Here is a 72,089-nt window from a genome sequence, read left to right as displayed (position 1 = left end):
GAAATAAATGTTTCTAGTTATCATGGGCCCTAAAAGGAATACGTGAAGCGCTATTAGCACTTCATCTTCACTAGCTCTTAAGTTATGCATTTTTGTACCAATGTTTTTTCTTGTTTTTGTTCGTATTACATTCTCCCAAAATATGGAAAGCAAAAAGCTTGCCGTAGGATAGATTTGTTTCACAGTATTGCACATGAACAAGTGGTCATAGCTCTTAAGGTACGCATTTTAGAGCCTATGTTTAGTAGAAGGTTTTGCTTTAAATGATCGTTCCTTTCATATCCCTTAAGACTGAATGTTTCCCCTCGAGACACCCTGTATATTACGAGGGCGTACTGAAAAGTAATGCCTCCGAATTTTTAATGTCGAAACGCTTAAAGCTTTTTAAATAAAAAAAACCTTATTAACATTCTACATCTTTCTGCTTCATTTCTATCTATTTATTTTTCAACATAGTCTCCCTGGCGGCGAACACATTTCTCCCAATGAGAGGCCGGTTTGTTGAATACCGTCATTGTAGAATATATGACTCTGTTGACGGAGCCACAACCTGACCTTTATTTCCACCGCTTCATCACTATCCAAGTGAAGTCCTCGAAGGTGTTTTTTAAGTTTTGGAAAAGCATGAAAATCGGATGCGACCAAGTCGGGACAGAATGGAGTATGATCACTGGCAGTGAACCCAAGGCGTCGGACTGTTGCAGATGTCTCATCGCACGTGTGTGGTCTGGCATTGAAATGCTGAAGAACAGGGCGCTCCAGCTGTGGACGAACTCTTCGAATTCGAAATTCGATTAGAGCACGCTGCTACTCACGCACTACCACTGTAGTATCATTGCCACAGATACTACTACAACGCCGAGCCAACACAAGGCTGGCAGCCCGTCGTCTGCCGAGCACAGCGCACTCTAGCGGGCTGTGCAGCTCGACGGAACTGGAATGTGCCTCGTTCACGTCTTAGCTAGATTTCAACCTTGACAGACGCACTTTCATAATCGGCCCTCAGCCAGTTCTGTTTGCATTGATTCTCTGAGGAGGGCCCATCAGGCTTAGTCCCTGAGAATATGTTGTATTAGTTATAGCCGTAGCTGCAGTACTACAAACTACTGAAGATAAATAATTTTCATTGTACTATGTGTTTCTTGAATAATAATCCTTTTCTCTAACAGTGTGCCGTACCGCATATTATTGCAACCTGGACTCCTTCAGCTCCTATCTAATTGGCCTCCTACTTATTTGCATTTAGTAACGAGCTGAAACCACTCCCGCGTTTTGTGCCTCTAAACAGTGAGACACAATAACCACAGTAACGTTAGACGCCATTTTGTTACATGCTACAGATCGGAGCCCTCTTAACATCAGAGTGCTGCAAATGTGTAAGACATGAAGAATATAGTTGCAGAATGTTTTAATTAAAAAGCTTTAGGAGTTTTCATATAAAAAATTCGGAGACATTATTTTTCAGCGTGCCCTCATACTAAGCTAACTGAACTTTGTACAGTAACCGGTTGTCTATTTAAAGGCTTTCAGGGATATCAGAAATATGATTTCCGATATTTCACATCATTACTGAACGAACTGAAAATGCTTTAATAATCTGCTCATTAAGAGGAATAAACTAATGATAAAGGCTGAACACAATAAGACTAGTGTTACAGTTATAAATAGTGTTCTTGCTGTGAGGCAGAGTGATGACGGTGCACAATACTGGGACTAGACGGCCCAGTCACATTAATGTGACGGCCGCATATGTCGATGTCAAAGTGCAATAACCACTCACGGACGACAGGTGACAGCACTAGCAGTGGAGGGTATACAATGGGTGTCGAGAGGACGTAGAAAAAGTTTAGTCGTTGTGGCAATGCGAGAACAGAGCGGTTTACCTGACGTGCAGAGGGGCCTGATCATCGGCTTTCAGGCCGATGGTGGAAGCATTTCCGAAACGGGTAAGTTTTTAAACTGTTCGCGTGTCACCGTGGTTAAGCGTACCGTGCATGGCAAAGTAGGACTATCTAAAACCGGCGCCGAGGCAACTGTGCTGCACCTAGGGCCACAGATGACAAGAGTGAACGATGGCTAAAGAAATGAGTACGGCCGAATAGACGTGCAACTCTTGTGTAACTGACCGCAAAGATGAACCAAGGGGATACCAACAGCGTCTCCTCAACGACCGTCTAGCGAAAGTTGCTGCGTATGGGCCGCCGCAGCAGACGCACGGTTCTTGCACACCTGCTGGCTGCTGTTCATCGGCGATGAAGATTGGAATTTGCACTCCAAGACCACAACTGGACGTCCGCCGAGTGGCGACAGGTGGTCTTTTCAGATGAACCACGTTTTATGCTCCATCGGACAGTTGACTGTTGGAGTGTACGGCATGAAACGGCTGCAAGTAAACAAGCAGGGAGTGTTATGGTCTGTGGAATGTCTTCTTGGCATTCCCTGGGTGATTTCGTCATTCTGTACGGGACAATGGATCAACACATGAATCCATTTATCCCTGGGGACTATGTCCACCCGTACATGCAATTTTTTTCTCTTCGGTATGATGACACCTATCAGCAGGACAATGCAACGTGTCATACAGCTCGCAGTGATTCAAAGAGCACCAAGGTGAGTTTCGGTACTCCTCTGGCCACCAAATTCCCCGGATTTAAACCCAATCGAGAACGTGTGCGACCACCTCGATAAGGCAGTTCGTACCATGGATCCTAAACTGAGAAATCTAGCGCAGCTGGCCACATCCCTGTCGGTACTTTCCAGAACCTCACTGGCTCTCTTTCTGCACCTATCGCCGCAGTCTAATCTGCAAAATTTGGTTATTTAGGCTTTCGACAGGAGGTCTCATTAACGTGTCTGCACAGTATATGTACTTAGAATTTGATAATGAGGGCACATAGCGGCTTCCAACGATCTTCATGCGTAGTTCCAAACCATTACGAAAATTTTTCTCTCCGACACTCCCAAAAAATGATGAATGGAAAATTTATCGCTATCTACGTTTTCACTGTTCATGCAGTAAAATTTCAGCAGCAGACGTGAGTTTTTAATGGTTCAAAACCATTTGACGAAATCTGAACATGATTCGAAGCAGCAAAATGTACTTACGCTATATCAGCCCTCCAGTTTTCCTACCCTCCTTTGGCTTTATCACGCCCGAATGCAACATTAACATGTGTTTGAATAAAAGGGAAAAGGTGCCCTCTAAGACCCTCAGTTCTGCAACATCCTCTGTGCCACGCACGTACTTTTGTTGAGTACGTTACAAATGTACTTGTCAGAAACTTCGACCTCAGTCCAGCGTGGCGGCTGTCCTAGCGGCCAGCGGTAGGCAAACTGCACCCACAGGGTGTTGAAGAGGTTGCCTAATCCTCAAACGCTGGTATGTGTGCCAGGCTGATTTTGTGTCGAAATTTGTGAAGGTACATTTCTAACGTGCTCAACAAAGGTGCGTGGGTGGCACCGACGGTGTTGCCGAAGGGGGGGGATTTTAGAGAAACCCTTTGCCGTTTTATCCACGCACATATTAATGTTGCACTCCGTCATGATCACGCCACAGGAGGGTGGAAAAGAGGAGGGCTGAGAAAGCATAAGTTCGCTTTTCTGCTTCGTATCACGTTCAAATTCCGTCGAATGGTTCTGAACTGTTCATAGTGGTGCCAATCTGTATTACGGTAGCGCTGCACTCCTAAGGGGTGCGGTCAAGTTGAATGCGGATGCGGCCCCACAGCGTCCTTAGCGAACGGCTGAAATGTCCAGAGGTGTCAGGAGTGTCGAAGGTTCTCAAGAACATAGCTTTCGACCGCGAAATGCGTGGGAATCAACGTCCTAGAGAAAGGGGTGGTTTCGTTGAGCGTCGTAATGGCAGGCAATTACGGGTTTCGAAAAAGTGATCCTTTGATTCTATTGCGCAGTATATAAGGGGGCTATTCGGAAAGTAAGGAACGATCGGTTGTGAAATGGAAAATACAGTGAAAATCTGATGAAGCTTTGCACAGATGCGTTGGGCACTGTGTCTAGTATGCCCGTCGATCGCATCATGTCACTCTTTCCAGTTCTGAGCTCAAAGTGAAAACGTAAAGATGGCTAGAAATTAGCGTTTCCCACCAAGTATGAGTGCCTGGCGAAAGATTTCGCCTGAAGCTATGCAATCCACATAACATAACTGTCATGCGGTTCGTTCTACACGACAATTCTCGGCCGCACTCTTCAGGAGCAATGAAGATGCTCCTGTAGCGTTTTCGGTGGAAAGTGTTTGAGCACCCACAATACAGCCCGTAATTGGCTACCTCTGAGGTTCATCTCTGCTCAAATCAACCGCTGGCTATGAAGACAATATTTTGACACAGACAACGAGCTGTAGTCCAGAGTAGAAAATTGTCGAAAAGCACTGGCGACTGTTTTGTATAAAGAGGGAATTGAAAAGTTGGTACAACGGTACGACAAATGTCTAAGTCTGAGCGGCGACTGTGTAGAGAAGTAGCTGGAAGGTGTAGCTAACCGCCGCAAATAAAACAGTTTTGATTTTCACCGTGGTTTCCATTTCGCGACTTATCGTTCCTTATTATCCGAATAGTCCTCGTATTAGCTATAGAACCTGATTTCAGTATGTAAATGCACTTTCAGGTTGTTAATACTTACTTTGTTGTACACGTTCTTAAAAAAAGCTTCATTACATCCTTATTGTTGTACTTGTCAATCATAAGAAAATTAATAGCATGATTATCAATAGATGTATTCCCATATTGATATTCTACGTTAAGCGTATTAACAATCTCTGTAAACCATCTAGCCATAGGACCGAAACGTGGTACTGGAGTGACCAAACACCTACGTCTCCATACATGTTTCCTAATTAGATGACGTCGTCTCAGCCTTAATATCCAACGCACTCGAGATACTCAAGCAAGGGGTCGAATAACTCTCCGACAACGTGCACATCGTCGCGCATTTACATAAATACAATGTGTTATATGGCAGTTGGCATGAACAATATTTAGACGATTAATTAATACTTCACACCCATTATGAAACTCTGTCGATACTCTAATTGCAACGCACTGTACAGACACAATGGATATACACTCCTGGAAATGTAAAAAAGAACACATTGACACCGGTGTGTCAGACCCACCATACTTGCTCCGGACACTGCGAGAGGGCTGTACAAGCAATGATCACACGCACGGCACAGCGGACACACCAGGAACCGCGGTGTTGGCCGTCGAATGGCGCTAGCTGCGCAGCATTTGTGCACCGCCGCCGTCAGTGTCAGCCAGTTTGCCGTGGCATACGGAGCTCCATCGCAGTCTTTAACACTGGTAGCATGCCGCGACAGCGTGGACGTGAACCGTATGTGCAGTTGACGGACTTTGAGCGAGGGCGTATAGTGGGCATGCGGGAGGCCGGGTGGACGTACCGCCGAATTGCTCAACACGTGGGGCGTGAGGTCTCCACAGTACATCGATGTTGTCGCCAGTGGTCGGCGGAAGGTGCACGTGCCCGTCGACCTGGGACCGGACCGCAGCGACGCACGGATGCACGCCAAGACCGTAGGATCCTACGCAGTGCCGTAGGGGACCGCACCGCCACTTCCCAGCAAATTAGGGACACTGTTGCTCCTGGGGTATCGGCGAGGACCATTCGCAACCGTCTCCATGAAGCTGGGCTACGGTCCCGCACACCGTTAGGCCGTCTTCCGCTCACGCCCCAACATCGTGCAGCCCGCCTCCAGTGGTGTCGCGACAGGCGTGAATGGAGGGACGAATGGAGACGTGTCGTCTTCAGCGATGAGAGTCGCTTCTGCCTTGGTGCCAATGATGGTCGTATGTGTGTTTGGCGCCATGCAGGTGAGCGCCACAATCAGGACTGCATACGACCGAGGCACACAGGGCCAACACCCGGCATCATGGTGTGGGGAGCGATCTCCTACACTGGCCGTACACCACTGGTGATCGTCGAGGGGACACTGAATAGTGCACGGTACATCCAAACCGTCATCGAACCCATCGTTCTACCATTCCTAGACCGGCAAGGGAACTTGCTGTTCCAACAGGACAATGCACGTCCGCATGTATCCCGTGCCACCCAACGTGCTCTAGAAGGTGTAAGTCAACTACCCTGGCCAGCAAGATCTCCGGATCTGTCCCCATTGAGCATGTTTGGGACTGGATGAAGCGTCGTCTCACGCGGTCTGCACGTCCAGCACGAACGCTGGTCCAACTGAGGCGCCAGGTGGAAATGGCATGGCAAGCCGTTCCACAGGACTACATTCAGCATCTCTACGATCGTCTCCATGGGAGAATAGCAGCCTGCATTGCTGCGAAAGGTGGATATACACTGTACTAGTGCCGACATTGCGCATGCTCTGTTGCCTGTGTCCATGTGCCTGTGGTTCTGTCAGTGTGATCATGTGATGTATCTGACCCCAGGAATGTGTCAATAAAGTTTCCCCTTCCTGGGACAATGAATTCACGGTGTTCTTATTTCAGTTTCCAGGAGTGTATGTCACTGAATGCATCTACAAAACTAAATGATTTTACGACAAATACTTCAGGAGATAAGACGTCATGAATATTGTGGTGCGTGAGAAACGTGCTTTTACTGATAACGGAGCGCAAATTACCCAGACTATACTCATCCAGTGTTTTGTAATTTGAGCGCTTAACGATTTCCAACAAACTCTTAGCAAAGATGTTGTCTCTACCGAGATTCGTTTAACATACTATGGCATACAGAAGTACAGCCTTCCTTTCATAGGAGTAGTTATGCCTGTTTCAGTTTTATCAAATGGAGGGGCACCGTGAATAAGATACCAGTTCCGTCAACCCATATTTAGCTTTTCCGTAGTTTCCTGAAGTCGAACTTGCGATATTCTCGGATGGTTTCTTTGAAAATCGGCCGATTTCATCCACAATATTTGTTATATCCGAGCTTGTGGTTCCTCGCTGTCAAGTGAGATGTCGAAGGGATGTTAAAATGCTAGCTTTCTTTTTTGTCTGCGTTTCTTTGCATAGTTCCTCATTTGGTCATACACGCCGCTTTATATATAGAGCATGAGTTTGCGGCATTCGAAATGAACCGTTTGCACACATTTTTCTTATTTAGTTTAAGGGTAATGACTAAAATATCATGTTTCATCACTGCAGAAACTGGTAGATTTCATGCCGTTATTTAATGGAGAGGTGCCGTCAGTATCGTTAATTACAGCCACAGCCTCCGTGTAGAACACTCTGTCGTCGTAGGCTGAGATGCTACGAGAGGCAGAAGAAACATAAGAAAGGCTATTGCGCCAGAGGAATGTGCTCATTGGGCAGCCCAGCGAAATAACTGGAATTACGTGAATTCCTCGGGTCACAGAAACCGGAATTCCCCTTGGTTAGCAAGGGATATAGAGAACTTAAAGAAGGTCGTTAAGTAACTTGCACTTGGCACGCTCTAGTACATTATCGAATCTTACGAAGAGAGAAGAAGTGCAGGTAATTTTCCGAATGTCTACGGCTAATAAACAAATTTAATTTGGAATTTCTCTCTAAATAGCATTCATTTCTGCATCATACGACTTAATTTTTAATTTGTTATATCCAGATTGAAGTTTACATATCAAGATAACACGAAATGAGTACGATGTGGGATGCAGTGTGTGAAAAGAATGTCACGAGAGCCAAGAAAATGATTTCTACGAGAAAGATGAGCTAGCTTAAAGAATGTGAGCCATCATTAAGTCAAGGAATACAGTTAAGGGCAGACTGTCTTCTTCTTCAGTAATCCTGATACTCTTCAGAATAATGATGATGCCTTATGGTGTTCACTGCTGAATTGCAATTACTTTGATATCTATAGTTTAAGGCAGTGCTTCTCAAACATTCTGAGGCCATTGTTTCATGACCAGATGTCTCGCAGTACCACCAACCAAGTTTAACACATAACTAAATTCTAGGATGTGAAACAGTTAAGAGTCCTTTTGTTAAAATGAAGAGTTTAAAAAACACGTTACTGACGTTCAAGCGGTAGAAACACAAATTTTGGGTACGTGTTTTATAACATCAAGAGATAATTAATCAACGACACGGTTAATACTTCCTACTTCTAACAATCTTTTCATATTAGTTTTGATCTCGGGGGACATACAGTATATTAGGCGAGAATTCAGCTTTACAAATGTAAGCTATAGTGTAAGGCCTTCTCCGATAACACTGGGCTACAGCCAGCTCTGTTTTCATCATCAAAGTCGTTGTGCGCATTCCTGAGCATTGTGACCAGATGACCCAAACGTCTCCATCCTTGACGGTTACCAGCTTCTCTTAGAAGCTGCTGAAGAGTTAGACCAGAGATCTTCTTAATTCGATCCAGCCACCTGCTCTCTGCTCTTCCGCTCGGTCTCTTGCTCTCAATCTTCCCTTCTACGACTATTTCCTGTAGGATTCCCCCATGTTTCTTCACAATATGGCCAAAGAACAGGAGAATTTTTGGTTCACAAGAAGAAAGTAGTTGCTCAATAATGGACATATTTGTTCCCCTTTCAGTCCATGTTATGCACAGCACCCTAAGCCAGCACCAAATCTCAAATGCATCAATATGCTGCTTGTCTCTGGCCTTAAGGGTGCATGTTTCGCAACCGTAAAAGGAGTCCAAAAACACGAGTGTTCCAACAAGCCGGATCCTTGTGGTGTTCACTTTTGACCTAATCTGCCAGATCTTCATGAGATGCTTCGTAACCACTCGCTCTAGCGCCATACGTCTTCTTATCTCATCTTCACAGCTTACCGTGTCGCAGATGGTTGACTCAGGATAGACGAAGGAATGTACAACTTCCAGTTCTTAAATCCAGCTGTAAGTTGAACCTGTGCTGGTCGATCAATTATCGTGGGTTTGGATTTGCTGAGACGTAAGTCCAATCCATATGATGGACTAATGTCCTTTACTTTTCTTAGTAGGTCATCAAGTTTATCTTCGCTGTTGGCTAAAAGCACGGTGTCCTCCGCAAATCGGAGGCTGCTAATAGTTCTACAATCAACTGAGATGCCTTTAGTCCTACCATCAGCAGAACTCCTGATGAAATGTTCTGCATAGATGTTGTACAGTTTGGGGGGTAGATCACAACCCTCTCTGACACCTTTTGAAATACTGAAAAAATCAGGCGTGCCAGCACTCGTCTTCACAGGGTGCGAGGTGATTACTGTACAGCCTTCTGATCAGTGCTGGTGCGACATCGAACTCTGCAAGCCCCTGCCACAATTTTCCACTGACAACACAGTCAAAGGCACTTATAGTCAAGGAAGCAGAATAAGATACGAACACAGACCCCTTGCAATTTCTCGATTATATGTCGTATGTTGAGAACATGCTCACGACTTCCTCTTTCTTCAAAAAAACCTGCTGGTTCTGTGGACTTGTGAAGTTGAACGTATGGCTTCAAACGCTAGTTCAAGATGTAGAGCAAAATTTTGCTTGCTTGGTATACAAGATCAATAGTTCGGTACTTGGCGCAGTTCCTGATTGATCCTTCCTTGTGTAGGGGGTTGAAGAGAGACTTCAGCCAGTCTTCTGGCTACTCCCCTGTTTCAAATTTCTTGTACACATTGAGTGCAGCACATCAGCGTCCTAATGTCTCATTTCTTTGTTCATCTCACTGTACATACTGTTTAGACCAGGGGATTTATAGCTCTTAAAATGTTGTATTGCATTCTTTGTTTGTCTGCCTAAGACTGTCTGCTCAGATGTAAATTGCTCAACTGCACTGTACTTGTCTGTTGTTGATCCCAGTATACAACTTTTCACATTACTGTTTCCACCTCGCAACAGTGTCTTCCTTGTGTCTTGTAGGGTTGCCATTCTCATTGTCTACCACCCACGTGTGAGGATTGGCCCGCACGGCTAGCCGCGCGGTCTAACGCTCTGCCTCCCAAGCGGGAAGGCGTACCGGCGGATTAGTGTCGAGGTCCGGTGTGCCGGCCAGTCTGTGGATGGTTTTAAAAGCGGTTTTCCATCCGCCTCGGCAAATGCGGGCTGTTTCCCCTTATTCCGCCTCAGTTACACTATGTCGGTGACTGCTGCATAGACACTTTCTCCACGTAGGCGTACACCATAATTACTCTACCACACAAACCTTGTGGTTATACTCGTCTGGTGTGAGACGTTCCCGGTGGTGTCCACTGTGGCCGAACGGCACAATAACCCTGGGTTCGGTATGGGCCGGCGGTGGGGTGGGTGGACTGCTGTGGCCTGTTGCGGGGTTGTGAACCACTGAGGGCTACGGCGGGACGAATCCTGTCCGTCGTTTCTAGATCCCCTGTTTAATACATACATACATATATGAGGATTAAATTCACCAATAATGTTGTTGATTTTTAGAAGAGATCACATACTTGATTGTGATGATGATGATGCTCTATCTCGTCACAGATACCGTTAATGAAGTGTGATCTTGTGGTATCATAGATCGAAACTATTCCCACCAGCATCTCACAGTTGGGAACAGAAACGCACTTTTCCGATAGACGCCGATAGGGGTCGCGCGGGAACCCGGAGGATCCAGTGATGTACATCCATTGAGTCACGCCTACAGCGGCTCCGACTGCTGGCGTTCTCTGCCGCTGCGATATAGTATAGCCGGCGACAGGTACACGGCCAAGTATCAGTTGCAGTTTTCGACACTCATCAGTCTGTCAGCCTTCGATAGTTCGCTCGTGCATTACTTGCTCGACTTTATTGCTGTTCTTTTGTAAAGTTTCTTCTCAATGCATGGAGCAAGTCACAAGTTAAGTAAAACTTCTGTTTACTGTATTTGTCGAAGACCGAAGTCTTCCAAAGCTAACTGTTCATTACCGATTATGTGCCATTTTATGTATTATTATTATTATACACGTAGTAGACCCTTTGTGGATCACGCGAAGCTTCTACAGTTCTTCCTGCGGTTTTTCCATGAGACCTTCATTTTCTCGCTCATGGCTTTCTTTCTTTCATCCGTCCACTTTGTACCGGTCTATGGCTGGACTTCCCAACTGTCTATTATGCTTCTGTAGATGTTACGGTGTGCAATGTCCTGGATGGCGAGCTGAGCATCAGTAAGGTCTCTTCGTACTTGTTCGGCCCATGTCATACCTTTAACGTTTTCAATGGCTGCGAGTATCTGGCGTGTGAGTCTGTGTATGTATCCATAGAATTTAAGGCGTCTTTTTCTAATGTCAGCAGCAATATTTGAAATTTTCTTGTAGTTTTGATGGTTTGCAGTCTATATCCAGATTCAGTTTTTTGTGGTCTAAGGGTTTTCCTAATGATCTTTCGTTCTTCTTTTTGTAGATTTTGTAGTAGCATCTTGTTGTGGAGTGATAAGGTTTCTGCTGCGTATAGCACCTTGGGTTTCATGACACTGCTGTAGTGCCTGATTTTTGCATGCATGGACATGCACTTTTTGTTGTAAAGTTGGTGTGTTCGACCGTAGGCTCTCTTTAGTTTCTGTGCTTTAGTTTCTTGAGTTTTTTTTCCTAGTCCGATGGGCTCCAAAATATTCTCCAGGTATTTAAAATGTGGGACTCTGTTTATCCATTTTTATATTTTTATCCATTTTATTCATCCATTTTTTAATAAATTTTATATAGAGGGTTAGAACTTTAATCGTGGGAACCATTTATTTACAAATCGTACAAAATAGATATGTGTTTCAAAGTTTTATTCAAAGTAGTCACCAGCATTGTGTATAACCCATTGCCAGCGATGTGGAAGTCGTAGGATACTCTTAGCAGTGCCAGTTGTGTTGACAGTTCGAGCGGCGCGGTCTATTGCCCGAAGAATTTGTAGCACTTCTAAAGCGAATGCCGTGAAGTGTTTCCTTCAGTTTAGAAATCGAGTTGAACTTACGGGGGCTTAAGCCAGGGGAATGCAGTAGGTGGTATAGCACTTAGCAGCCCCATCAGTCAAACAAATCAGTAACAGCTTGTACTGTACGTGCTTGAGCATTGTCCTGCAAAATGATGGTCAGGTCCTGCAGAATGTGTCATCACTTCTGTCTCTAAGCTGGTCGTAGGTTGTGTTCCAAAAGTGAACAGCATAGAGACAGAAGTGATGACACTTTCTACAGGACCTGCTCGACTGATTCGTAGTGTTTCTCGTCTGTCTGGGGCTCTTAACAGATGGAGTTAATAAAAAGTAATAGGGAGTAGAAAGGATTCAAAGGAGAGAAGCGCGTTTCGTCACGTGTTCGTTTGCTAAGACCGAGAGCTGAGATCCAAAGGAGGCTTTGAGCGTCCGAATTTAACGTTTCGTGGACGACGAAAACATTAGATACGGGGCGCAAACTCGGACTGGAGAAGGACAGAGAAGGAAATCAGCCGTGGCCTTACTCCAATTGGACCATCCACCATTTTCCTTCAGAGATATAAGGAAACCGTGGAATACATAATTCTGTGTGACTGTTTAGGAATATGCACTGCTCTCTTTGTTACGGCGTAAAGTCAAGCACCGGCACGTCAGTCGGGAACGACAGTAAAGAGAAGACTGTGAGAAGGAATCAGCCAATCGCACGCTGACCGGATCTCTCTCCAGGACGACAACGCGACAACAGCGGCCCCTATGTGGAAAGGACATAAGCGCCGCGACCGACTGGTGACGGCCCAGTTCAATAGCAGCTTCGAGAAGAGTTACTTCTATAGCAGCGTCAACGATAGATACTTCGCTTGTACTCCCTATGTCGCACAGACTTAGGATTGTCTATACTGAAGAAGACTGCGTATTTCGTATGTCACCCTTTGCTCATGACATATCTGTGTAATTGCAGAAGTTAAGTACTATAATTTTCTTTTTGTAATAAAACTCATTAGTACATTTTGTTTGAATGTTTGTCTAGCGAACCGTGTACGCAGGCTTCGTAGACACCATATATTTGACGACGAGGCTGGACGTAACAGTCTTCCCGAAAGAGAATCCAGTGTTCTAATCACTGAGTACTCCGATGGTAGAGAAATTAGAGGTCATGTGAGAATTAATAACAGTCGTTCCTCCTGCAAGTAGATCAGAAAAGTGGGATATGGTGGCGGCCCATAAATGCCTGCAATAATTACACTGAATCAGTTTTCCGATGATTCTTCCCCACGTGAAGTCATTGAAATGTTGTCTCCGGGCCATGCAGCAATGAAAACCACTGACACAGTACATCTTCTCTGCTCACTCATTGACACACGCCGTCTTTTCCGCGTCCGTCAATTGCCTCGAGATGCGAGGACAGCCCCATTTGGCGCTAAAGTCACTGTGACTTAACGTTGTGCGACGTACTACTTCCTGTGCAAGACTGAGACCTCTGGCAACATCCTCCTGCAGGTTCATTCCTTTCCATCGAGTTGTTAATATGTTAAGTTACTTTATCTATCTCGTCCTGAAGTTTTGGGAAGCAATGTACGTACTCATTCGTTTTACATTATACGTTAGTGTTCACAAAACTCCAATGAATTTACTTCGGATGTTTACCCAGAATTACAGAGTATTCTCTGCCTTTGTTGAGTTTTCGTCTTTGGAAAGAACGTCAGCACCAGGTGGCATTAAAAGCCTGTCGGAATGAGCCACTGCATATCGCCTTACTCTTGAGACAACTCTTACACAGGAAGAGTCTGTTACATGTGCTAACTGAGCTGTCGAGACATTCATGTCTCCGAGACACGTATTTTAGTTTTAATCTATGACGAGTTGTTGATGAATTCTGGCTAGGCAAAAAGTCTAAATGTGGAAAAGATACGAAATCGAGTTGCATTTCATTAGTTCAACACACTGATGTGCTAGTTCCGAAATACTGCTCCGAGTTTTCGGTGCGTGACGTCAAACGGGAGCTGCTCCCCTCTGGAACAGCACTTCTATTTCCGCGCCACGTTCGTCCATCTCCGGTCTGCTTGTAAGCTGTCCAGAGCAAGAACGTATCTACGGTGCCTGGTGGCACGAGCTCCACTAATAGGCAACGAATTTGTCTGTGTGACAGTGCTACACCTGTGTGGTAATGTCTCCGCCTATGTTGTGTGTAAACTGTGTTGTGAAGTTCACTCTGTACTAATTATGTAAATAATGTGTGGGTTTTTTACCTAAAGAGTTTATTAGTAGTTGTGTGGACTTACCGAGTTACACAGTATTTTCCGTATTTCTCCTTGTTAGTGTGGTAAATGGATGAATGTCCTAAGATTTGCAGCTAGCCTTAGGAAACAACAACACTCAGAGTTTTGTAATTCACTTACTATAAACAGTATCTAGTTGCTAGTGATTTTGCAGCCATTATCATGGAGATAAGTATATGGTTTTTCTCATTTCTTTCATTGAAAATTCATGCCAACTCGTCATACAGAATATAATAACGTGTATCCGGGTGCCAAACAAGACAGACAGACCATTTTACAGCTTACATGAGTCTTCCCTTCCTTTGGCAAGTTATAAGAATGGAATATGATCTGCACGGGGACACTGGCTTTGCCTCTCTCTCTCTCTCTCTTTCTCTCTCTCTCTCTCGAACAATTGATATACTCGGAACACTGTCTTCCTTGCGAATGTGATATCTGTTGAGTCTGCATTTGAAATCGACGTAAAATACTGAACGCGCACGCGTCAGGCAGATGATATTGCACCATGCTACTGCACATCGCTCCAGCACCGCCTTTTTACGTGAACACCTTTGTAGACACTTTACCACTGTCCTTGTTTGGAAAAACAGTATCGGTAGGTGACGAAGACGCTGACTTTTTAAATCGTGCGCTATCAATACTTTGCGGTAATGAACACGAGCTTTACAAAGTGCCACAATTATTTGTGTTTTCGGGCACAATATTCATGACAATCGTGTTCACCGTGTGCGCTGTGCCTTGGCAAACGTTAACGTGATCGACGAACTCAGTCGTAACTTAGACAATGGAGGACAATGGGACAGCAACGAGTATGGGCGGACGAGCAAATTCACTGTAGGGAAACTAGCTTGTACAAGCATGTGCTGCAGTGTGTCTATACACTCGAAGCTAGAAACTTTCCTCTTCAATCCCAATGGAACTGGCTCTCAGTAGCCAGTTGGCTGCTCTTCATGCATAAAACATAAAAATTTTAAATGACACTGTTTGTATATGGTATCTGAGTGATGAATATATGGTTATACAGAGAGGTCTGTTGCTGCCGCGGTGTTGAGTGATACGCTGGCGGTTGACGGTTTTGGTGAAGGCGCCGTTAGTGGCCATGCGGAGTCAGAAGCAGGCATTGATACTGCTGAGAACTGATGCTGCCGTTGATGAAGAACCACTCTTCGGCTGCTATTTGTGGAAAATTATGGGATGGAGGATATGAGTTCTGCAAATATTTAGGATCTGGTATCACGGATAGGGAACGATTACCACTGCAGTTGAATTTGAAAAACTGAAGGGAAATAAGTGAACAAGGCTGCCTGTCAGAAACAGTATTGGTAAAGAGTGATAAGTGCTCTTTCAGGAACGATTAGTTTCTTGGACAGGAAGCCGTTTGAAACTACCTCCAGATAGGGCGAAGCGCATGTGCATATTAAGAGAAGTAGAGAAAGGAAGGAACGAATATTAGGGTTTAACGTCTCGTCCACGAGGGGATCATTTAAAGATGAAACACAAACTCGCATAGGACAGAGAGCAAGTAATGGGCCGTGTCCTCTTGGAAAAAACCAGCCTCGGATTCACCTTAAAGAAGCTTACGGAAACCACGGAATACCCAAATGTTAAGAGGGTCTTGAACCATAGTCCTCCCTATTAAGAGTGGAGAACGTTAGTCACTGGACCACCTTGCACGATGCGACAGAAAGCAGGAGGGCTGTGTTGATACTCGTGTACTCAGCCCTGAGCTGCTGACGACAGGATAGAAGCAACGCTTGTTTCAGTAGCGTCTTCTAGGTGTGCAAGGTGAAGGACTTCCGAATATGTTTCAACTGTTTTGATAAATTGGGAGCTTTATGAACTGCCTATCTGAGTACTCGGTGGTTCCCCGGGTATGTATTTATTCCACTCTTCCATTTGTCCATCTCACCTTACCGTACACTCTGTACGTCTCCCCCTCACCTATCTCCTCCACCCCCCATCTCTATCTCCTCCTGCCCCTCTCCTCTGTCAATCTGCTCTTTCCCCTCTGTCTGTCCATCCCCTCCTCGCCTTCTCACTGTCCTCCTCCTCTCCTCTCTCTCTGTCCATCTCATCCCTTTCCCTTTCTCGTTCCACTTCATCCTCCCTCTCTATCTGCCCATCTCCTCCGTCCCACCACCTGTTTCCATCTCCTCCTCCCTCTTTTTCTCTCCACGTTGTCAAACCCATCCAAATAGGATGTTGGTGCTTCCCACTGTCACAGCATTTCTTTACAGATAGCAATATGTGCACCAAGTGCGGTTGAAATTGATCCAAGGGCTTAGGAGCAGCTTTTGATCCGTAGCTTTGCTTACATACGCACATGTCACATGCATTTTAGAAACATTTAACGTATTTCACACACATTTGTACACATATTTCATTTGTATATCTATGGAATTTTGCCGGTCTGGGTGGCCGAGCGGTTCTAGGCGCTACAGTCTGGAACCGCGCGACCGCTACGGTCGCAGGTTCGAATCCTGCCTCGGGCATGGATGTGTGTGATGTCCTTAGGTTCGTTAGGTTTAAGTAGTTCTAAGTTCTAGGGGACTGATGACCTCAGCAGTTAAGTCCCATAGTGCTCAGAGCCATTTGAATCTAGTGAATTTCACCCTACAGTTTCGTTTTCGCGAAGCTCAATATTCATGATTTCATATCTCTTGAAATATGTGTCGTACAATGATCTAATTTTCCAGGTACATCCAGTAGTATATGTGAATACTGTCTGCAAAATGCGTTTGAAATAGTCAGTAGTAAGGAAGTAACAAATTAAAAAGTCGTGACTGATGAGGCAATTTTAATACACGAAAATGTGGCAGGCGATAAAGTTTTTTTCCTTTCATTGTTTTGTGATGTCAGCGATAAAAAGTCTCGTAAGACTTTCAAATTATGTGTAAAATTGGTTGCAGGTCACTAAGTGCTCTAATTTTCAAATGTTGGACGAATATAGTCCGGCTATTGAGCGTCGTGTGCTATGCTTCTTTTTCACCCCTATACCCACCCCCTTGAAACATAAGCAGTTCTTACCCCCACAATGGTTCTTTCCAGGCAATAAGTAATATACACTCCTGGAAATGGAAAAAAAACACATTGACACCGGTGTGTCAGACCCACCATACTTGCTCCGGACACTGCGAGAGGGCTGTACAAGCAATGATCACACGCACGGCACAGCGGACACACCAGGAACCGCGGTGTTGGCCGTCGAATGGCGCTAGCTGCGCAGCATTTATGCACCGCCGCCGTCAGTGTCAGCCAGTTTGCCGTGGCATACGGAGCTCCATCGCAGTCTTTAACACTGGTAGCATGCCGCAACAGCGTGGACGTGAACCGTATGTGCAGTTGACGGGCTTTGAGCGAGGGCGTATAGTGGGCATGCGGGAGGCAGGGTGGACGTACCGCCGAATTGCTCAACACGTGGGGCGTGAGGTCTCCACAGTACATCGATGTTGTCGCCAGTGGTCGGCGGTAGGTGCACGTGCCCGTCGACCTGGGACCGGACCGCAGCGACGCACGGATGCACGCCAAGACCGTCGGATCCTACGCAGTGCCGTAGGGGACCGCACCGCCACTTCCCAGCAAATTAGGGACACTGTTGCTCCTGGGGTATCGGCGAGGACCATTCGCAACCGTCTCCATGAAGCTGGGCTACGGTCCCGCACACCGTTAGGCCGTCTTCCGCTCACGCCCCAACATCGTGCAGTCCGCCTCCAGTGGTGTCGCGACAGGCGTGAATGGAGGGACGAATGGAGACGTGTCGTCTTCAGCGATGAGAGTCGCTTCTGCCTTGGTGCCAATGATGGTCGTATGCGTGTTTGGCGCCGTGCAGGTGAGCGCCACAGTCAGGACTGCATACGACCGAGGCACACAGGGCCAACACCCGGCATCATGGTGTGGGGAGCGATCTCCTACACTGGCCGTACACCACTGGTGATCGTCGAGGGGACACTGAATAGTGCACGGTACATCCAAACCGTCATCGAACCCATCGTTCTACCATTCCTAGACCGGCAAGGGAACTTGCTGTTCCAACAGGACAATGCACGTCCGCATGTATCCCGTGCCACCCAACGTGCTCTAGAAGTTGTAAATCAACTACTCTGGCCAGCAAGATCTCCGGATCTGTCCCCCATTGAGCATGTTTGGGACTGGATGAAGCGTCGTCTCACGCGGTCTGCACGTCCAGCACGAACGCTGGTCCAACTGAGGCGCCAGGTGGAAATGGCATGGCAAGCCGTTCCACAGGACTACATCCAGCATCTCTACGATCGTCTCCATGGGAGAATAGCAGCCTGCATTGCTGCGAAAGGTGGATATACACTGTACTAGTGCCGACATTGTGCATGCTCTGTTGCCTGTGTCTATGTGCCTGTGGTTCTGTCAGTGTGATCATGTGATGTATCTGACCCCAGGAATGTGTCAATAAAGTTTCCCCTTCCTGGGACAATGAATTCACTGTGTTCTTATTTCAATTTCCAGGAGTGTATGTACGAAGTTAGGTGGTGGCTAACCCTGTGGTTTAGGAGAAGATGTGAAAAATACGTACATACTTACTTACACTTTTATAATATATATGAATATGGAATATGAGGCGTGAATAAATATATCACCACCAAAATGAGGCCGGCCGGTGTGGCCGTGCGGTTTTTAGGCGCTTCAGTCTGGAACCGCGTGACCGCTACGGTCGCAGGTTCGAATCCTGCCTCGGGCATGGATGTGTGTGATGTCCTTAGGTTAGTTAGGTTTAAGTACAGGGTGTTTCAAAAATGACCGGTATATTTGAAACGGCAATAAAAACTAAACGAGCAGCGATAGAAATACACCGTTTGTTGCAATATGCTTGGGACAACAGTACATTTTCAGGCAGACAAACTTTCGAAATTACAGTAGTTACAATTTTCAACAACAGATGGTGCTGCGTTTTTGGAAACTCTATAGTACGATATTTTCCACATATCCACCATGCGTAGCAATAATATGGCGTAGTCTCTGAATGAAATTACCCGAAACCTTTGACAACGTGTCTGGCGGAATGGCTTCACATGCAGATGAGATGTACTGCTTCAGCTGTTCAATTGTTTCTGGATTCTGGCGGTACACCTGGTCTTTCAAGTGTCCCCACAGAAAGAAGTCACAGGGGTTCATGTCTGGCGAATAGGGAGGCCATTCCACGCCGCCTCCTGTATGTTTCGGATAGCCCAAAGCAATCACACGATCATCGAAATATTCATTCAGGAAATTAAAGACGTCGGCCGTGCGATGTGGCCGGGCACCATCTTGCATAAACCGCGAGGTGTTCGCAGTGTCGTCTAAGGCAGTTTGTACCGCCACAAATTCACGAAGAATACGAAGAATGTCCAGATAGCGTGATGCAGTAATCGTTTCGGATCTGAAAAATGGGCCAATGATTCCTTTGGAAGAAATGGCGGCCCAGACCAGTACTTTTTGAGGATGCAGGGACGATGGGACTGCAACATGGGGCTTTTCGGTTCCCCATATGCGCCAGTTCTGTTTATTGACGAAGCCGTCCAGGTAAAAATAAGCTTCGTCAGTAAACCAAATGCTGCCCACATGCATATCGCCGTCATGAATCCTGTGCACTATATCGTTAGCGAATGTCTCTCGTGCAGCAATGGTAGCGGCGCTGAGGGGTTGCCGCGTTTGAATTTTGTATGGATAGAGGTGTAAACTCTGGCGCATGAGACGATACGTGGACGTTGGCGTCATTTGGACCGCAGCTGCAACACGGCGAACGGAAACCCGAGGCCGCTGTTGGATCACCTGCTGCACTAGCTGCGCGTCGCCCTCTGTGGTTGCCGTACGCGGTCGCCCTACCTTTCCAGCACGTTCATCCGTCACGTTCCCAGTCCGTTGAAATTTTGCAAACAGATCCTTTATTGTATCGCTTTTCGGTCCTTTGGTTACATTAAACCTCCGTTGAAAACTTCGTCTTGTTGCAACAACACTGTGTTCTAGGCGGTGGAATTCCAACACCAGAAAAATCCTCTGTTCTAAGGAATAAACCATGTTGTCTACAGCACACTTGCACGTTGTGAACAGCACACGCTTACAGCAGAAAGACGACGTACAGAATGGCGCACCCACAGGCTGCGTTGTCTTCTATATCTTTCACATCACTTGCAGCGCCATCTGTTGTTGAAAATTGTAACTACTGTAATTTCGAAAGTTTGTCCGCCTGAAAATGTACTGTTGTCCCAAGCATATTGCAACAAACGGTGTATTTCTATCGCTGCTCGTTTAGTTTTTATTGCCGCTTCAAATATACCGGTCATTTTTGAAACACCCTGTAGTTCTAAGTCCTAGGGGACTGATGACCACAGATGTTAAGTCCCATAGTACTCAGAACCATTTGAACCATTTTTTGAACCATTTTTTAACCAAATGATGAGAAAAAATGTTTTTCCTTTGCTGCTCGTAGTTACAGCGTGTTAGCACAAAATTACTGTTAATTCTTACTGTTTAGCTGAATGAAAAAAACTTCAGTCCGTGCCCGCAATGGAAAAAGGGGAATTATATTGCTTGATAGCGATAGTGAACGGTACAGATTGACATCAGTTGCCGTTGATGTGAAGTTCCAAACTTTACATTGTCTTGATGCCTCCGGATGTTTCTAGAAATGCACTATGTGATCAAAATTATACGTACACCCCCACAAAGCATACGTTTTTCATATTAGGTGCATTGTGCTGCCACCTACTTCCAGCCACTCCATATCACCGACCTCAGTCATTAGACATCGTGAGAGAGCAGAATGGGGCTCTCGGCGGAACTCCCGGACTTTGAACATGATCAGGTGGTTGGGATTCACTAGTGTCACAAGTCTGAACACGAGATTTCCACACTAATAACCTACTCCACTGTTTCCGATGTGATAGTGAAGTGGAAGCGTGAAGGGACACGTACAGCACAAAAGCGTACAGGCCGACCTTGTGTGTTGACTGACAGAGACCACCTACAGTTGAAGAGGGTCGTAATGTGTATGGGCAGACATCTATCCAGACCATCACACAACAGGAATTCTAAACAGCATCAGGATCCACTGCAAGTACTCTGACAGGCGGGAGGTGAGGAAACTTGGATTTCATGGTCGAGCGGTTGCTCATAAGACACACATCACGCCCGTAAATGCCAAACGACGCCTCGCTTGGTGTAAGGAGCGTAAACATTGGACGACTGAACAGTGGAAAACGTTGTGTGGAGTGATGAATCACAGTACTCAATGTGGCTATCCGATGGCCGTGTGTGGGTTTGGAGAATGCCCGGTGAACGTCATCTGCCAGCGTGTGTAGTGCCAACAGTAAAATTCGGAGGCGGTGGTGTTATGGTGTAGACGTGATTTTTATGGAGGGGACTTGCACCCCTTGCTGTTTCTCGTGACACTATTACAGCACATGCCTACATTGATGTTTTAAGCACCTTCTTGCTTCCCACTGTTGAAGAGCAATTCGGGGATGGCGATTGCATCTTTCAACACGATCGAGCACCTTTTCATACTGGAGGGCCTGTGGCGGAGTGGTTCCACGACAATAACATCCCTGTAATGGACTGGCCAACACAGAGTCCTGACCTGAATGCTATAGAACACGCTTGGGGTGTTTTGGAACACCAACTTCGTGCCAGGCCTCACTGACCGAAATCCGTACCTCTCTTCAGTGCAGCACTCCTTGAAGAATGGGCTGCCATTCCCCAAGAGACCTTACAGAACCTGATTGAATCTATGCCTGAGAGAGTGAAATCTGTCATGAAATCTAAGGGTGAGCCAACACCATATTGAATTCCAGCATTACCGATGGAGGGCGCCACGAACTTTTTAGTCATTTTCAGCCAGGTGTCCGATTACTTTTGATCATATTAGTGTATGCTTCAGTAGATGAGTCTAGGCTGTCGCCTTTAGTAAAATTATAGTTGGTAGGTTGATTCGGGGGAGAGGAGCAAACAGCGAGGTCATGGGTCCCATCGGATTAGTGAAGGATGGGGAAGGAATTCGCCCGTTCCCTTTCACAGGAACCATCCCGGTATTTACCTGGAGCGATTTAGGCAAATCACGGGGAACCTAAATTAGAATTTGCTTTGAAATGGCGTCCTGTTCCGTGACACAATGCGTATACTGACCGTTTATAATCTCAGTTGCCGCTGTTTATTGATTTGATCATCAGCTGTGAGACTTGTTTGATGTACACTAATTGACAAAAAAAAAAAAAAATGAAGCACACAGGAGGCATGGACGGCTGTCATTGTAACTTCTTACACGTACTCACTGTCGGCGGATATGTAAATGATTATAGCTGCAATGCTCTGTGAAATGTAGAACGACCATCAGAGTGCATTATTGTTGCTCCTGTTTAGTGTTGTCACCAGGCGTGTTAGGATATATATGGGATGTGAGATGTTGAGTGATAACTGTGAAGCAGTAGAAGAGGCCACAAACTCTGGTGAGACACCGTTATCAACAACTGGCAATTTGAAAGGAAACTCATTGTGAGTCTCCATTTGGCCGGTAGGTCTAATCATGCAATATCTAGACTTGTGGAGCATTCGGATGCGCAGTGACCCAATGTTGGACTGCGTGGGAACGTATGGGCAGGCATACTCATCGTCAAGGTTCCGGTCGACCATGTCTGAGCACTACAAGGAAGGGTAGCCGTATTGTGTACCAAGTACATTGTGTTCCCATCCGAGAACGAGTAATGGTCTCCCTAAAAAATTCTATGTCATCCCACACCATTGGTTGTAGATTAAAAGCAGGTTGACTAGAGAACTACCGTACCCCGTGTAGGCTGCCGCTAACACCACAACACCAACGGCTGCGTTTGGAATGGTGTTGTGACCGGGCTGCACGGACTGCTCAGTGGTGTCACATTGTTTTCAGCAACATCACGATTCTGGAATACACCGGATGACCACACTTGGCGTTTAAAGCGGAAAAATGGGGAGAGGTCCCGTTTATCCGTCATTTTGGAGAGGCACAGCGGTGTTACTCTTAGTCTCATCGTATGGGCAGCCATCTGTTATGACTTTAGGTCATTGCTGGTAGTGACGAAGGGAACTCTGGCGACAGAAAGGTCACGGACATCCTGTGTCCTCATGTGGTACCTCTTGTGCAATTTTTCAACAGGAAAATGAACGTCCTCACATGGCATGTGTCTCCACTAACTGCGTAATGCTGAGATCCTCCTGCGGCCAGCAAGATGGAGAAATGGATGGCCCATATCCATCCCGATGGAATATGTGTAACGAGCTCCGATGTTAACTCCGATCCAGTGTCAATATTCAGGATACCAAGCATGGGTTACAACAGTTGTGGACCAATTTGTCTCAGGAGAGGATACAATGGCTCTATGACACCCATCCCATTCAAATCGATAAGTGAGCTTGTACTGCAAAGTTCTTTCTTTGTATATTTAACTCGATATTGTAATCACTGCAGTAACATCATATACATTCTCAACCCGTGGAGTTTCGTTTTATTTCCTCCTCCACTCCTGTGTGCTTCACTTTTTTGTCAGGCAGTGTATTTTACTATTATCTATTTTGTGGTCCAGAAGTCATGGTTGTTTAGTCAGTCATGATGTTTATTCAGAATACTGCCCACAATGAAGCAACATTAATACACAGCTACGCGTCCAACAGCCACACTCCTATCACCTGGTTAATAGTGTTTGAATCAGCAAACAGACGTGCTTGCACATAGCAATTAGTAGTCATAACATAATGCCGCTTGCACAAACAGTACTCGTGAAATCGCGAACTCACTCCCCTTTCACCTTCTCATCACCTTGCCACTACTTGACGAGTTTGCCTCTTCTTCCACGCTATCTTTGAGCTTGTCCGCTGATTTCTAGCAACAGTATTATCCCTGTAATCGATACGACACTGTCTAAGAATGGAGAACATGCTACTCCATTCCATATTAATAAAAGCACCATCCAAATCTACGAAAGCAATTTGTTTCACGCCGTAGAATCCCCCTAATTATCCTAAAACAAGCTGGTCCTTTTCTAAGCTAATTTCGAATTTCCCTTCAGTCCTTGGATAATGTACCCTTGGGGATGGTTTCGGTGCATCTGTAAGCAGACTGATTGTGCAATTAGTTTAACATCTCAAATACGAAACGTTATATACTCTATCGTATCGTGCCATCAAACTAAAACTCCGTCCGAACAGGTCTTGAAGGCCTAATGGTACCAACTTGCGGGTCATGCTCAGCCCATAAGCGTCACAGGATGCGAATGTGGAGGGGACGCGGCTCTCCCTGCTCTCGTCAGTTTACGAGCCCCGAGCCACCACTTGTAAATCAAATATGTTCTCAATCTGCCTCACAAGGGCTGATTGCACCCCACTTGCCCACAGCGCTCGGAAGACCCAGACAGTCACCCATCAAAGTGTTAGACAAGCCCAATAGCGCTTATCATGGGTGATCTGACGGAAACCCTTGTTACCACTGCGGCAAGGCTGTTTGAGTCGTACCATCAAGCTGTCCGTTTATAAAATATTAAACCAATCAACCAACAGGGACACTAATCCTCACCTGAAAGCTTTTCTGATCGAAAACTGGCTAGTTCTAGCGATCACTGCATAGTAAATTAGCATATTCATCTTCGATGAAATTGGATAGTACTGTAGGCTGAGGAGAGTCAGAGGTCGTCGCGGACTCCTAAAGAAAAGGTTTTCTTCTGTCGCTGGTACGTAGTGTGTACCTCTGGAATACAGCATATGGAACGAAGGGAGTTCAGATAGGCTTTTAGGTTTTCCGTTGTTTTCCTAAATCGCTTAAATCAAGTGCTGGTTGGTTCATCTACACATCTACACGAGGTTTTCTCCGTTCTTCTTCCAAATGTATGATTTGACTAGTAGCGACAAGATTACTGGAAACAGAAACTACCAAAGGAATACCTTGGACTAAACAGCCGGAGCGACCTAAAGTTTAATGACCAAACGTAACAAATAGTAAGAGAATAAAATGATAAGCTGAGACAGCTTTGGGGACCACAGCTACACATAATGATGGCGGATATTGGGTGTATCTAACGTCACTGGAACTTTTCAGCTGAAGATGGCAACACAGTGTGTCCAGAGGATATGCACGTGCAGCTTTTCCCTATCTTTCTGACTTGAGAAAGGTTGAAACATTGGGATAAGGGACATGGGAGCTCCATACAAAAATATTTCAAAGACTGTCGATTCTAGTGCAATGCAAATGAACTCAAGATAACAACAAGAGTAGGCACAGATCCTTCCAGAAGGATTACATCAGGAGAAGATAGTAGAATTCATCGCCTGGAGCTGACAAATAGAAGAATGACAACAGTTGAAATCCGGTCAGAGGTCACTGGCAGACAGTTACCACGAACTGTCTGGAACAAATCACCGGAAGCTGAGTTGAGATTTTGAGTCTTCATGCGGCGTTTATTGCTGACACCATTCCGCACACAGCAGAAATGTGCGCGGTGTAGAGTTAGTCAAGTGAAACGTTGAGTCGCATTCTGTGGTGTTCAACGACGTGTCTCGCTTCCACCTGTGATTTCACCCCCTGTGCCTGTAGATGAACTGGTGAAAAGTCACAGTAGCAGCTATTCTGGGACTTATACCTCTCCCGCTCCTGGAACCATTTTGGGGAGGTATTGAGTGTGACAACAAGAGTGATTTGATGAAAGCCCGTCATTGTGTGGCAACAATGATAAACCGGGTTATCATACCATTCACTAGTAGGATGCTAAATTTATATTCCAGTAGGATAATGCAAGACCTCACTTCGCAGTTCACATCACGAACGCCACGAGGAAAGTACGGTTCCCCCGGATGTTATCCGGAAATTGTTTTCTTCCATGTTAAAACGAATACAACTTATTGATGTTGATAATGTAATTCAGTTCCGGCTGGAACGAAAGTACACCCGTTATGAGATGAACATTACCACAAATTTTGATTAATATCACACTGGTGCGAAGGATACGAAATTTTCGTCAGTGTGTCAGAATAATACTATGAAACGGACGAGTATGTACAATCAGCAGAAGGGAAGACGCATCAAATACAAAAGTTTGTACGGAATATCTAGGGAAAGAGCGGTGCATTTTTGAAGGTAACCACATACACTTGTGTCCAAAATTAAAGAAACAAACCGAAATTTTGCAACGTTGGGTCTATTTTCCCACAAACCACTATAATCAAGCTATAGTACAGTAGGAAAAATGTAAAGAATACAGAACGCAAACAACTGCAACATGCATAACGGTAGACAAAGGTGTTCTTCGGTTTTCCCAACTTAACGGATTTACACACACATTCCGACAACTGGTTAATGCGTTCAGTAAGAGAGGTGACCACCTCTGGCAGCAATAAAGGTCTGACAAACGACGGGGCGTGCTGTGAATGATGCCAGCAATCTCATTTTGAGGCAATAACGCCCATTCTTCCTGCAGCGCTGCTCGCAAGTCTTGGAGATCCCTAGTGCATCCCAGACATGCTCTATGGGATTCAGATCGGGAGAGCGAACAGGCCACTCCATGCGTGCAATTTCTTCTGTTTCCAAGAAAACATCAACCACGCGTGGTCTATGAGGTCGAGCATTATCGTCCATCAGTAAGAAGTCTGGGATCACAGCACCTCGCAGCAATCGCACATGAGGTCTCAAGATCTCGTCACGGTACCTGATAGCATTTAAACCTAGCCGATTAAACCGTACAATTGCACGAAAAGGTGTTCAAGTGGTCAACATAATCCCTGCCTACACCATTAAGTATCATCCTCGATATCAGTCTCTTTCCATTATGGTTGGGTCCAGAAATCGTGTTCCATGTTTCCTCCAGATGCGAATCCGTCGATAATCACTGTCCAGACCAAAGCGGAACTCATCTGCGAAAAGAACACTGGCCCACTGTTCGACCGGTCAGGTGTCATGTTGACGGCTTCACTCTAGACGTTCCCTTCTGTGAAGATGCGTCAGAGGTACGCATACAGCAGATCATCAACAATAAAGGCCACCCTGCCGAGAGCTACTGAACATGGTCTGCCGCGCCACAACACGTCTTGTGGATGCTGCAAGGTCAGATGCCAGTCGTCGTGCAGTACTAAGGCTCAACATCGTACTCTTGCAGCCAAATAACGGTTCTCTATTTCTGATGTTGCAAGTGGTCGGCCCCGCCCTGGTCTTCGGGATACAGTTTCAGTCTCTATAAACTGTCGCCGCATCCGAGAAACAATAGAACGATTCAAATTAAGCCATCAGGGCACATCACTTTGCGACTGGCCTGCTCCCGTTCGTCCCATGGCCGTCCACCGCAGGTAGGTACCTTCCCTGTGTCATACTGCACCGTCTGTGACTGTGTGCACAGCGATTGTGAATGTGAGACTACTTGGCAGACACTATGCCATTTGATAGGTGCCTTGGCTTGGTTGTCCATTGGCCAGTATGCCTTCTTCCGTGCAGGACACCATCTTACGCACATCTGTTGACAGTTTGTATGATTATATCGTGAATTAGACACAGTACGATGAAATAGTGGTTTACTGCTTTAATTTTGACATCAGTGTATATGACATTAATGCGATTAGTTATAGTATATTACTTCAGCATTCAGAGTATTTATGAAGAATTCGTGACAAAAGTTATTGAGTACATTCGAATATGTGCCACGTGTATCATAACAGATCAAGCAGGCACCTTACGGAAGTGTAGTGGAGACGTTCGAGAAACTGAAATGGAAATTTTTGATATAAAAAGTGTCTTTTTTCTCGTAAAATCCAATGGGATACAGTTAGTGCCTCCTGGGTGGACGATTGTTCAACAGTTCTACTACCTCCACCGAATTACTGTTCCATGCAAGTCAGATATGAGATCAAATCTAATCGATGTGTATAGACAATCAGTTTTCCCTCACTTCCTGCAGGAACGAGATAAAACAGATGGACACTCTAGTTAGTACTAAGTATCTTCTGCCATGGGCTGTATAGAGTTTTGCGGTATATATATTCTTTCAGAGGAATTTTTATGCGGTTTGTAGAATGCAAGAACGTAAATTTACAGGGGAAATATCTTTCACGTTTATATTTTGTCATAATCTTTTCTAATATGTTGTAGAACCTTCCTTTTGAGGTACACACGAATTTCCCATCTGCGATAATTACACCGAACCTACGTTAAACTTTAGAAGAGGGAAATGAGATACAGAAATGAGAATCTCTTGTGAATTGTACGCTTATACAGCCCGTTAAATTGGTTATTCAAATTTAAATCCTCCAGTGAATAGAAGCGGTGGCCCGAATTATGCTTTATCGTTTAATCATTACTGTCCTTATTCATATTTTAACAGAGGGTAATGCAAGAGCCGATTCGCCTAAAACAACAGCGGCCACAAATCCGCTTTCATTTACCGACACACTGCTGAGGTACAATGGTAGATGCTGTAAGCTATTGTCCACGTACATGCAGTCACTGGAATTTTCCATAGATACACCAAACCGTTCTATACAAACGCAGCGGGGATTTCGTGTCCTGTACCAAACTGGTTCATCATGGACTGCCGTCAAGTCAAAAAGATGAGTCTTCTACTAATGTCAGACTGAGTCCTACCAGAAAGGAAGGAAACGCATTTTGTTGCTATAAGTATCATAAGTAACAAACGCAATTCTATGAACAGAATAATTGCTATTCACCGTATAGCGGAGATGCTGAGTCGCAGATAGGCACAACAACAGGACTTTCAAACAAGTAAGTTTTCGGCCAGAAAATCCTTCATCGGAATTAGAGAACATACGCACACACACTCACACAAACGCAACTCAAACACATGACCACAGTCTGTACCTGTCGAGGCCAGACTACAGCAAGAGTGTGTGTGAGTAGCGTTTATATATATATTTGTGTGTGTGTGTGTGTGTGTGTGTGTTTTGTCCAATTCCGATGAAGGCCTTTTTTGGCCGAAAGCTTACTTATTTGAGTCATCTCGTTGTGCCTATCTCTGCGACCCACCATCTCCGCTATGTGGTGAGTAGTAACTATTTTTTTATAATAATGTCATTATTCTATCCTGGATTTTCGATTCTTTGACAAGTAACAAGTAATTATTCGTGAAACTTGCAACACCATTACCGAAAGACATGAATAGTACGAAGCAGGCGAGGGTACGAAATTAAGATGAATACAATTAGAGCGAGTGCGTATACAGGATTTGAAAAGTGTCCTCTGGACGGTAATGATAGACGTATACAATGTGTTTCAGTGTTTCAGGAGGAATAGTGAATATCTTAGAAGGCGAGAATGTAACCCGCACAAATATTCACAGACGATATTAAGCAAAGGCAGACGAAAATTTCAAACTTAATTTCATGAATTACACCTCCGACTGCGATGTACTTTGGAAGTCTCTTCTAACAACATTTGTAGCTCTTTTGGATCATCTTTACGTTATTTTATGAGGGCAGTGCTATTCAAAATTCTACGGATTAATTCGTCTCTCTTTTTTTTATTTCGTTTCGCCTTCCAACCATCCACACAGCCAAAAATCTAAAGGGGTGAGGGCCGTCGTCCTTAGTGACCAAAAAACGTGGCTCTTTCTGTCAATCTATCTTCCGAGAACGTTAGGTCTAGATGGTGTGGCACGTGACGATTAAACGGAGCGGGGGCCCCGTCATTATAGCCAAGTAAACCTGTTCCAATAATGCTGGAAGCTCATCTTCAAGAAAGTCTAGTCGACGGGGCGCTTTAATATTATGTGGCATGCTTAAACGGTACAGAAGAAGTGACTAACAAATCACAATCTCAATCACAATTAAAAAATGCGGTTATGTAAACTCAAGTATAACTTCACAACATTAACCTTTAAACGAAGATGACAATCTATAATGAACCATAACGACTAGATTACCAATACTAGAAATTAAAAAATACCTCTGTAACCAGGTCTATCTCTATAAGCAATAAAAATAGGACACATTTGAAACGAACTGAAACTTGACAAGTTTAGGGGATATGACCAGAAGTCATATACGATGGCTTCCATACCATGTCGCCCGGAGTAACAGCGATGTGCTGCACTAAATTACTTGATGACTGGAACCTCTCACCATGTCGCCTCGATACGCCGACGACGATCATCCGGGGCAGTGCAGAACCGTGATTCAATGCTGAACATAATGCGGCAGCATTCATCAGCAGGCCATGTTTCCCGTTCACGGTATCACGACAAACGCAGTGCTTCGAGTTATGGTGTTAAGGGGAGGTACCGGTGAAATTTCAGGCCGGTCGCAACAAAATTGCAGGAGCTGAAAATTTATTTCATAAGATACTTTGGCCTGCTGAATTCACCTATATAAAACAAAAGGTGTCAGGTGCAGTTGTTAGGTCGGTTACTGCTGCTACAATGGCGGGTTATCAAGATTTGAGTCAGTTTGAACGTGGTGTTATAGTCGACGCACGAGCGATGGGACACAGCATCTCCGAGGTAGCGATGAAGTGGGGATTTTTTCGTACGACCATTGGACGAGTGTACGGTGAGTATCAGGAATCCGGTAAAACATCAAATTTCCAACATCGCTGCGGCCGGAAAAAGATCCTGCAAGACCGGGAACAACAACGATCGAAGAGAATCGTTAAACGTGACAGAAGTTTAATCCTTCCGCAAATTGCTGCATAATTCAACACTGGGCCATCAACGAATGTCAGCGTGCGAACCATTCAACGAAACATCATCAATATTGGTTTTCAGAGTCGAAGGTTCGCTTGTGAACCCTTGATGACTGCACGACACAATGTTTTACTCCTCTCCTGGCCCTGTCAACACCGACATTGGGCAGTTGATGACTAGAAACATGTTATCTGGTCGGAAGAGTCTCGTTTGAAACTGTATCGAGCGGATGGACCTGAACGGGTATGGAGACAACCTCAATGAATCCATGGACCCCGAAAGTCAGCAGGCGACTGTTCAAGCTGGTGGAGGTTCTGTAATGGTGTGGGGCGTGTGCAGTTGGAGTGATATGGGACCCCTGATACGCCTAGAGACGACTCTGACAGGTGACACGTGCGTAAGCTTCCTGTCTGATCATCTGCATCCATGCACATCGATTGTGCATTCCGACTGACTTGGTCAATTCCAGCAGGACAATGCGACACCCCACACGTCTATAATTACTACAGCGTGGCTCTAGGAACACTCTTCTGAGTTTAAACACTTCCGATGACAACCAAACTCCCTAGACACGAACATTACTGAGCATGCCTTGCAACGTGCTGTTCAGAGGGGATCTCCACCCCCTCGTACTGTTACGGATTTATGGACAGCCCTGCAGGATTGATGGTGTATGTTCCCTCCAGCACTACTTCAGAAATTAGTCGAGTCCATGTCGCGTGGTTTTGCCGCACTTCTGCGTACTCGCGGGGGCCCTTCACGATATTAGGCAGGTGTACCAGTTCCCTTCGCTCTTCAGTGTACGATTTATGGCCCAGAATGAAGGAAAAATAAATAAAAGAGGACTTGATAGTTTGAAAATTGTATTCTCTATTTTCAACTTACATATTAAATCACACATTGCCGTCTCCAATGCGTCCGCAAGGGCAGGTCGTCAGCCTCGGATATAGCTGGCCACACGGAATAAAAGTGGGTCATTCCTGCCCGCCAGGTGTCGTGCTGGGCTTCCGTGACGCGGTACAATTGCTAGACTGCAGGGGCGTTACCGGTAGAGTATATGTATATATCGTGGTCTGAATAAAATTATGGAAAGTAACTGAACCGAGTTCGAATGTCGATCACCTTGTCGACCTACGAACCTCACATTACGCCGCCACCAAATGGGCCAAATAGCTCTGAGCACTATGGGACTTAACATCTATGGTCATCAGTCCCCTAGAACCTAGAACTACTTAAACCTAACTAACCTAAGGACATCACACAAAACCCAGTCATCACGAGGCAGAGAAAATCCCTCACCCCGCCGAGAATCGAACCCGGGAACCCGGGCGTGGGAAGCGAGAACGCTACGACACGACCACGAGCTGCGGACACGGCGCCACCCGTTCAGGACTTGAAACCTTTATAAATATTTACTTTCCAGTTCACAACTCAGTGCACAGCGAACGTAAATCCGAATGTCTGGAAATGGCAAAAATGTAAATGATAGTTGCACTTATTTATTTACTTTGCTTTCGGATTTTTATATAGACTGGGAACGTATACATACACGATTACGGAAGTACGTACAGTTTATGTACATATACAGATATATTCATATGGAATTAACGTTTCAATTAAATTTTTGTACCGTAGATGTATATCTAATGATAGAAAAGTAACTATACTTCGACTTCTTTGGTAAAAAAACTCGAAATGGCCACAATAAAAAAATGCTACTCCTCCGTCAATTTTAAAAATATTTTGCTCACAGTTTTTTTGTGGATACATTCCGTGATAACCAACAACTCTACGTATGGATTTTTCAAAACTCAAAAATTGAATGAAATTGATGAAAAAATTCTTAAGCGCATTGGATTTACCTGCTGAATTCAGCGTGCCGAGATACGTTATGAAACAAATTTTCAGCTCCCTGCGATTGTTTTATGACCGGGTTGAAATTTCACCAGTACCTCCCCTTAATGGCAGCCTATGCATGGGACGGTAATTCCCTAGTCTGGTTGTCGCTAGTCTCTGGCCAATAGTGCAGGATGACACTAAAGTCCATTACAGGAGTCCATTACTTGTTCTCGAAGAAGGGGCAGATGTGAAGGAGTTACTATATGCTTGGTGCACGATACGGCGATCCTGCAGACGTGGTAAGTCGGAACCTTGACAACAGACATGCCTGCCCTCACTTTCCTATACAGTCCAACATCGAGCCACTGTCACACCCGAACGTCCCACAAATCTGGGTATTGTACAGTTCCAACAGTCGTCCAAATGAAGACCCACAACGATGGCCCTTTCAAATTCTGACATGTGATGATAATGCTATCTCAAACCAGTACGGGGCATAGTATGCTTCACAGTGAGCACTCAGCATCAGACGTTGTTCACGCTCCTTATATATTGTACCAGACCTGATAACAACATTAAACACGAATTACACTAATGTACTCCTGATGGCCGTTCTACCTGTCACAGAGAATTACAACTCTAATTATTAGTATAACAGCCGATGGTGTTTACGTGTAGAAATTTACATTGACATCCGTCCATGTTTTCTGTGTGTCACTTTTTTGTCAGGCAGTGCATTTATTATTCGTCCTGCAACATACTGTGCACAGGGTGTTTCTCAATTCCTATTACAGGCTTCTAGCAATTTAGAGGGGACTTATTAGATAAAGTTTTAATAAGGAATTCATGTCCGAAAATGTACGGTTTGGATGTAATATTGAAGATAAGGTGATCACTTTCAAACTCGCGTTTTACGGGAGACACACAAACTAAGAAGGAGGCGCCGTTGTCAGTCCCTGTTGTAATTATGACATCACATACCATCTTCGTGCCAACGTCCTCCCGCGGTGGTAACACGGGTGCCGGTCAGATCGTCGAAGTTAAGCGCTGTCGGGCTAGACTAATGCTTTTTTTTTTAAAAAAATTTATTGGCTCCCAGAACTCGTCCGTACAGCCATCTAGCCACAGGAAATACCATATTAGAATGGGTTCGACATTTCATGGGTAGAGGTTTTTTAAGTCTACGATGTAACATAGGATTAACTAAGGACTTATTCGATATAAAATAAGATTTTAGGATAGCACTTGAATGGGTCACTGTCCGTATCTGTTGGCAAGTGGGCGAACTCAGTCCTGAGGCCAGTTGAGGAGCTATTTGGTTGAGAAGTGGCGGCTCCGGTCACGAAAACTGACAGCGTCCGCGGGAGCGGTGTGCTGACCACATGCCCCTCCATATCCGCGTGCAGTGGCGCTTACTGAGGATGACACGGCGGTCGATCGCTACCGTCGGGCCTTACGAGGCCTGTTCGGACAGAGAGTTTATACCATTTTTGTCCGCCTGCAACAATAGCTGCAAGGAACTGGTACCTTCGCAGCTAGGAGGACTGACTGTGTTGCTCCACGGAGGCGCCGCACTCTCGACTCAGAAGAGGACGTCCTTCGTCACGCAGAACAGAACCCGACGACGAGTACGCGAAAAATTGCCCATGTCATGGTCTCCTATGTAGTACATTAGGACAGAGCTCATTGTCTCCACTTTGTGCGTGCCGTGCAGAGTGAGATCTGAAAGTCATTCGATCTTCAAACTTAATTTTCATCCAAACGGCACATTTCCGCATAAGGTTTCCTTAGCAAAAACATTATCTGATAAGTCCCTATACAATCCCTAGAAGGTTGGATCAGGAATTGTGAAATACCCTGTATAAATTGACGTAAAGGAGCATCGAAGTTATTTTCAGTTGCGCCGGCCGCCGTGGCCGTGCGGTTCTAGCGCTGCAGTCCGGAACCGCGGGGCTGCTACGGTCGCAGGTTCGAATCCTGCCTCGGGCATGGATGTGTGTGTTGTCCTTAGGTTAGTTAGGTTTAAGTAGTTCTAAGTTCTCGGGGACTGATCACCTAAGATGTTAAGTCCCATAGTGCTCAGAGCCATTTTATTTTCAGTTGCCTATCAACGATAAACGTTGCACGAGAGATCACAATTCCTGACAGGAAGTTTCCATGTCGTATTGTACAACGGCAACCAGTATGGAGCATGTTGTTACTACACTAAATGCATGTGTGTGCGTGTGTGTGTGTGTGTGTGTGTGTGTGTGTGTGTGTGTGTGTGTGTTCGTGTATGCGTGGACAAGCGTATAAAATGGGCTAATAGCTGCAGAGTAGTAAATATGGCAGGGGAATGTGATGCATGCACAAAATGACCGATTGGTGATTTGGGATGTTGTGATGGACCACAAACCTTCATCCTGCATGATGAGTTAAAACGTTGCAACACTGCAACAGTGCTACACTCTGCACTCAAAGTTTGCTACCATCTGCTGCAGTAAAAACTGTGCTAGAAAACTGTAACAGAAAACAAGACGCTTCAATGCAGTGAGGCGCATTTGGTAACTTGTCTTTTCAGTGCCTCATATTGGACTACAGTTTAAGCGGAGCGTACATAAGACACTATGGATGTAAACTATAATCCCAGAGCATAAGGTCCTAGCATTTCGGTCGGCGAAGACCTAACGTTATCAGTAGCTCCACTTGCGTACCGCCGGCCGTGGTGGCCAAGCGGTTAAAGGCGCTACAGTCTGGAACCGCGCGGGCGCTACGGTCGCAGGTTCGAATCCTGCCTTGGGCATCGATGTGTGTGATGTCCTTAGGTTAGTTAGGTTTAAGTAGTTCTACGTTCTAGGGGACTGATGACCTTAGAAGTTAAGTCCCATAGTGCTCAGAGCCATTTGAACCATTTTATGAACTTGCGTACCACGAGCAAGCGTGGCTATATCAGATTGTTTGTACCATCAATAGCGTCTGCTTTCTGCAGAAATAGATAGAGGCAAAAGAGGAACGCTTCTTTCAACACATTCCCTGAATAGCATTCCAAAAGGAAATACGGTAGTATTCTTCATGTTGCACAGAAACGTCTCCATTTTCAAGCACAACAGAGATCGCTTTTATCCTGGAATTCCCAATCGCTTGTCATGTCAGCTAATGAACCTGCTTGTGACGGGGCAGGTTGAAATCTCGATCTTGACGCACACCCAGTACCCAATACAAGCTGACGATGGCATGAATGAAATGTGTCTGGAAAGTCATACTTGCATAAAGCATTTGTAATATTAATGATTCCATATCACACCGTTCAGACCATATCGCAACACTTTTCAAGACGTTTTGATATTACTCGCATGAGTAAACTTAGATGCTATTGATTCCATACCTATGGTACTGGTATCAATTCTAAGTACTCTATTAGTTCATAATATCTAATGAAATATCTGGATATTGGAAAGTACCGAACATTATTCGAGCCATGCGCACACGAAGGAGAAATCGTTCCTCTCGCGCTCACGTATAAAAATTAATATTTTCGGGTACTGTATCAGAAAAAATATGTTTCAGATGGACATTAATTTTAATTATGAAATTTGTTTTTGCTTATAATAATAGAACAAGTGTGTAGAATGAAATTTACATCAAGGCCTATATTTTTTTGTTCGTGCTTTGTTGCTTACATAAGTATTTGATTTTACATTCAAGGTGATACATGTAAACCCAGCATAATCCTCAAATTTTGCCAGGTATTTTAAGCTAGCACTTTTGTCTTAAAGAAACCTTATGATAATGCTCTGTAATGCTGGCACATCTGTGCGACATCAGATTAATGTGAAGACCTCTATTTTTGTCTATAGCGGTAAAAATTCCAGAGGTAAAGTAGTCCCCCTTTCGGACCTCCGTGCGGGATCTACAGAGGATGATGCTGTCATAAAAAAAACAAGCCCTCCGTTCTACGAGTCGGGGAGTGGAATGTTGGATCCCATAAAAATGTAGGTAGGTTAGAGAATCTGAGGATGGAAAGGATAGGTAGAAGTTAGATATAAAATGTGTGTGAAATCTTGTGGGACTTACTGCTAAGGTCATCAGTCCCTAAGCTTACACACTACTTAACCTAAATTATCCTAAGGACAAACACACACACCCATGCTCGAGGGAGGACTAGAACCTCCGCCGCTACCAGCCGCACAATCCATGACTAGTGCCTAGACCGCTCGGCTAATCCCGCGCGGCGAAGTTAGATATAGTTGTAACTATTGTAGTGCAGTGACATGAATAATGATTTCTAGTCAGTTGAGTACAAGTTTATCAACATTAAATCAAATAAGGATTATGCAGGAGTGGGACATACAGTGAGCGAGAAAATGGAAATGTGCGTAAACTAGTATGAACAGCGTAGTTAAGGAATACTCATAGCCAAAGTAGCCTCCACAGATGACGAGGGGATCGGGAAAAACATATATAATGGGATGAAAGAAATTATTCAGTACATTAAGGGAGACGACTATTGGATTGTGAGCGGGACTATAGGAAAAGTAAGTGAAGGAAAAATAACAGAAGAAAATGGAATGGGCAAAGGAATGAAGGGGAAGACTTCTGGTATAATTTTGCACTGAGCACAATTTAATCATTGCTAACATTTGGTTTTATAACCATGAAAGAAAGTTTTATACTTGTGAGACTTGAAGGCACCAGAAAGATTCAGAAAGATTGTGCAATTGAAAGATAGAGATTTAGAAAAGAGATTTTTGAATGGAAAACATTTCCAGGAGCAGATGCGGACACTGGTCATTATTTACTGGTTATTAGCTAAGTACGCGATGTTATCTCGATATGTAATTATCCCAGTTTTCTATTAGTTCATCCCCTTCTTCCCCCTCTCTCTGTGCCACTAGTCCTTCACCTCGTCTCTGTTTATCTCCTCCAACCTGTCTCTCTGTCCACCTCCTCCCACTCTCTTTCCATCTCCTCCTGTCCCTTTCACTGTACCGGCCGGTGTGGCCGAGCGGTTCTAGGCGCTTCAGTCTGGAACCGCGCGACCGCTACGGTCGCAGGTTCGAATTCTGCCTCGGGCATGGATGTGTGTGATGTCCTTAGGTTAGTTAGGTTTAAGTAGTTCTAAGTTCTAGGGGACTGACGACCTCAGATGTTAAGTCCCATAGTGCTCAGAGCCATTTGAACCCTCTCACTGTCCATTTCCTCCTGCCCCTCTTTCTGTCCATTTCCTCCTTCACCCTCATCCTGTCCATCTCCTCCACTTCCTCCTTCTCCTCCTCGTCCTCCTCCTTCTCCTCCTCCTCCTTCTCTCTGTCCGTCTCCTCTTACCCCCTTTCCTTGCTCGTCTCCTCCTCTTTCAGTTTTCTGTCCATCTCCTCCTCTCCCCTCTCTCTGTGCATCTCCTGCTCTTCCCATTCTCTGTCCATTTCCTCCTCTCCTCTCACTGTTCATCTCCTCCCCCTTCATCTCTGTATCTTTTTCTACCTTCCCCTACCTCTGTCCATCGCCTCCTCTGTCCTTTCTCTGTCAGTCTCATTCTCTCTCCTCTCTCTGTCCATTACTCTCTCTCCCCTTTCTGTCCATTTTCCCCTCACGCCTATCTATATCCACCTCGTCCTTCTCACTCACTGTCAATCCATCTTTCCTCTCTCTCCACATTATCATTCTCACCTCAATAGGAGGTTGGTGGTTCTTACCCTCACAGTGTTTCTTTCCAGATAGTAACGAATATGTGTACAAAATTAGGTTCAGATTATTCCAGGGGTATAGCCTGAGCTTCTTACTTGTGGCTTTGCAACTGCACGCACATGTCACATATAATTAACATGTTTGCATACGTATTTTTACACTTATTTCACCTGTATCTGTAGTTAATTTCATCCTACGGTTTCATTTTCACGCATCTGAGTATTTGACGACAAGTCTCTTGAACCATGTGTCGTTCAATGATATAATTTTCTAGGTACTTTCTGCGGCGTATGTGGATACTGCCTGCGAAAAGTGTAGGGAATAGAGTTAGTAGCAACGAAGTAATAAATTTAAATGTTGTGCATAATCTGCCAGTTTTTCACGCATCTCAGTGTTAATGACGGCCGCGACCGGTAGCTGAATGGTTAGCGTGACGGATTGTCAATCCTCTTGGCCCGGGTTCGATTCCCGGCTGAGTCGGGGAAGTATCTCCGCCCAGAGACTGGGTGTTGTGCTGTCCTCACCATCATCCTATCGTCCTCATCGACTGCAGGTCGCGGAAGTGGCGTTAAATTGAAAGACCGGCACCCGGCGAACGGTCTGTCGACGGGGGGCCCTAGCCATATGATTAAATAAATAAATAAAGTGTTAATGACATCATATATCCTGAACTATGTATCGGACAATTTTATAATTTTCTCGTACATTTAGTGTTATATGTGCATATGGTCTAAAAATGTGTAGCGAATACGATTAGTAGTAATGAAATAATAAAATAACACCACATGCTTTATGAGGCAGTCTTACTGCATGAACAGCGAAAACGTAGTAAGCAATAATTTTTTTTCCTTTCATCATTTTGTGGGGGTTTTCAGCGAGAAAAAATTTCGTCAAGGTTAGAAATTATGTGTCAAGTTTGTTGTAAATGCTCTCATTCTCAAATACTGGATGACTAAAGTATGGGTATTCTCGTGTCGTGGGTTGCATTGATTTTTCACTATCACCCCATCCCTTTGAGAGGTACATGGTTCTTACCCTCATAGCAATTTTTTCCTGACCCTAAGTAGTGTGGTTCAATGTTTATCAAGTCTGGTTGATATCGGTGCAATGATTAAGGAGGATCTCTGGAACATGCATAAATACATACACTATATGATCAAAAGTATCCAGACACCTGGCTGAAAATGACTAACAAGTTCGTGGCGCCCTCCATCGGTAATGCTTGAATTCAATACGGTGTTGGCCCACCCTTAGCCTTGATGACACCTTCCACTCTTACAGGCATACGTTAAATCAGGTGCTGGAAGGTTTCTTGGGGAATGGCAGCCCATTCTTCACGGAGTGCTGCACTGAGGAGAGGTACCGATGTCGGTCGCTGAGGCCTGGCACGAAGTCGGCATTCCAAAACATCCAAGAGGTGTTCTATAGGATTCAGGTGAGGATGAGGACTCTGCGCAGGCCAGTCCATTACAGGGATGTTATCGTCGTGTAACCACTCCATCACAGGCCGTGCATTATGAACAGGTGCTCGATCCTGTTGAAAGATGCAATCGCCATCCCCGAATTGCTCTTCAACAGTGGGAAGCAAGAAGGTGCTTAAAACATCAACGTAGGCCTGTGATGTGATAGTGCCACGCAAAACAACAACGGGTGCAAGCCCCCTCCGTGAAAAACACGACCGTACCATAACACCACCGCCTCCGAGTTTTACTGTTGGCAGTACACACGCTGGCAGATGACGTTCACCGTGCATTCGCCATACCCACACCCTGCCATCGGATCGCCACATTATGTACTGCGATTCATAACTCCACACAGCTTTTTTCCACGGTTCAATCGTCCAGTGTTTACGCTCCTTACACCAAGCGAGGCGTCGTTTGACATTTACCGGCGTGATGCAGTGGATCCTGATACACTGTGGAATTCCTGTGTGATGGTCTGCATAGATGTCTGCCTATTACACATTACGACCCTCTTCAACAGTTGGCGGTCTCTGCCAGTCAACAGACGAGGTCGGCCTGTACGCTTTTGTGCTGTACGTGTCGCTTCACGTTTCGACTTCACTACCACATCGGAAACAGTGGACCTAGGTACGTTTAGGGATGTGGAATTCTAGCATACAGACGTATGGCACAAGTGACACCCAGTCACCTGGCCACGTTCGAAGTCCTTGAGTTCCGCGGAGCGCCCCATTATGCTCTCTCACGGTGTCTAATGACTACTGAGGTCGCTGATATGGGGTACCTGGCAGTAGATGGCAGCACAATGCACCTAATATGGAAAACGTATGTTTTTGGGGGTGTCCGGGTACTTTTGATTATATAGTGAATATACGTACATCCATTTTTATATTATGTGTTAATGCATGAATTAAACACGGGTAGGAGTTGCACAATTCGCAGAAAGTTAGGAAATTAAGGACATGGGACCTAGATAAGTTGAAAAAATCACAGCCGCTAAGAGTTTCATAGGAGGGATGAGGTAACGACCAACGGAATTCGGTGAATGAAATGCAATGGTAGATGAAGGGATAGCTTTAAAACATGAAACAGTGACTGCTCAGAGGAACAACTAAACAAAAATACAAAGTCCAGTAGAAATTCTTGGATAATAATTAATGCTAGGAAAAATATAAACACCTTCCGAAAGAAACAATAAAGAGGGAATATACACAACTAAAAATGAGGATGAAAGTGCAAAACGGCAACACAGGAACGACTAAGGAAGATATGGAAAGCTGAAGAAGCATATATAGAAAAGAAGATAATCTGAATAGGAAAACTGAAGAAATGTTTGGTGAAATGAGAAGCAGCTGTATGCACATAAAGAGCTCAGGTGTTAAGTCAGTACTAAGCAAAGAAGGGAAGGCTGAATGTGGAAGTAATATGTAAATGATAGGAACTAGAAACGGGAGGAGGAAGCAGAGCAATATGAGGTGAGGGAAGCGATAAAGCAAGAAGAATTTGACTGAGCAGTGAAAGAGCCAAATCGAAAGAAAGCACCTGAAACATTCTCTCAGAATCGTTAAGATCATGACGAGAATTAATCACGAAAAAACAGCTCTGTCTGGTATACAGGTTATGAGACTGGAGAAATATCCACAGAGTTGAGGAAGAAAGCAGTAACCTCTTTACCAAAGTAGGATGATGCTGACAAGTGTATTACTGAACCGTCAGTGTAACGTGTCATGGGTGCAAAATACTGACGGGACTTACGTAGAGAAATATGGGTCAATTGTTAGACGCCGACGTAGGAGAAACATCAATTCGCATTCAGAAATAACGTAGAAACATACGAATCAATACTGAGTCTACGGTTTACCTCAGAAAATAAATTGAGGAAAGACTAAAGCACATTTATAGTGTTTTGGAAAAAGCTTTCGATAATATAGGCAGTGACACACTCTTCGAAATTCTGGTGTTGTAAGTACAAACTGCATGGAGCGCAACGTTTTCTGCAGCTTGTAAAGTAACCAGAGTTCTAAGAGTCAAAAGACGTGAAAGGGAGTAAATGGTTGAAAAAAAAGGGCAGCGACACGTCCTATTCGTTATATTTAGTCTTCAATTACTGAAACAGTGAAGGAAACAAAGCAGACATTTTGAATGGAAATTAACATTCACGGAGAAGAAATAAAACCATTAAGGTTTGACGACGCCAATGTCTTTCCATGAAGAAAAGCAAACGTCTTGGAAGAATAATTGAATGCAGTAGATCGTGTCTTGAAAAGAGGTCATGAAATGAACGTCGAGGAGAATAAAAAACGAGTAATGTAATGTAGTAGAATTAAATCAAATGATGGTGATGGAATTAGGTTAAGTAATGTCACTAGAAGTAGTTTCTTGATTGTTGTCCAAATTTTCATCGGCAAATTAAAAGTGAGAAATGGACGAATGTCTAGTTTTACGAGAAAAGCTTTATTTGCCTGAAAGTAATCAGGGCAATTAAGAAACGATCAATGATTTCAGGGAATATTTTGTCCAAATTTTCGTAGATGATCGAAGAGCGGGAAGTAGACAAATGGAGTATAAAATTGACCAGCGTGGTGTCTAGTTTTGCAAAAAAACAATGTAATCGGGTTAATGGACAAAAAACGTAGTGATTTGAAGTAAAAGAAATATTTCACGACCACCTGCTGCAAGCTATGTAAATTAAATAAAATTTTTCACATCTCTTCAAGGTCTAACTGTTTGTGCATAAATAATTGTATTGGTGTGATATTTAACGGTTAGTAAAAAAATTCTGAATAAAAAAATTTGAAAAAGCGGTCAAATGTTTTGTGAAATGATGTGTCTAATAGTAAGAAATGCTTGACCAATCGTTCAATGATGCTGGACATCATGTACAGTAAATGAGGTGCCGAATGAGAATTTAGCGTTCAATGTTTGACTTAGAATATTAAGATTTTAGAGAGCAGTGGAGGATATTTTTCTGGTGGTTTATGTAGACTGTGCAGTCTACTGTTTTTTCGGTGTAGGATTTAAAATATCGTTCAAAGGTGCGTCAAATTTTTCTCTAATTTATGTTACTTCTTACTTTTAGACAAATCAGTTCATAAAACACTTCACTTTTTTTCGAATTTTTTTCTATTTGGGCAGTATAATAAGTGATGATGGAGGAAGGAGACAGGATATAAAATGCAGACTGGTAAACAAGCATATCTGAAAAAGTGAATTTTTTTATGCAGAGATGCAGTGATTTCTACAGGAGAGACTAGTGTGAGAGCTGCATCAAACCAGTCTTCGTACTGAAGACCACAAGAAAAACAATAAGTGGAATATTTCTACTTTTCTGCTTACGTCTGTATTTCATTTTATAATCTAGCTGTTTTATGAAAACATAGCATATATGCCATATTTCGCCTTGCATTCTAAATAATCTCTTGTGTGTTAAGGAAAAACTTAAAAATTCACAAATAAGCTTTCAATACGTGTTGCGATGTATTTTTAAATAGTGGTATCAATAACGAATGTCGTATCGAATCTGATATTGGAACATCCAGATGCTGATTATGGACATGGAATATCATTTTATCACCAAGTACCTTTCATAATTTGTTCAAACAGTTATACTTATCACAAAACTAATTTCTACGTTTTTGTAATAATCCATTCATGGTGTTTCAGCAACGTAGTTTTAAGTATTTTTCTAGAGTTCGACTTGGGGCGAGAGGAGTCCGTCGGCAAGCGGACGTGGTGGCGCACGTGTCAAGTAGTGGCAGCAATTTTACTCACTCTTCTTCGTTCCGGGCGTCGTCGTTGTAGCGCCTGATGAGCTCCACATTCCTGGGAGATTAAAACCCTGCCGCGGCGTAGTGCCACGAGCAATACCCTCTTACCGTGGCGCCACAGCTCTCACAAACTGTAATCAGCTTCTAGAGACACTGGGACTTGTTCTCTCTCCACAAAACTGAAGCAACTGGCGATAGTGAATTGTCTACCACTTCTTGACATTTAGCGTGTCTTCCGATTATCATCCCAGGGTTCTCTTACAGGTGTGCGTATAACCTACTGAGAACCGCAAAAGGGAAATGGAAATTTATTTTCAAAAATAAATACGAGTCCGGAATACTGAAACGGACTTGTCGCCATTTTGAACAACGGTGAGAAGAATTCGGCAGTATTTCAGCAACAGGACATTTTTGTGGCTTTTTACGAACTGTTGCATGTTTAGTTTCCAGCCTTGTGATGAAAGTAAATTTCAGAATTCATACTTCAGTGGCATTTGCTGATGATGTTGTTCTATTTGCAAATGGTATAGAAGAACTTCAAATATTAGTTTACAGATTTGCGTTAGTTAGACCTGAAGTCGATCTAAAAGTTAACTGCGATAAAACCAAAATCATGATGAACGAAAGAACACCAGAGGGAAATATACGTGTTGGAAGTGTACAACCGCATAGGTTCACAGAATCTGTCTACTTGGGTCAGGTTGTAAATATGAAAGGAGACCTAAAACCAGAAATACACTGGTGTGCAAAACTTAAAGGTGAAAGTGACTTTCGCATATGTCACTGCCAAGTACCATAGCTCGATGAAACTTAGACCATACACAGAAAGAACTGTTACAGTATAGTATAGTATAGTATAGTATAGTAAAGTAGGTAACTGTTAGAAATACGCAATGAGACGAACAGAAATGATATTTTTATTCAAAGAACACAACGCATTGGTCGTCAGGTATAGCGTGAGATAGCGTGCCCTGCAGTCCTGTTAAAAGTGGTAGCAATTGCGACGAATACTGTTTCACGTTCTTGCCTGTTTCACAATGTAGTTGACCGTGGTCGGCCACCGCCTCTCCTTCGGACAGCAGTCCCTGTGGTTCAGAACGCTTCCCACGCACGTGAAACAGTTCTGTGAGCAATACCAAACTCCTACGCTACACTCGCACACTTGGTCTTTCTTCCAGTTTCCCGATGATTCTTCCCCGTGTGAAGTTATCCATGTTATCTCCGGTCCATGTTGTAATGAACAGCACTACAGCGCAGCGTAACTGCTCGCTGATTGATACACGCTTCCTCTTCACGTTCCTGCAACTGCCTCGTGTCGGGGGGTCATCACCGTATGGTGCTATACTATCGTGTGACGTCCAGCTTTCTGTGCGCGACTGGGATACGTCTGGCAACATGCTCCCGCACTTCCGTTCATTTCCACCAAGTACTCCATATGTTATGTTCCTTTATCCAGTACTCAAGTAAATTTTGCAGAGCAGTGTACAGGGTATCCAGCAAAGGAGTCCCTGATTTCAAAATTAAATATCTCAAGAACTAAAACGAAGGACGAATTCAACAAAAGGTATGTTTATTGTGATCGCTGTAAGAATTTTATGCAAAAGTTATACAGAAGTTCCAAAATAGTTCGAAAAGTTGCTAACAGATGGCGCTGTACGCTGTACTGTGCAGCTCGTACGGTATCAGCTTTATCAGCGCCGTCCACAGTGGTGGGACGGTTCTGGTAATGGCTTTCAAAGTGGCACACAAAAAGTAGTCACCCGGAGACAAGTCGGTCGAATATGGAGGCCAATGCATCCTTGAGCCAGGAAATTTGCAGTAATTCAACGCAATGACTCTATTCCCGCAATAGTCGTCAAAAAAAGCGAAACAACTGTTCGGTGCAATGTGTCTGGACCCAGCTTGCATTAACCACTCTGTGTGTGGTTGATCCTCCAACGTTAGTTGTGTGACGACAAATTTTTCCAAAATTGCAACGTAATGTTCACTAGTGATCGTTTTACGCGTGAAAAAAGGGCCAGACTCTGCTCCATACAGTAGTCCAAACCATAACTTTTGGAGAATACAGTGGTTTCCGAGCACACAGATGGGGATTTTCGGAACCCCAGGATAGCAAGTTTTGTTTATTCTCGTTTCCCGTGAGGTGGACGTGTGATTCATCTGTGAACTATATGTATCCAACATAAAATCCTTCATTATTAATCACTTTGGGAATCTGGTTTGGGTTTTGATTAGAAACGCATGTAGGCTTCGCCTCAGTACTTTCTGCTGGAATGCTTCAAACCAGTCTCTGCTGCAATTATGTGGACGGATTTCCCTGGTTCTTGCAGAATAATTCCAGAAACCGTGGCGATACTTTCAGGAGTAACTACAGTTTGCCTGGGGCCAACATTCATAAGCCTCGCTGTCTGTCCAGTACCAGGAAAACACGTTGTTCAATATAATACGTAATTTCAACCTCTGTCTTCGATATGCTAACCCCCTTCAATATTTCAAGGGTGGAACTGAGAGCCCTAACAATGGGAACCCGCCATGAGTCGCTCTCTGATACATTCGTAACTTGGCGTGGTGAAAGAAGGGTGAAACTAAAGCGATACCTATTTTGACTTAGCTGCCAATACGCAAAAGATTTCCCGACAATAGCGATCAATGTTTCGGCGTGGCTTTATCAGGCTACTAGCGCGCCGTAAAACCAGGTGTGTTGGTAACGCAGTGGCTAAGACCACAGTTTCCAAATTTCGCCTTCTGTGTTCAAATATAAAGTTATGTATTTTTTCTTTTGTTGTCGTGCAAGACTGTGACATCAGTAGTTTTGTGGCATCTTAAAACACAATGGAATTAATGGTTGGTTGGTTGGTTTGGGGAAGGAGACCAGACAGCGTGGTCATCGGTCTCATCGGATTAGGGAAGGATGGGGAAGGAAGTCGGCCGTGCCCTTTCAGAGGAACCATCACGGCATTTGCCTGGAGTGATTTAGGGAAATCACGGAAAACCTAAATCAGGATGGCCGGACGCGGGATTGAACCGTCGCCCTCCCGAATGCGAGTCCAGTGTCTAACCACTGCGCCACCTCGCTCGGTGGGAATTAATGGCAAAATAAATGTAGACTTAATGTCTTATTAAAATTGATTTTATCGCACCAACTGACAGGGATTAACACCTTACAGAAAACTGCTACCATCAGTTTCCGTTTGTCTCCAAATACTTAGTGACAGTTTAACCGTCGGGTCTATCAAGACGTAAGCCAGTTACTGGAACGACATCAGAAGGCACACGCAGCAGCAACGAAAGAAGTCTCACAAAAGAAACATGTCATCAGTTTCTCGACAAAGTTCTGCGACGTTACTTAAAAAATGGAACCATTTCTCTACATTATTGACTCTTGGAGTGAGCAAAGAGGTCCTTCCTTATACACTGATGCACCAAAGAAATGGTACAAGCATGCGTATCCACATACAGAGATATATAAACAGGCAGAATACGACGCTGAGGTCGGCAACGCCAATATAAGTGCTTGGCGCTGTTGTTAGATGGGTTATTGCTGCTACAATGGTAGGATATCAAGATTTAAGTGACTCTGAACGTGGTGTTACAGTCGGCGCACGAGAGATGGGACACAGCATCTCCGAGGTAGCGATGAAGTGGGGATTTTCCCGTACGACCATTTCACAAGTGTACCGTGAATATCAGGGAACCGGTAAAATATCAAATCTCCGACATCGGTGCGGCAGGAACAAGATCCTGCAAGAACGCGACCAACGACGACGTAAGAGAACCGTTCAACGTGACAGAAGTGCAACCCTTCCGCAAACTGCTCCAGATTTCAATGTTGGGCCATCAGCAAGTGTCAGCGTGCGAACCATTCAACGAAACATCATCGATATGGGCTTTCGGAGCCGGAGACCTACTCGTGTACCCTTCATGACTGCATGACACAAATCTTACGCCTCGCCTAGGCCTGTCAACACCGACATTGGACTGTTGATCACTGGAAAAATATTACCTGGTCGGACGAGTCTCATTTCAAATTGTATCGAGTTGATGGACGTGTACGGGTATGGAGACAACCTTATGAATCCATGGACTTTGCGTGTCAGCAGGAGCTGTTCATGCTGATGGAGGCTCTTTAATGGTGTGGGGTGTGTGCAGTTGGAGTGATATGGGACCCCTGATACGTGTAGGTACGACTCCGACAGAGACAAAAACAGTAACAGTAGGCATAAATGGTCAGAGCAAACAGTATGTTGAAACCAGAGGTTAAAAATGCTGGTTAGAACAATAGTAGCGAGTGTAACCCGCGATAATATTAGGTCAGATCTTAGGTAAGAACAGCAAACAACAAGAAGTTAACTGATAACATTAGGATAAAACCTAAATAAAAACATGGAGCAAAAATGTAGAACATTGTAATAACTTTAGGACAGACGCAGGTACAACTGAGAAAAACTGAAAGACATGAGCAACAGACAGTACAATAAGGCAACGAAGATACAAATCATGAACAACGGAGCTAAAGTGACGTGAGTCAACCATACCGACTGGGATTATTGGTGGTCTTCCCTCAGCTTCAAGGCGATTACCGGAAAGCGAAATTGCACAAAACAATGACAGAACATTAACAGAAGGGAAAGAGTAAATCCAAACCATATGTCCTATTGCAGAATGAATGGTGTCACAAGAGTGTTAATTATTCCTGCCCTATGACGAAAAGGGTGCCACGAGTCCTCAGCAGTGAGCCCGGCCCCCTCGGGGTGAACCAGTACTTAAAAAAAATTGACTTTTGTGCATGTGCTGATGTACCACATTGGGCTAAAAGCTATAGCACTCGCCAGTGGAGAAGCAAACTGCTAAAACTGGAGTTTTCACGTCTGATGGTTTGACTCCCCAAGTTGCATTATCTAGTATGTTATTATTGGCACTGATCTTGAACTTGGTGTTGGACCGATGTCTCTGGAAAGTTAAAACTCGAACTAGGCTAACTTCCAAGTAAGCGAAATTGACAGAGTGCTCCAGTATCCTGCCTCACCATGGCATTGTCAACTTCCTTGAGTAGATTGCGAAGATGAAAAAGAAAAACCTTCGTTTTAGCAGGATCTGTTTAAGTCGGTTTTCTACACAGTACTTTTATCTAAGCTTTCAAGTGCTTCAGTGAGCTTTTATTCCACCTCCTCAAATTACCTTCTTTGTGCGGCTATTATTCTCTACCGCAGAAGATATATCACGAAAATAAATTCAAATTACAAGAAGTGGAAACGCCATGTGCCTTGACACAAATTTATTCACCTGACAAAAGCTGTTAAATTTATTCGCCTAGCAAAAGCTGTTTTCCATTTACAGTCTCTTGAATCGCAAATGTAGGAAAATACTGCATCAAATGACAGAATACGTGTATAACTCCTGCCATTTCAAACTAAATGAGCAGGTTGTAACGTGCCAAAGTTATTATGCTACTGTAGTAGTCGTTATTCAGTGCTAAAAGGAAATGAACGTAAATAAGCCGCTCACGGCGCTCTGTAGATAATGTAAGAAATAAGTAATTTTTCGATTTCTTATTTCTGAAATTCCTATCACGCTTTGCTCCAGAAACTCGTTTATTCGAGTAAATAATTTGCTAATTCGACTGTATTATTTCTCAACTCAGAAGAGTCAGCGGGATTGAAAAAGAGCAGATCAGTCGAAAAAAATAAAGGGGCTGCAATTCGGAGGCTACAGAAACTCGATTTCCAGCGCCCGTGATAGATGAAAGCCGTGGGCCATTCGGAGCTGTCGATACATTTTTCACGGGCGCTGTGATCTCTCTGGCAGACTAATCTCTCGAGCAGACACGTAAGAAGCGGGCGCTGACTTACTACCGAGAGCCGCCCCAAATTAAGCTGAGTAATAGTCGCAGATTATGTGCCGCATCCCTTTAATACTGTAGGCTCCAATAATTTTCCTCCCTTCTTCTTCTTCGCCGTTCGCTGGAAGAGAGAGGGACTGAAGGGCTAATTGCGAATCCTTTGTGTTATCTTCCGCGATAATCTGCGTAATTCCCAAGAAGCCGCTGTTGATGGCGAGGGATGAAGAAACAGACGTCACAAAGATATTTAATAGCTTACAACAGTTATACGCGGCCTTCGGCAAACAATATTCTTTGGAGAGTTAGAGTTGTCACAATTTACTCAAGCAAACTGCGGTCATTAAAATTCTACGTGCAAGAGTGAAAAAAAAATATTCCTACTTATTTACCTCCAAATTCTAGTGATGTGTTTTGCAACTTAGTGTAAGACCTTTCCAATACACAAAGCTGGACTTAGCATTACGGCACGTTCTTGTCAGACGGTGTACGCATAGAACTGTACAGCAGCTGGGACAAGTAGAGGTATCAACGCTCTTTAGCAGATATGTTACTATATCTACCCGAAAGATATTGCACTACGGGAGCAGGCAATACCGTGTGCCTGGGACCTATTTTAGGCAATTAATGATATGTTTTCAGTTCTATGTGCCCAATTTTGGAAATATCACATTCTAGCCTTCTTTTTAAACTGGTGTTGGCAGAGTCATTCGTCCCTGCATAAGCTGCCACGTCACAGTATCTGTAGATCAGAAAATATTCTGTCAAATTTCAAATGCATCTGATCATGTCAACAAAATAATTTGCCCAGGTATCGCAGGAAGGAAAAACTTCTAGGTATCTGAATACCCCTGAGGAACAAAACATTTAGGTATCGGAATATTCCTGAGGGCAAAAACGTCTAGGTATCTGAAAATTCTCGCCAAGTGACACAGTCCTTGTCATGTGTCAGAAACGGATGATTGTTTAAATTTGCATTGTGTTTAATGCAATGCGTTCCATTTTTTCCTTTTAGTTCCTTTAATAGAAATTGAACACTACGAGGTGTAAAATTAACGTTAACTAATTGACATTCATTGCTGCATAAAGACCTCCTGTATTCGTCTCCGCTCATTATGATCCTCAAATGGTTCAAATGGCTTTGAGCACTATGGGACTTAACATCTGAGGTCATCAGTCCCCTAGAACTTAGAACTACTTAAACCTAACTAACCTAAGGACATCACACACATCCATGCTCGAGGCAGGATTCGAACCTGTGACCGTAGCGGTCGCGCGGTTCCAGACTGAAGCGCCTAATACCGCTCGGCTACACCAGCCGGCTTATGATCCTCTGCTGTTCCATGTTTACTAATGTCATATTACCATTGATTGACCGATATAATCTATTGGAATCCAATAATGAACCACCTTGCGTGAAGTACCACTCATTCTTGTGGCTTACACACTCCTACATTTACGATGTATCGTAATGCCACACATTTTTTACTGAAAGTAGGTTGGTTTTATTCAGGTTTCCAATACACCATATTATTCCCCATTCTTTTGGTAACAAAGTCGTATCTTTCAACATAATCTCCGCCCGCATGGTACCACTCTAGTGGTCGATGTTGGAGCCAACGTCTTGCTGCATTCATCCACGTACTGCATTCCGCGGAGTATATCCTTCTCTTGGCCAAAGAGATGGATGTCAGAAGGCGAGAGATCCGTGTTGTAGGACTGATGAGGAAAAACAGCCCAATGAAGTTCTGTGAGCTCTCTCGGGTGCGCAGACTTGTGTGAGTCCTTGCTTTGTCATGGAGAAGGAGAAGTTCGTTCCCTCTGAGAGTAGCCCAATGCACTTAGAGTTGATCGTTGCCTCATGAGGGAGAACATGGAACAGAATGGCCTCTTCAGACTCTCAGAAGACCAACGTCATGACTTTACCGGCTCAGGCCGCTGCTTTGAACTTTTTCTTTTCCACTCCATGGATTACCGAATTCAGCGCTATGATAGATATACGAGCTTGGCCGCGCGGGGTAGTCGTGCGCGGTCTAGGAGTCTTGCCTCGGTTTGCGCGGCTCCCCCCTCCCCCCCCCCCCTCACCACCGTCGGAAGTTCGAGTCCTCCTCCGTCGGGGATGGGTGTGTGTGTGTTGACCTTAGCGTAACTTAAAGTTAGATTAAATAGTGTGTAAGCCGGGGGACCGATGACCTCAGCAGTTTGGTCCCAAAGGAACTTACCAAAAATTTAAATTTTTTTATACGAACTTGTTACATTTTGGCAGATTTCTCACATCCGGAAAAACTTTTTTTTCCTGAGTAGTTTTTGTAATTTAAAAAAGTAATGCACTACACAAAACGATAATGTTATTGTTTAAAAATGTAATAAGAAAATTTATTTCTCATCTATTACAGGGCTGCTTAGAGGTACAAGCCTGAAAAGTGTCCCAAGTTAGAACACTCTCCTTTACTGTATTGCGCTAAACATAATAGACTGCTCTGAATGAAGCAAGTATCGCGTCAATGGCAGTAAATATGCCATTAGGGATATTAAAAAAATTGTTGCACAAGTTATTTTCGATGCCGAAAATATTTTCGTATAAAACATTCAACCTATCCTTGTTTCCAACTGACTCAAAATAAAGCAGTAATACACGGTGTTTAACAGTTTCGATACCCATTATAAGTCTACCATGTTCAGTTCCACTGTCATTAGTACTGCATAGCACATACAGATTATCAACTCGCGGGTTGGGTAACTGTGTTTTTGACGTATTTTTAAGATGCAGAGGGGAGTGATGAATGTGTGAATTTTACTTGACAGTATTAAAATCATTTTTTAGTACTTTAGCTATAAGAAATATTCTGTTCTCTCTCTTTCGCGAAGAACAGTTGACCGTCTCATGTTGTGTAAATGTGTGACTGAAATTTATCGTCCAGTTCAGCACGTTCAAGTACACGCCTCCGTGGCCGAAGTCTGCAGCGGTCGTCGCTATAGATTTCGATAGCACCTTCGATAAAGTGCGCCACCGTTTCCTGTTTTCGGCGACAGCCCGTACGGGCAACCCCTCTCCGTCCATCAACGTCCTCCGACGTCTTTACAACACTGCCAGTTCAAGAGTCCAAGTCAATGGACGTTTAGCAGTGCCGGTACCGACCCGCCGTTCCAAACGGCAAGGGTGGCCCCTCTCTACCCTCCTGTACGCCATTGCCCTAGAGCCCCTCATTGGGGACCTGACAAGCACACTCTCTGGCCTCAGTCTTCGCCAACACACTTTTCTCTGTCGGTCATATGCTGATGACTTCCTCCTCCTCATCCGCTCCGGCTCTGAGGTTCGAGCAGTCCTAGAACTCATTACGCGTTATGGGGCTGTCGCTGGCAGTGCCACGAATGTCGCCAAATCTACTGCAATGTACTTTCGACGAGGCCTCCACGAAGGTGAACTGGAACCTCTGCAGCTTGTGCGTACGTTACCGTACCTGGGCATTACCGTTACCCCCACGGTCTCACGCACAACGGCAACGAATTTCCGTCGCCTGTTACACGTCATCCGTAGCGACGTCCGGCAGAACCTCCTGCGCCGCCAGGACACACTTCAATGCGCTGAGTTTCTTAATTGTTACGTGGCATCAAAATTGGTCTTCAATGCGCAAGTTCTCTCTCTGCTGACGGCGATTGGGCGCAACCCTCAGGCGGCCTTTGGCTATTATCTCACGGCTGGTTCCATGTTTGTCAGTTTTGAGACACTTACCCTGCCCCCACGGGATGGTGGCCTCGGGCTCGTCAACGTCCGTATGCGGGCTGCGGTCTTGTATATGAGTACCATGAGAAGGCAGTGAACCGGATGGGGCACATCTCTAACACGCAACGATTGAGGTCCTCCAGCCAGCTTCCACCTCACCACCGGTGTCTGTCGGCCCCATCGTGCCTCATTTATCTCACATTTAGACCTTTTTCGTCCACTACAGTTACACACATACGTCCTCCAGATACGCGTCCGCCCAAGACTAAAGGTTTTTACAGCCTACTATTGCGCTGTGTTCCCCGGAATGTGATGGAGACCAAACATTCCTCCATCCAGTGTCTCATAGCGTGGACTACAACCCACCAGCCCTTTTTCCCTACGGACGTCCGGCCACTATGGCATCACATAGTCAACAGGAACTTTGCCACGAAACAGCGACTGCACGACATTGGTTTGTCGGATTCCCTTCTTTGTCTCCTTTGCCAGTAACTCGAAGCTGATGACCACTGTATGACATGCACCCCTTCGCAAAATGTCTGGCGATTCGTGCATCTCCGAATGCCACCAGACACGATCGAACTGCGAAAGTATCTATACCCGGAGGACAAATATTTTCCCACCACCAAATATCATGCCATTCCGTGAGGGACCTAAATCCCGCATCGACTTCTGGAGCTATTTAAGAATAGATCATGCAGCTCTAGAAAAGACGCCACTTTACCGAAGATTACTTGCTAATTATCTTCGAGTGGTCTTTGTTAGACCTCCAATAAGTTGGGGAGTGCCTGGACCTGAGGGCACCTACCCCTCGCCCCCCCCCCCCCCCCCTCCTGCGATGTCTGAGTTTAAGCCGCCTATAATCGATTCTATCTCCGACCTCCGCGGATGGGAGAGCCGTAAATTGCGCGAATGTCACTTCTACTTTTTCTATTTCCTTTCTTTTTCTTTATCCATTATTTATATTTTTTTCCTCTGGCGATGACGTGTGTTCCACATAATCTCATAACAGTGAAAATGACAAAAACAAAATGAAAATGAATAAACAACAACACTTTCCACTTGTGTTGATTCCTGTGTCTACCACTTTCCTGTGCTACACAGGCTCGGTTGTGGGCGGTGAGGGGGACACTGTGGCCAGGCCTCGGGTTTCGATCCTTCAAAAAAAAAAAAGTGGTCGCGGGAACAAAAGGTCGCTAACCTACGCTAGTGCGGTGACCCTTGACCCGGCTGTAAGCCCGGTTCGAATCCTATTGTTGCAAAAAAATTTTCGCTGCCAGTGTTTGGGCGGAACGGGGAGAAGAGGTGGTGGTGTGAGATTTCTGATCATCAGAATTTGCGCCAATGTTCTGTTTTAAAAACCAAACCTCTGTGCAGTGTCTAATGAAGTGAGGGCATGTGACACTATTGATGGTGATTCGCTCGTCGGATAGCGACGTCAAGCTTGGCGGCCCCCTTGGTACGATTGGCGAAGAATAGGCACCGGTATACATCCTCTTTCTTCTCTCCTCCTCCTCCTCATCATCATCATAAACATTACACTACACTCCGCACACACACACACAAACACACACACACACACACACACACACACACACACACACGCACACACACACACAAACGAACATACACACTATATACATATGTGGCGCAAAATTTGTAATTTTGAATCGAACTCTAAAACCGAATATTGTTCACATATTGCGCCGAATTTATGGTATCTACAAAAATTCTTCCCGGCTGTGATGCATTGGTTCTTGTTTTTTCGATTGGTTATATGTTTTCTCTGTTCTTGTCGCTTGCCATCTTCTTCATCTCAGCATAGCTTTTACATTCTGCATCACCGACATTGTGAATTATACACCCACACATACCTGTGGTTCGTTCCTTCCATCATCCCTTCATCTATAGTTTTCAGCAATGACCTATGTGCTAACGGTCCGCCTCGGTGGCTATGTGGTCAACGTAGCTGGTTGCTATGCGTAGAAGCCGGGTTCGACTCCCGGTACTGGTGAGAGGGCCATAAGTGCGTGAAGTCAGCCTCTACGTGAAAGAGAGTTAGCAGCTCCAAGATCCAGAAGACCGACACCTGCCGAGAGAGTGGTGTGCTGTCCCAATGCCCCCCCCCCCCCCCCCCAAACTGCATTCAAGTGGCGCCATTCGAAGCAGGTGATACGCCGATCGGTCGTTCCATAGTGGCCCGTCTGGGACAGAACGCGCAGCTTTGCTTCGCTATGTTACGTGCTCAGCCATCCTGTATCATCATTCTATTGTTTATTGGACTTTTTTTCTCATTGACTTAAAGCAGGACGTCTCCATTCTTTACTCGATCAATCCATGTAATCATCAATGATATCCTGGAACTGCTTCAAAAATGCAGTAACCAGCCACTTCTGGTATAGTTTTATTTTATGCTGAGATGCGTTGCGGACTTCAGAAAGTAGTTTACACATGTCGTCCCACGATAAAACCATCGCGCAACAAGAGTGGCGCATAGTCAACTTACAAGGGGACCTTCCGGTCTCCAAAATTCAGTTCGGGATGAGACTTAACAGGTTAGTGGTATATCTCAATGGTGTCCACTCATACAAGTCTTGAAGCGCAGTATCCAGAAAATTCTGAAAAAAAAGAGCGGCTCTAAAGTTTTAAAAGTAGCTCATACTTATCCCATATATGGGTCATAAGTAACAAGGTGGTAGATATGTGAAGTCGCTCAGTCAGTAGTGTGGTAGACTGCCATGCGGCCGATTTGGGTTCGGTGCTACATACCTACCGGTATGGTTCCTTTAATTGTTTTAAAATTATAACAACTGTTAAATAAAGTTAATGGCCTAGATAATAAATTATAAATAAATTCATTTTGTTTATGTAATGGCTCTCGCAGGCTGCTTAAAATGTAGATTACACTCGTCAATACTTTCTTTTTAAAAAGGTGAATAATTTCAAATTCATATTTAATGGAGGTAAATTAAATCGTTAATTACTGTCGGTACAATGTTATCACAAAATTGGTTGATATCATAAGCTGTGGAAAGGTTATAAATATTCGTTGTAAATTCGAGGAACCCGTGTCTTCGTGGAAAAGCGGAGTATAGCTGTTGCTCTATTGCATATACAAACAGGCAAACGGTCAGGAAGCGTCAAGCCCGACACAGAATTAATCGAGCAATGCTACTACAGAGCCAGTTCATTCCTGACTTTCGCAGAAATTGGAGCGTTTTGTACTGTGAAATATTATCGGAATTTTTATAATGTTGTGAATAAAAAATGTCTGTCAATGCAGACATCGCGAAAGTATCAGAAGCTGTAGATTCATTATACAGTGAAGTGTAGAAGGTAATGTCAAAAGATACGGTCGTTTATTAAAAAAGCTTGCTTACTGAAAATAATTTTGGTTGCATCGGAATCTTTAGCGACAATTTCTCTTGAAGTGAGGGTGAAGTAATTTTACAGACGTACTATGGACATGTTGGCAGAAAAATACTTGTGACTGATGATGAACTTGCTCGCGAAAACGAAAACTGTGAAGTTGAACTTTTCGAAAAGTGCGAAGACTACAGCTCATCGGATGAATGTGAACCAAAAGAAAAGAAGGCAAAGAAGTAGACTGTCTTTCTTTGGATTACAAAATTAACGTTGTTAATATCGCAAAGGCTCACCCCACGTGGAAACTACAAACATTACAAAAAAGGGCTGCAGCCTGTTAAGAAAGAAGGAATATTTATCCCAATGGGATGAATAAATAAAAAAAGGAGGCAATCAATTTGATAAGTACGTAGAATCAGCTCCTGGACGTGAGATCGTTTTGTTAAAGCCCGAGAGGATTATCAGCAATTGAGTGCACAGATTTTACAACAGTGGGCTTTACCAGCAGCACAACAGTTTACAGATTTTGAAAATTACAGCTTCAGACAGCTTGGGTCATATACTCAAAAATAAGGATGGAATTCGTCAGCGAACAATGACAACATTTGTTTCAAGAAAGAAACAGCAACGATCGAAGAAACCTTGGCCGCTGCAGACACTTTTAGAACCCAGACGTTAAAACTGATATCGAATTTCAACGATGATTTTCTTATCAACACTGACCAGACAGGTGTTTATTATAGGGTATTTAAAATGCATTTTGCCCTCAATTTTTCGATTATCTGATAAAATACTTCAATTTCGGCTGTTTTTTCTTTCCATGATGTCAGTATCAGTCGGTGTACAACTGGACTCTGGCTGTCAAGGAAAGCAAAACTATTTTCGTCAAAAAACACTACATAAATAAAGTGACGCATATACAGGGTGTTTCACTAAATGTGTTTGCCTCTGTAAGTTACGAAGTAATAGGCGACGGAAATATTTATTGCGGTAAGTCACCATAAGAAACGTTACACTGTCTGCGGTGCTATGGACATAGTTGATTGTCTTATTATCCAAATATTTACAGCAAAAAGATACAATTTTTAAATGGAACAATAATTGTTTCTATCATGCACTGGAATCAGTAACACCAGCTGTGTGTACAGCAGTTTAAATTACATTCCTATCACTTTTAATTTGGGAGCTGCAACCCTTCAAAGTTTCAGGGGCAAATACCTCACACGCTGCGCATAACGCAACGCGCCTTCTAAATGTGCAGCCGAGTTGTAACGTCGCCGGTGTCACGGAGCGAGAAGCTTACTCGATGCGCTGTTAGACTGCCGACTGTCGCCGCACACGGCGACCGTATACCCGACAGTTTGAGCCACACAAACAAACATGGCTCAATATACCACAGTTACTGACATCGGATGAAGAGGGCATACACGAACACCGAGTACGCTGACATGTTGCTGATGCTCGGCGAGCGCCGACACGATGCCACTGAAGCAGCCATGGCGTACGCCGTGAGATATCCTAGGTGAAGAGCTCCGGCAGGCATTACGTGCTTACGTGCCGAACAAGGACTTACGGGCCCGCATCTCGTGGTCGTGCGGTAGCGTTCTCGCTTCCCACGCCCGGGTTCCCGGGTTCGATTCCCGGCGGGGTCAGGGATTTTCTCTGCCTCGTGATGGCTGGGTGTTGTGTGATGTCCTTAGGTTAGTTAGGTTTAAGTAGTTCTAAGTTCTAGGGGACTGATGACCATAGATGTTAAGTCCCATAGTGCTCAGAGCCATTTGAACCATTTGAACCAAGGACTTACGGAAACAGGCAACTTGGTAATTCCGGTGCGGTAACAGACGAAGAATTGCAAGAAGTGAGGAGACGGAGGTGTTTGTTTCAGCTGCAGTACACCACGATCCTCATGTCAGCTTACGAGCCGTTGCTGCAGTCGCTGGTGTCAGTCTCACATCTGTGTGGCGTATAGTACACGGCCACAGGTTTCACCCGTAACGCCTGTCACTGACCCGGGAGCTGCATGGGAGCGCTTTCCGTGCGAGAGTTACATTCTGTGAATGGGCCATGCGTAATTTTACTTTGGAGTCTTTACAAGGTGTTATGTTCTCTGATGACTATTGTGGAAGTGCTAAACAACAAGTTTGCAGGAAGGTGGTTGGGGCGCCATGGTCCTCATTCATGGCCCGCAAGGTCGCCCGATTTAACACCATTAGATTTCTCTTTGTGGGGATATCTAAAGGATCGTGTTTACGTCACTGAGCCCACATCCCCAGATGATCTAAAACGGCGCATCGAGGACGCATGTTGCTCCGTAACACCGGCGATGTTACATCTCGTCCGCAGATCCTTTAGAAGGTGCATTGCATTGTACACTCAGGAACATGGAAACACATTTGAACATCTCATTTAAATCAACTTGCCACCGCCAGAACAACCATCACCCACCACACAGCCATGTATTATGTACAGCGTGCGGTATCTGCCCCTGAAACTTTGAAGGGTTGTAGCTCCCAAACTAAAAGTGATAGAAATGTAATTTAAATTGATGTGTGCACAGCTGGTGTTACTGATTCCAGTGCATGATAGAAACAACTATTGTTCCATTTTAGAAAACGGTATCTTTTTCCTGTAACTCTTTGGACAATAACACAATAAACTATGTTCATAGCTCCGCAGGCAGTGTAACGTTTCTTATGGTGACCTACCGCAATAAATATTTCTGTCGCCTATTACTTCGTAACTTACAGAGGCAAACACATTTAATGAAACACCCTGTGTATACCGCTCAATATGCTCTCACTCTGTCTGGAAACACCCTACCTCAAGTGTTTACAAGAGGCAACCGGTAACTTTGGTCCCCGACGTTAAAACCTTCAAAGAATATGATCAAAATTATAAAAACGATGTACTAACGTCTTCCAAATCTGGGAAGCTAATGGCAGACCTGTACACTGACTTTCTCAACCGGTTTTTGAACTTTTATGTGGGTCAAGAACGGTTTCTGTTAATTATTGACTCTTGGAGTGGATAAGGAAAGCCTGGATTATACGACGAAATCTTTCAGGATGACGAGAAATCCACGAGGGTGTTTTTGATTCGTCGTTGCAACTACAAAAATGCGTGATTTTTTCGCCAGACGCGTTTCTATTTATTAAGGTAACGCATCATCAGTGGTCTGTAATTAAGTTATTTACATTCTGATTTGCTATTTGCATCGGAAAACAATTCGTTAAGAATAGATTGATTTGTACTTACGGTGAATTTTTTGTCTGATTTCTCGCTTACATCGGGAAATGCCATCTGGTAGCACATACTTGTTTTTCTGTGATAGACACTCATAATTTTGGTCTAATTTTTAGATGTTCTGCAGCACTGTGCGTTTCTCACAACACACTTTTATGCACACCACTGTATTTTGTTTGTTTATGTACTTCAAGTATATGTTGCTGTTTGTGTGTTGTAGTGGTGCCAACATAACCTTTCCACTACTTTGCCTTTGACCTACAACTTTTTTTTATGGGAGGGGGAAACCATGATGAGTGGACGTAAGTATATAGGAGTGTGAGTTAGAGGAGAAGGTAAGGAGCGAGGAGTGAAATGAAACTGTGACTGTTGGGGGAGGGAGAGTGGGAGGGGTGAAGGATGGAAAAGGCTCTTTTCTTTTTGATGTAATTTCATAAGTTATTCTACATAGAGTCTGGTTTCCAACATGTACAGTTAACGTGATTCCCCCGAAATGTACTCCACTTGTTCAACCATGTGAGGTCTATTTTTATAGACAAGTAAAAAATCCGGTACAGCGCGTTCAAAATTGCGCTTATCTTATTGAAAAGAATAGAGAAATAAATTATCGTGACGACTATATAAAAGTACAATCAAACATCAGCTGTCATTGCCAGTTTTTAAAGAAATGATCAGATACGCCTGGTATGCTTCCAGACTATCTGAAGAACGAGAAATCTTCAGGAATGTCAACGAAGTATGTTTTTCTACAGATCTTTTAAAAAAAATGTTGTTCCTGTTGTGGTGTCACTGCCAGACACCACACTTGCTAGGTGGTAGCTTAAATCGGCCGCGGTCCATTAGTACATGTCGGACCCGCGTGTCGCCACTGTGTGATCGTAGACCGAGCGCCACCACACGGCAGGTCTCGAGAGACGTACGAGAACTCGCCCCAGTTGTACGACGACGTTGCTAGCGACTATACGGACGAAGCCTTTGCTCTCATTTGCCGAGAGACAGTTAGAATAGCCTTCAGCTAAGTTAATGGCTACGACTTAGCAAGGCGCCAATTGTTCAAAATGGTTCAAATGGCTCTGAGCACTATGGGACTCAACTGCTGAGGTCATTAGTCCCCTAGAACTTAGAACTAGTTAAACCTAACTAACCTAAGGACATCACAAACATCCATGCCCGAGGCAGGATTCGAACCTGCGACCGTAGCGGTCTTGCGGTTCCAGACTGCAGCGCCTTTAACCGCACGGCCACTTCGGCCGGCTGAGGGCGCCAATTGTAACAGTGCATGTATCTTACGAGTCTCATTTGTATAGTCAAGAGAGATGTACCAAAGGAAGCATTAAAAGTTAAGTATATCCCAAAGCTACGTATTTTCTTTATAGCAGTCATAACGTATCCTGTTCCAGACTTGACGCCAGTCGGCGTGTGTGTACGCGTGCCTTTCGGCTTCCTTCTCAGTGTGGCGGGACTAGCTTGTTACGCCACAACACCTGTAAACAATCGTCATTCTTAAATTGTGCAAGATGCAAAATATTTTTCTTTCCAATTTCTTTTATGAGAATTACCATTCTGGTGCTTGCCCATAAAATACAAAATTAACAAATGTACATAACACTGTAAATATTTTTATATCATTGAAACTCTACCCAGAATTTTGTGACAGTGATAATTAATTTGGCTACATTAAAAATGCATTTGAAATTATTCAACTTCTTAAAGAGAAAAAATTGATAACTGTAATTTACATTTTAAGTAGCTAGGACGGCCATTTCATAAGTAAAATAAAATTATTTATCATTTAACTGATAATACTTTAAGTCATTAATTTTATTTGACTGTTGTTATGATTTTTAAAACAACTAAGAAAAAATAAACAAACCCTACCGCGAGATTTGTAGGATCGAACCCAGATCGATAATATGGCAGTCTACCACCCTACTGACTTTGTTTTTTTTTAATAATCTCATTTTGTTCGTTGCGGACGTCCCATGACACCCGTTGAAGTTCTTTGTCGATCCTTTCACTCAGCTTTTATTTTTTATTTTTTTATTATTATTACAGAGGGCAGCTAACCCTCTGAACGAACACGCTGAACTACCGTGCCGGCGATTGGCTCAGCTACTTCACTTACCTGATATCTGGCTCCTTATGACCCGTATGTGAGGTGTGTGTGACTTACGTTTAAAAACTCAGAGACTTTTTTACGGAATTTTATGCATAGTGTGCCTTAAGACTTCTCTGAGTGGACACTCTTAAAGTATACTACTAACTTGCGAAGTTTCGTGCCGAATTGAATTTCCAAGACCGGAAAACTAGAAGTACTGGGACAGTACGATTCTCGTGGCCAAAATTCAGACGATATCAGAGCTAAATACAATGTCGCGCCCAGGCTTAGTGATATGGTGGCAGCTATTTGACCAGGTTCACACATAAATGGGTGATACTGATCGTGAAGTTCAAATCTTGCACCATGAGACTTCCACCTTTTCGGCAAGCTTAATTAACGTCTGGGAGGAAGAGACTTTCCAGCAATGAGAACGTTCACTCAGCGGTTGTAGAATGGCTCCGCGAGCAAGCAGCGAATTTCTGTCCTCGAGGGATTGAACGATTGGTAGAAAGTTCCGACCGTTGCTTACAGAGACTTGATGACTATGTTGAAAAATACTGTCATGTCGTATAAATGTATTACGCCAGTAGAAGACGGGTGATGGCCTGAAACTCGTCTTGACATAAAAAACGAGCTTCTCGTCTAAACATTGAAGGCACAAGGATTGTCTACCGGCCGCCGCGTCATCCTCTGCCTTTCGGCGTCATACAGATGCGGTGTGGTTGGGCATGTGGTCAGCACACAGCTCTCCCGGCAGTTTAGTCGAATTTCCAGACCATAGAGCTACTTGTCATTGAAGTAGCTCCTCAATCAGCATCACGAGATTGAGTACACTCCGTATCAGTACTCTCACCAAGGTAAGTCCTTGGCAGTACAGTGAACAGAACCCAGTTCCACCGCGTGGCAGCCATCTGTCTTTGAAAACCTCGCAATTCCAGTAACCAGTAACTCCATATCAAAGAGAGATTTGGAAGCGCATGGATTCTCCAACCTGTCAATAACTACTCTTCTACTATATAGTTAAACATGTAGCAACGTTATCTCTATCACTTAACAAATTTTTTGAGAAACCGTTTTTGCTTCTCCCGTGAAATTCAACAAACTGGAGTTACGAGGTTTTCATTGGCTATCATCGACATCTACGCTGACCATTCAGCTACGGAAGCGGACTGTCGCAAATTAAAGCTGTACGAAAAGTGGCTGGCTGCTTCTTCAAGTAATGTAGACTTCATACACGGAGTCCAACCGCGATTAACATAAATTAATATTAACAAAATGCCACTGCAGCATTAAAAATGCGGTGGATACAGACTTGAATATAACTGCACCAGCGAACCTGACATTGCTTCGCTATTGCTAAATGTGTCTGGGAACTGGATACACGTCCTTATCTGGTGTATTCCTGGGAATTCTGTCAGGACGTAGATTTCGGCTCCTCCTTGTGACATCGTCCACTTTGAAGATACGGTACTCGAAATTATAACAAATCATACAGCAAATGCATGAAAATGACTCCATTGGTTTCGTTTCTGTTTTTATTGATTTTAACATTGTTTAAAATGTTTTGTTCATGGATCAATTTCAAAACTCCGGAAAATACAACAGTTTTCTTTTTTTGGGTAAATGTCTCACCTTGAGCCTTGCTAATTGTTATTGCAAACAAAACACTGATAGGCAATGGAGTCGATTAAAGTAAACAGGTGAATTGGTTGGGGTCATTGGTATATGGAGTACGAGAGAGTCCTTTCCAGCTGCTTGATCTGGGTGACATTATTTCGCATACTTTTAATCTGCCGACGGGTAGCATTACAAGGTTTCGGACGATTCCGGTTGGATAATAGCGTTGTAATCATAAGCCGATAAGCCATAAATACAACTTTCCTAATGTACAGGTTTTCTGTTAAATCGACGCCGAGGAAGAAAACAAAACAGAACTTTGTTGTGTATACAATTTTTGTTTAACATTATGTAAACGGTGAAACATTATATAGCATAAAGGCGAAACCATTTGTCTGTTGGTTTAAATGCCCTGCTACTGTAGTTGAAATCGATTGCGAGAAAGGAAACGAAACTGCACATTTTCACTGCTCAGAACTTTCTTGCTCTGTCTACTTTTCGCACCCTTAAAGAGCTGTGGTGATGGATTGAAAAGTCTTAAAGAAAGACTGATATTTAGTAGGATAACGGATGGACTGAGGCCTTGCTAACTACCGCCAGCGGCGACAGGTGGCAAGCCCTCGGTGGCGCGACGTCCGATCTGCGGATAACACAGGATTAGGCATCGGCTTTATTCTGGCCGGCAGGAAGTCGTAAGATTGAGGCGGGCCACTTGAAGCTGCAGATCAATACGGCTGAGCCTGCGGCGGCTTCAGGGTCAATAGCAGCCCGCCCGCTCGCTGCTGTGGCCACGCGCCACGCACGTGGCCCGCAATCAATACGCAATAGCCGCAGCCCGCAACCCAACACTAATTAACCCCTCAAATCCGCACATTTCCGCCCGCTTCCGGTCTACCTATCTCGCCGCGGGTCGCTGCACTAACGTTGCACACCCTTATGCGCATGCGCTTTTCAACGGTAGCCATTGTTCGGGTCATCGAACCTACGCAGCGTACTGGTCTCGTATGACATACTACGGAACAATAGACTAAACGGTCGAAGATTTTAGAAGCCAAAGTCAAATTCCACAACTAATAGCATCTGTCAAGATATATCGCTACCACTGCAACTTTAAAACTGATTATTTATAAAAGTGGCAGTTACGTTATAAAAAAGTCGATTACCGCATTCAGCCGTCAGGAGTGTACTTCAGAACTAAAAAATAAAAAAAAAGTCAATATATATGGATTGGAAGAATGGCAGAGGCTGTAATAGCAGGGGGTAGGCACAGTCGTCAGTGCGTTATAAGTAACCCCTGTTCAAGTAATGGGTGACTAGCTTAACAGTAAAATTAATAAACTCAATCAGGAGAAAGTGAATTCCAAATACTTTTAATACAATTTTATAAAAATTAATTTTATAAAAATTAATTTTATAAAAAATTAATAATTTCATTTGTTCACGAATTTGATGATCAAAAGTTGGAGCCACTTTTGCAGCTAACCTTTATCCCAGAATGTAATACACTGAGGTGACAAAAGTCATGGGGTACCTCCTAATATCGTGCCGAGCCGCCTTTTGCCCGGCGTTCTGTAGCCACTCGACGTGACATGGACTCAACAAGTCGTTGGAAGTCCCCTTCAGAAATATTGATCCATGTTGCCTCTATAGCTGTCCATAATTGCGAAAGTGATGGCAATGTAGGATTTTGTGTACGATCCAACCTCCCGATTATGTCCCATAAATGATCGATGGGATTCATGGCTTTCGACCATAGGTGGCCAAATCATTAGCTCAAATTGCCCCGAATGCTCTTCAGACCAATCGCGAACAATTATGGCCCAGTGACACGGAGCATTACCATCCATGAGTGAATGTAAATGGTCTCTAAGTAGCCGAACATAACCATTTCCAGTGAATGATCGGTTCCGTTAGACCAACGGACGCAGTCCATTTCGTACAGACACAGCCCAGACCATTATGGAGCCACCACCAGCTTGCACAATGCCTTGTTGACAACTTGGGTACATAGCTTCTTGGGGTTTGCACCAAGTTAGAACACTACCATCGTCTCTTACCAACTGAAATCTGGACTCATCTGATCGGATCATGGTTTTCAGTTCTCTAGAGTCCAACGGGTATGGTCACAAGCCCAGCAAATGCGCTGCAGACGATGTCGTGCTGTTAGCAAAGGCACTCGCGTCGATCGTCTGCTACCATAGCCCATTAACGCCAAATTTGGCCGACCAGTTCTCGTCGTACGTCCCAGATTGATTTCTGCAGTTACTTCACATAGTGTTGCTTGCCTGTTAGCACTGACAACTCCACCCAAACGCCGCTGCCCTCGGCAGGGGAAGTAAAGGCAGTCGGCCACTCCGTTGTCGGTGGTGAGAGGTAATGCCTGAAATCTGATATTCTCAGTTCAGTCTTGACGTTGTGATCTCGGAATTCTGAATTTCCTAACGATTTCCGAAATGGAATGTCCCATAAGTCTAGCTCCAACTACCATTCCGCGTACAAAGATTGTTAATTCGTGCGGCCACAATCACGTAGGAAACCTTTGCACGTGAATCACTTGACCACAAATGACTGCTTCGCCAATGCACTGCCATTTTATACATTTATACTTTGTGTACGCGATATTACTGCCATCTGTATACGTGTATACGTATAGCTACACCATGACTTTTGTCACCTCAGTGTACAGTCTAAAGCAGACAAACAAATGATTATTGTTTCATAAAAATTTGATGAGTTATTCAAGAGAAAGAGCTTCACAAACTGAGAAAGTCAACAATGCGTTGGTCCACCTCTGACCTTTATGCAAGCAGTCATTCGGCTTGGCATTGATTGATAGAGTTGTTGAATACCCTCCTAAGCGGTATCGTGCCAAATTCGGTCCTACTGGCGCGTTAAATAGTAAAAATCCGCAGACTGTTCAAGGTTCATGCCTATAAAGCTGCAAACGTTTTCAATTGGGGAAGGATCCGGCGACCTGGACAAGGTAGGTTTTGACAAGCACGCAGTAAAAACTTTCGCTAGGTGAGGGCAGGTATTATCTTGCTGAAATGTAAGCCCATGTAGGCTTGCCAGGAAGGGCAATCAAAAGAGGCGAAGAATATCGTCGACGTACCGCTGTGCTGTAAGGGTGCCGTAGAAGACAACCAAAAGAGTTCTATTATGAAATGGAATGGTACCGCAGACCATCACTCCTGGTTGTCAGGCTGTACGGCGGGCTACAACCAGGTTGGTATTCTACCGCTGTCCTGGAGCCTCCAGACACATCCTCGCTGGTCATCGGGGCTCAGCACCGAAGACAATTCTATTCCAGTCAATGAGGTTCCAGCCATCCTGGGTTTACATTTCAAAGTGCTTGGCAAAAGCTCCCTGATCCAGCTAGATCTCTCGCCAAGAACGTTTGGAGCATTATGGGCAGGGCCTTCCAACAGGCTCCAGAATTTGACGATACAGAACGCCAAGAGGACAGATTTGGCAAGATACCCCTATGGAGGACATCCAACAACTCTATCAATCAATGCCACATCGAATAACTGCTTGCATAACGGGCAGAGGTAAACCAACGCGCTACAGACTTGCTCAATTTGTGAAGCCCTTTGTCTTAAATAAACACTCCAATTTTTCTGAAATTGTAATAATTCGTTTGTCTGAACATGTACACCGTCTTTCGTCCCATTCGATTAATTTCTTTGTGGTGCGTCTTTTTTTTTTTCTTTGGAGTATACAGGGTGTTTCAAAAATGACCGATATATTTGAAACGGCAATAAAAACTAAACGAGCAGCGATAGAAATACACCGTTTGTTGAAATATGCTTGGGACAACAGTACATTTTCAGGCGGACAAACTTTCGAAATTACAGTAGTTACAATTTTCAACAACAGATGGCGCTGCAAGTGATGTGAAAGATATAGAAGACAACGCATTCTGTGGGTGCGCCATTCTGTACGTCGTCTTTCTGCTGTAAGCGTGTGCTGTTCACAACGTGCAAGTGTGCTGTAGACAACATGGTTTATTCCTTAGAACAGAGGATTTTTCTGGTGTTGGAATTCCACCGCCTAGAACACAGTGTTGTTGCAACAAGACGAGCCGGCCGCGGTGGTCTCGAGGTTCTAGGCGCGCAGTCCGGAAACGTGCGACTGCTACGGTCGCAGGTTCGAATCCTGCCTCGGGCATGGATGTGTGTGATGTCCTTAGGTTAGTTAGGTTTAAGTAGTTCTAAGTTCTAGGGGACTTATGACCACAGCAGTTGAGTCCCATAGTGCTCAGAGCCATTTGAACCATTTTTTTGCAACAAGACGAAGTTTTCAACGGAGGTTTAATGTAACCAAAGGACCGAAAAGCGATACAATAAAGGATCTGTTTGAACAATTTCAGCGGACTGGGAACGTGACGGATGAACGTGCTGGAGAGGTAGGGCGACCGCGTACGGCAACCACAGAGGGCAACGCGCAGCTAGTGCAGCAGGTGATCCAACAGCGGCCTCGGGTTTCCGTTCGCCGTGTTGCAGCTGCGGTCCAAATGACGCCAACGTCCACGTATCGTCTCATGCGCCAGAGTTTACACCTCTATCCATACAAAATTCAAACGCGGCAACCCCTCAGCGCCGCTACCATTGCTGCACGAGAGACATTCGCTAACGATATAGTGCACAGGATTGATGACGGCGATATGCATGTGGGCAGCATTTGGTTTACTGACGAAGCTTATTTTTACCTGGACGGCTTCGTCAATAAACAGAACTGGCGCATATGGGGAACCGAAAAGCCCCATGTTGCAGTCCCATCGTCCCTGCATCCTCAAAAAGTACTGGTCTGGGCCGCCATTTCTTCCAAAGGAATCATTGGCCCATTTTTCAGATCCGAAACGATTACTGCATCACGCTATCTGGACATTCTTCGTGAATTTGTGGCGGTACAAACTGCCTTAGACGACACTGCGAACACCTCGTGGTTTATGCAAGATGGTGCCCGGCCACATCGCACGGCCGACGTCTTTAATTTCCTGAATAAATATTTCGATGATCGTGTGATTGCTTTGGGCTATCCGAAACATACAGGAGGCGGCGTGGATTGGCCTCCCTATTCGCCAGACATGAACCCCTGTGACTTCTTTCTGTGGGGACACTTGAAAGACCAGGTGTACCGCCAGAATCCAGAAACAATTGAACAGCTGAAGCAGTACATCTCATCTGCATGTGAAGCCATTCCGCCAGACACGTTGTCAAAGGTTTCGGGTAATTTCATTCAGAGACTACGCCATATTATTGCTACGCATGGTGGATATGTGGAAAATATCGTACTATAGTGTTTCCCAGACCGCAGCGCCATCTGTTGTTGAAAATTGTAACTACTGTAATTTCGAAAGTTTGTCTGCCTGAAAATGTACTGTTGTCCCAAGCATATTGCAACAAACGGTGTATTTCTATCGCTGCTCGTTTAGTTTTTATTGCCGTTTCAAATATACCGGTCATTTTTGAAACACCCTGTATACGTCAAGGCTATGTTTTACACATAAGCTGACATGAATTGTTTACATAAGAATTGGAAAGCTTGTGGTGGACGACCATCGATAAGACCATTTTGTGTTATGGAGAAATGCAGAAACATGCAAGAAAATACTGATTTTACGACTCATCTTAAAGGAGAGGTTGCAGGAAGGCAACCCAGCGTGTATAGCATTTGTTCGAGGGCGTTCTGAAGGGTAGTGCCTCCTAATTTTTATGTGAAAACATTGAAAGATTTTTAAATAAAACAAACTGTATTGATCTGGTATCCGGCTCCACGTAAGGTGAATACACGCCGGAGGTAATGGACCTAGACGACCAGTCTCGCCGCAACTCTGCGCTCGCAGCGTGAGTGCGCCGCTCGTTACGGCACGTGCAGGCGACAACCAACAGTGTTCTTCGCGGTCAATCAGTTCTGCACTTGGTCTGATATTGTCGGTTACTATCAGCGCTGAACTCTAGATCACTGGACAACAACCCCGCTTCGAACTTCGTTATCTCTCTGGTCGCGATTCGGACTGTTCCTCTGTTTGCTCTTGGCTTATTGGTATCGTAGTTTCCGCTTCAGTGTTTAGCCCGACTACCACTTGGCTCCGTGTTCTCTTCTGCAGTCGACCTTCCACCACGCGGCTTCCGGTATTTCTCTCCTGGATTCTCACACGTGACTTGATATCCGCCTACTACCGGATATTGTACTGGCGACGAGGAAAAAGTTGTTCGGTAGCAAGGATGTTAAATTGGTTTGCCTGCTGGAGCAACAGGAGTAGTTCTACATCTACATGGATACTCTGCAAATCACATTTAAGTACCTGGCAGAGGGTTCATCGAACCACCTTCACAATTCTCTATTATTCCAATCTCGTATAGCGCGCGGAAAGAATGAACACCTATATCTTTCCGTACGAGCTCTGATTTCCCTTATTTTATTGTGGTGATCGTTCCGCCCTATGTAGGTCGGTGTATTTTCGCATTCGGAGGAGACAGTTGGTGATTGGAATTTCGTGAGAAGATTCTGTCGAAACGATAAACGCCTTTCTTCTAATGATTTACAGCCCAAATCCCATATCATTTCTGTGACACTCTCTCCCATATTTCGCGATAACACAAAACGTACTGCCTTTCTTTGAGCTTAGTTAATGCAACAGCAGCAGCTTTACATAGACTTGATACAGAAGTCTCTTCCGCTTCGAGCAGACGAACTCGAGAGTGCATGAGGCCACTTTGCTCCAGACCTCAGCGTCCCCTGCAGTACACACACCCATTCGTCCTCCATCGTTTCCGCTTTTCAGTGACGCTACGGAGTACTGGGACACATATCTCCATCGACCCAACCTATATTTCGTGGCGTTTCAAGTCATGAATTATTCACTGCGGATATCGTTATTTCTTTCTTGGGCGTCGCCGTACAATTTTTTTCTCTCTCTCTTTTTTTTTCCTTTCAGGAGACATGCACTCTGTTTTCCTAATTCCATTTCTTGTATTTCATACAGATGTCGATCTCAGCGGTGCATGTTCCTTCAGACATACATGCATGTCTGAAGGACATTGCAGAGTACATCTTTCTTCCTGTACAGGAATCATAGTAATTGTGCGAGTAAAAGACGAGGACACAAGGCGACAGAGGGAAGTTCGTGTCGGATGGCAGAGGCCGTTAACGCAACTACTACCATAAAGCGCAAAATCCGGGTTGGAGTTCCTGTTCGGCATAAATTTTTACTGTCACCAATACACTGTACAGATGGAATATGATCATATTCGCAATTGCGAATACGTTTCTCGTTCTCCAGTAAAAATTTAATTCTGTGAAAACCGGCAAGGGATTTCGAAGATCATACAGGGATAGGATATTGTCTTAAAAAGAGGCTATAAGATGAACAGCAAGAAAAAGTAAACGAGGTTAATGGAATGTATCAGAGTGAACTGAGGTGATGCTGAGGAAATTAGATTCGGAATTGAGAGATTTAAGATAGTAGATTTGGGCAGCAAAATAACTGATGGTAACCGAAGTGGGGACGATATGTAGACTGCCAAAAACAAGAACTGAATTTATAAGAAGGGAAACTTGTGGATACGTTTAAAATGCAGACTGGCAACAGCAAGAATAGAATTTATGAACAAGAAAAGTTTGTTAGCATAGAATATAAGGCCGGCCGGTGTGACCGAGCGGTTCTAGGCACTTCAGTTTGGAACCACGCGACCGCTAAGGTAGCAAGTTCGAATCTTGCCTCGGTCATGGATGTGTGTGATGTCATTAGGTTAGTTAGGTTTAAGTAGTTCTACGTTATAGGGGACTGATGACCAAGATGTTAAGTCCCATAGTGCTCAGAGCCATTTGAACCATTTATAATATAAGTTTAAAGGTTAGAACATCTTTTCTGAGGGAAAATGTGTGGGTTGTAGACTCGTACGGAGGTGAGGTGCGGACGATAACTACTTCCGACACGAAAATCATGGAAGCTATTGAAATGTAACGCTACACAAGAAAGCTGAAGATTAAATGAATAGATCGAATAACCAATGAGGAGGTACTGAATGGAACTGAGAAGAAAATATATTTTTGGCAAAAGATATCAGTTTATAGGAAATATCCTGAGGTATCAAACAGTCGTCAATTTGGCAGTGGAATGAAGTGATGGTGGTAAAAATTGTAGAGAGAGACCAAGGGTGGATTTCAGTAAACGGGTCCGGTTTTAGTGGTTACCAAAGATGAAGAGGCTTGACAGGATGGACAAGGGTGAAGAGCGGAATCAAACCTGTTGGGCTGAGTTGTTTTGGGGGAGGAGACCAGACAGCGAGGTCATCGGTCTCATCGGATTAGGGAAGGACGGGGAAGGAAGTCGGCTGTGCTCTTTCAAAGGAACCATGCCGGCATTTGCCTGGAGCGATTTAGGGTTCAAATGGTTCAAATGGCTCTGAGCACTATGGGACTCAACTGCTGTGGTCATCAGTCCCCTAGAACTTAGAACTACTTAAACCTAACTAACCTAAGGACATCACACACATCCATGCCCGAGGCGGGATTCGAACCTGCGACCGTAGCAGTCGCACGGTTCCGGACTGCGCGCCTAGAACCGCGAGACCACCGCGGCCGGCAGCGATTTAGGGAAAACACGGATAACCTAAATCAGGATGGCCGGACGCAGGAATGAATCTTCGTCCTCCAGAATGTGAGTCCAGTGTGCTAGCCACTGCGCCACCTCGATCGGTAATCAAACCTTTCCTTGGACTAATGACC

Source organism: Schistocerca nitens, chromosome 3, assembly GCF_023898315.1.
Source record: "Schistocerca nitens isolate TAMUIC-IGC-003100 chromosome 3, iqSchNite1.1, whole genome shotgun sequence".
NCBI lineage: Eukaryota > Metazoa > Arthropoda > Insecta > Orthoptera > Acrididae > Schistocerca > Schistocerca nitens.
This window is presented reverse-complemented; position numbering follows the sequence as displayed.